The sequence below is a fragment of the Solea solea genome, chromosome 1 (genome assembly GCF_958295425.1).
Source record: "Solea solea chromosome 1, fSolSol10.1, whole genome shotgun sequence".
Taxonomy (NCBI): domain Eukaryota; kingdom Metazoa; phylum Chordata; class Actinopteri; order Pleuronectiformes; family Soleidae; genus Solea; species Solea solea.
In genome coordinates, this window is record NC_081134.1 from 13,708,455 (window position 1) to 13,769,402 (window position 60,948).

General features: G+C 39.0%; 2 protein-coding genes across 3 annotated transcripts; one reads left to right on the top strand and one right to left on the bottom strand.

Moving 5' to 3' along the window:
- Positions 1–31,281: 31,281 nt before the first annotated feature.
- dsc2l (desmocollin 2 like) lies at positions 31,282–40,859 on the bottom strand. Of its 2 annotated transcripts, none has more exons than XM_058650706.1 (16): positions 40,514–40,859; positions 40,251–40,341; positions 39,899–40,107; positions 39,699–39,803; positions 37,920–38,075; positions 36,906–37,050; positions 36,667–36,821; positions 36,412–36,546; positions 36,096–36,281; positions 35,624–35,871; positions 35,304–35,446; positions 34,534–34,755; positions 33,903–34,124; positions 33,585–33,700; positions 33,152–33,466; positions 31,282–32,352 (listed from the first exon to the last, which is right to left on the bottom strand). In XM_058650706.1, exons 1-16 carry the CDS (start codon positions 40,550–40,552, stop codon positions 32,155–32,157), a joined length of 2,685 nt encoding a protein of 894 aa, XP_058506689.1. In that variant the 5' UTR covers positions 40,553–40,859; the 3' UTR covers positions 31,282–32,154. The 2 variants fall into 2 exon arrangements, with proteins under 2 accessions (XP_058506689.1, XP_058506688.1); XM_058650705.1 differs by having other exon boundaries at positions 39,699–39,806.
- A 3,954-nt stretch (positions 40,860–44,813) lies between these two features.
- Positions 44,814–52,608, top strand: LOC131465388 (desmoglein-2-like protein). The gene is made up of 14 exons (XM_058638018.1): positions 44,814–45,021; positions 45,706–45,828; positions 46,323–46,478; positions 46,578–46,719; positions 46,822–46,985; positions 47,386–47,520; positions 47,622–47,807; positions 47,913–48,193; positions 48,298–48,440; positions 48,551–48,772; positions 48,906–49,136; positions 49,436–49,560; positions 49,671–49,976; positions 50,132–52,608. The coding sequence occupies exons 1-14, from the start codon at positions 44,962–44,964 to the stop codon at positions 51,110–51,112; spliced, it is 3,255 nt and encodes a 1,084-aa protein (XP_058494001.1). The 5' UTR covers positions 44,814–44,961; the 3' UTR covers positions 51,113–52,608.
- Positions 52,609–60,948: the final 8,340 nt, after the last annotated feature.

The window sequence follows — 60,948 nt, forward strand, 5'->3', positions numbered from 1 at the left end:
CATTTTGGATGCCGTCTCCTTTTTCCCCCATGGTAAATAAATAAATTGTCCAACTGTGGCCAAGGGTTCTCCTCCATCACCTCCGTTTCTCGATTTTCAGTCTCCATTCTGTTTCTGTCGCCACTCTCATTCACCTCTCCCGAACCCAAAATCTCTACATGTCTGTCTATGTGATAATGACTTCAAAAGATTTCTTGTTACATGTCATTGGCTTTGTGATGCCAGGTAATATTGTAGACTACTCGGTAGAGAATTACGATTTTAAACGTAGCTTACAAAGTAAAACTAGGACAACTTCGTTCAAATACCATAAGTCTTCGCTAGCTGTTTAGACCGCTCCGACTTAATGAACGCGTGTACCAAATTTCGCTCATGTGCGTTAAACCTGCTACTCAGGCCAACCAGTTTTTGGGGGCGGAGCAGTTATTTGCCCCTCCCCTTTCCAATTTTTGACGCACGTTTTCAACGTAAATTTTCACCAAGTCTGATGCGGTTGCTTTCGGGGGTATGTTCCGGCCCTCAAACATGCGATTCATTTGGAGGAAGAAGAAGAAGAACTCCTTGCATTGCAATAGGGTTCTACCCACCGTGTGCTCGAACCCTAATCACACAGTTAAAGTGCCCCAAAATTGTACTTAATCACAGTAATTTGAGTAGTTGTAATTCATTACACTGCTTGTATCTTTCCATTTATTGGGTGAAGTAGTTGCTATGTATGAATCTGATGAATTAACAGTCTAATCTGACAGTACTCTGCTCCACTGTGACCTCCACTCAGCGGATGCACTCGAGTAACCTTTTAGAGTTTTCAGATTTGCAAGGTAGAACATGTTTGTTTGTTTTTCCATTTTTTTTAAATATGAGTACATTTTAGAAACTGTAAATCCTCATGAACACCTGCGAAGCGCAGTGATCCTATAATAAAATGTCCCTGTGCTGTTCTCGTTATAATACCTCCCATTCAATCAAATGACTTGGTTGGAACAAGCTGTTGTATAGACTATATTGCTTTTTTGAATATGATCAAAAAGTGATGTACAACACGTTTCTTTTTTAAATTGAATCCACTTCATTCACTCATTCCTTCATTCATTCATTCATTCATTCATTGTCTACTGCTTTATCCTACACATGAGGGAGCTGGAGACAATCAAGGGTGAAAAGAAGGGCACATGCAAGTCCAACACAGGGCAAACATAAAGAGACATTCACAGCTCTGGGCTGTAAATAACTTCTGCATGTTTTTGGACTGTGGGAGGATACGGAACAACCTGAAGTGATAACGTTGCAGAACATCCGGAACATGCACACTCCACTCCAGGCCCTTGGTTGGACCAGGTCATGAACCCGGACCTTCTTGCTGTGAGGCAACAGTTAAAAACTAACTTTTACCAACTTGTCATGGCGGTCTGAATGCTATGATACACAAGACGTTTGGCAGCAGATGTGTGAAGAAGAAGCCAGAAACTGGAGCTCAAAACAATTTGTCAGTTTTTAACAAAAATGTGAGACAATATCCTTTGAGTTCTGTCGTGGGAATTAAGCTGTGTAGCACTTGTACTTGGCGACCCGTGACGGAACTGCTGTGACTGAATGTTGACATGCACCCGAGGCGTCATAGTTCAGCCGTGTCTCATACACGTGTTTGAACCTTTGATGGTTTCATTAAAGAAGCAGATTTTTCACAAGCACTTGTTCATTTCGGACCAGAGTTTCATGTCAAGCCAGGCCACAGAAACAAATCCAGCTGTGTCTAGTGTGTTATTTCATCTGGAGGCAAAACAAGGATCAGAAACAATAAAAATAAGATAAAAGAGATTGGCATAAAAGAGAGTGTGTCAATTTAAAAGTAGTTGCAACTGCTGCTGATAGCAAACGTTGCAGCTCTCTTTCTGCTCCTCTTGGCCACAGATTATGGTAACTGCAGCTGGCTATTTAGCTCTAGAAGGATAATGTCACATATTATTTTATCATGTGACTGTTAGAAAGCTCTGATTCTACAGTTCCTATGATTGCACACTGCTTCTTTTATTAAACTAGGTCTTTTGTTGTATGTCAATTGGGATAATTGACCAAAAAATAATTAATTATACTTTTGTCATTTAATGAAAATGTCTTTTAAACACAGACTGAAGTGGCCGCTGTCTTGCACAAAAGAAACTACACTAAAACGTGGTTTCCACTGGTATATACTGTAGATAGATACAGGATATGTTTCCACCTATAAACTGAAAGTCTAGCCTTTGAAAGAAGAGCCGGCTCGTGTACGTGAACATGTCAAATACTCCTCAGTATGATGTGTGATTTAGTATGATGTAATATTCAGGGAGGGAGACTCGCCTTGAACCACAATCCAGACCTGTGTTATGGATTTGTGATGTTACCAGGGTTTACTTGATAAAAAATAAATTCCCCCATTCCACTGAACTGAAATGATGTTTTTTAATATTTCTGCAGTGCAGGTGATATTGAGTTGGCTTGACAGGTTCAGACCCGCTGAAAAATAACAAACTGATCATGAAGTAATGAGGTCACTGTGGATGCACGAAACTGGACGATATATTGGGAGTGCTTAGGCGATAACTGATATCGATATACTGTACATTATATATGTTTTTTCCTGCGCCCGACTAGAGGTCATTTAGTCTCTTCTGTAGTGAAATGTGCAGCAGATGTAGATATACATTTTCTTACGTAAAAACCTATTTTGCCTAATATTGTAGTCATATCTGCAGATCCTGATGTATTTGCCAATATCTGCCGATCCCGAGATCGCGTGCCCGTATCCCAAAGTGTGATCAGTAAAAGTCAGAAAAGTCAGTGAAGGCTGCTTGAGGCGCAGTAATGAATCCCAGAGAGCCAACAATGCAGAACGTCCAAGGTTAAGAAAGACAGATATGTCCAGATATGTTACAGCAGATCGAGTTCTTTCTTTTTTTTATTTATTTAATAAATTGTTGGCTCAAATAAATCCATCTGTGCGGTCTCCGCATTCTCATCTATGTCTGTAATGATGCACACGAAGCTCTCGCCATGTTCTAACGGGCACTTTCAACAGTTGTTGACTTTAATTGTTGTTGTTAATGTCTGTATTGTTAACTTCTTCTTTTTTTTTATTATTGTTGGCTCAAAGAAATCCATCGGTGCGGTTTTACACATTCTCATCTTAGTCCGCACAGATTCACGTATATAGGCAGTTGTATATAAAATAGGTGTCTGTGTTTGGAACGGGTTATATTTCCATCTATCGCGATGCACGCGAAGCTCAGGCACTTTCAACTAAACGTAAGCGAGTCCGGTTGCCTTCATCTACACTCCCGACGAATGTGTTCATCCATTTCACCACAGCTGCTATTATTTGCTGCAGCTGAAGACAGCGTACAGGCACTCGTGTGCTACGGTATGTAATTATCTCCTACTGTCTTATACTGATAAGGACAAAAAAAAAAAAAAATGCTGTGCATAAAAAATGTTAATCCGAGTATAAGACAAGAGGGGAGACGCATGTTTCAGTGCGGACTGGGGAATTAATTTTCAAACGCGTTCATTAATGCCCTTTGATTGAAATGACTTCTTTGGGCTGGGAAAGTTTTGCAGAGCTTTTTCCCTTTTGCTTTAATGCCGTATGGCTCGGAAGTGTTTGTACTGTAACTGCAACAGTGGCTGAAATTGCTCTCGCTGCAAAGTGGAGAGTGCTGCATTTTTTTTTTTGTATGTACATAAGCGGGCTGTGGTAATTGCTGTCAGTGGAATATCTGATAAAAATGTGCTGCTATCAATGAAGGCTTTTAAGCTATTGTTTCAAGGCAGGATTTAATGTTCAGATGGAGCCGGGAGCACTAATCTGGCACTGTAAGCACTAATTTAAATTTTTTCAAAATAAAGCCATAACAGCTTTTGTGTTGTATTATCGCTATTCAGCATTTTATAGCCATTTGAGGCAGCCGAATGTGGCGGCGTGAAGTGCTTCTCCTAACAAAAGAATAAACCACATTATGAGCGGTGACCACTTACCATGCAGGAGTTTCATTCTACTTCATTTAAAACCATTCGTTCTTCACAATGTCTTCATGATATCACTTTTTCCTTTTTTTTCTATTTGTACACACAGTATTGTATTTGTATTTTCATCAGGCCTCTGAGTTCAAGCTGTAAAAACACGGCTTTACTTTGCTCTTATTTGCAGATTCAGTCATCGTGGCATAGATTAGACTGATTCTTCTTTTCATTACACCGTAACGCCGTCTCACTGCCAAATACCAAATACCGACACCAGTCTACCTGGTCAGGAACCGACCTACTGAACCGCTTATGACACTTTGACCTTTCACTCCCTCTCTGGACGGCACCTCGGGCCCCTCTTGAACTTGTCAACAGGCTTTCCATGTCTTCAGACTGGGCTGCAGTGATTTATTCTCTGTGCCCCTGCTGCAAGAAGCACCGCAGGGTTAAAAGATGATTGTCCTCCTGAGCGGGTGACTATACGCCATGACATGATGGTGTCAGGAACCCCATCTGGAGCTGGGAGCGAGCTCAAAAGAGAGAGTTGACCTTTAATCAGAGCAAGGCTACACATATTGCTGCTGTCATATCCCCACTTTGTAACATGCTGCAATTTTATGTCGGGTTTTATGATTGATTGATTTATTATTTATCATTGTTTTTAATGCAAATTGTGGAGGCAAACAAGAGGAATCCCAACTTGCACCTGGCACCGCATGGTACCAAGTTCCACGTCTGTGTGTTTAGTAGCTTCTGATGTACACTCATTTGTGCACCCATGCTGTTTAAATAGGCTAAGTGCACTTTCACCCACTTGAGCAGGCATGAGTGGGTTGGCCTTAAAATTAAGTCAGTTGTTGGCACGTTGCAATCTCAAGGCAACAGAGAACAACTTAACAACAGAAACTTGATCTGAAGTTAACTTCACGTTATTATGATAGTGTTCATTGTGCTTGTGTTAGACACACAAATGCTTTCACTTTCCACATAGATAGATAGATAGATAAATCCACTTCAGCAGTGAAGTGGATACCTGGCATGGCATTATAGCAACCTATCAAGGTGAACGCACACCTGGCTCTTTATTATTATTGACCTTTTTTTTCTCAACAAATAAAAAAAAAAGAATAAAGAGTGCCATAAACAAATATGTATTAAAGAAAATTAATTAATTGAAGGCTAGAGGTGTTGTGTGAGATAGGGATGCGGGGGTGGCAGTGATAAAGAACAGATCAGAACAATATAATAGATCTGGATTGTGGGGAAGAATCACTTCCAAAAATAGTTAAAGCCACAGTTTTTACTTCATCCTACACCTGGCTGACATTTTCTGGCTGCTATCTTCTTACTTTCTATAGTTTGTAAATGTTTGCACTGGAAAACCTGCACTTTTAAATTCGTTGTGCAATGTTTCGTTGTCACAACAACAATAAAAACAATAAAGATTCTGATCCGAATAAAGATCTGAAAAACAAAACGATCACAGTCAAATAATCAGTTTAATAATAGATAGGTTCAGTGTTTGTACTGTTGGAGATCATACATCTCGTCGCTGCTACTCTGATCAGAGGAAGTTTGCGTGACTTTTTTTTTTTTTTTTTCTTATTAAAGCAAAACACTATCTTTGAAACATCGGGACAAAAACAGAAAATCTGTTTGTTTCTTGTTACAAAGTCTTTCAGAAAGTGTGAAACATCCCCAACCCCAAAAACTCTTTCAGCAAGATTCTTCAGGAGCTCTTGGAGCGCCGTGCCAGCACTAAACAACAGTATATCAAAAGCAAGAGTAAACACCGGTTGAGGATAAAGAGCTATAATCTTACGCTGGATTTACCTAGGCGTAGGCCACAAGCAGTGCCATCGCATCTGACTGTGCTACGCTTTGTGTTTTTCCAAATCATGTCCGCCAACGCAAACTACATCATCTCTCCCGTGCTCGCCGCCCACTGATGAGCCTGTCACAGCTGCTATCAATGACAGTCCCTTTGCTATGGAACAGTGGGAGCGTGTCCTTGTGTGCGTGCGTGTTGTATTTCGTGTGTGAGACTGAGCAACGAATGAAAGATCCTATTTTTTTTCCCCCCCTCTGTTCCGACTGTTCAGATTTAATCTTGTTGAAGTTGAAAGAGGAGGGGACTTAAAGAAGCACTTTTGCCACCTAAGTCTATCATAATACAGTGTTATTATTGTTTTTTTATTGCCTTCCTCTGAAGAATCGGAGGGTTACCGCAAGCCTCTGTGCATTTAGCAAAGATTAAGGGGAATGAGGTCATTATCTTCTGATGTCTCTTTTAAATTCTTCGATGCTGCTCATGTATACTCAACCCCACTCACCCGACCCCCCCCACTCCGCACCACCACTACTCCCTGCCTCTTCCATGCTTGACTTAATGCTGATAAATGAGCCCCGTTCTTACCCGTAGCATTTCTCATTGTGACTGGTCTTGTTGGATTTACTGGCGCTTACTTCACAGTATCTTTCTCCGTCTCTCTTTTATGGAATTGTTCACGAGGACAAAAAGGTTCTGGTTGCGCTGGATCCGGTGAAGGTCAGTGCACATCTCGGTGAGATCACGGGCTCCAAGGTGGCACTTGGACTTGTTCACAAAAATGTGGCGGTATACTGTGTGTTGCACAGTATTATTTATTATATATTTTTTCTTTCATTTCACGCTAACGGTGTGTGTGTGTGTCACGATCAGCAGTAAATCTTCCGAAAATACCAGGGGCGTTTATTGCGTTTGGACAAGACCGACCAGAGCTGCTCATTTTTACCTTGAAGATTTAAACACTTTAAAGCAATGCCATTTATGTAAATGAACACCATTATTCTCTCAACTGTTTTGCAGAACATTACTATAATTACCATAATTACATCCTGTGAAAAAACAGGTTTGCTGTACTTGAGGAATATCTCCACAGCCCAACAATGCTTAGTGTGTGCTTGCAGCGTTCTTTTTCAGACGCAAACTTCCCAGTCCCCTGGAGAGCTTTTTGTGTCGCACAACACTTTTTTTTATTGAAAGAAAGAGGGAAGGGGGAACAAGGAAAAGAAAGAATTGTGTGCAGGCATGAGAGTGTACTGTATCAAACTTTGCTTGTATTGCTGGCTGCTGTGTGTGGTGCTGGGATGCCAATATTTGGGTCAGGCCTCCCAGTTTGGCATCAGGCATCATGTGAGATCCTACAGGGAGTGCTCTTTAACATCAACATGGGTGAGAAAGAGATGGATTTTGAAAACATCTCGGTCGGCGAGTGCGGCGCGATAGATAAAACTCCTCAGTAAGACAGCTGAGCAGAGATTCATCAGCAACACAGTGGGTCTAATACATTCGCAGAGCAGCTGCTGCAGCATCACAACATCTCGCAACATGCAATTGCACAAGAAATCTCATCAATGGTATACCCACTTCCCTTTTTTTCTTTTTTTTTTTGTCTGACACAAGCCTTCAGTGAAAAGTAATGGCAAAAGGAAGCAGTGTAAACCCTCGACCCGCTCCACCAAACCATGCCCCTCATGTTACCCAGAGCCTGCGGTGGTGCACGTCTGTTCATGCACATAGTTTAATCAAACTGGCAGGGCCGCCTGCACTGACGCCGCGTGTTATTTGAACAGATTTTTCTCTGTGGCCTGCCATCCCACTCTCTTCCTCTCCTTTACATGGGAGTCAATGCTACAGGGACCTTTTTTTTATTTTTTCACTGCTGCATCAATTACAGCTCCTCCCACTCCCATGTTGTCGAGAGCACACTCCAGGAAGACTCGCTTTGTCTTGAATTAAACGATGATCTGATCATTACAAGATTATTCATGCTCATTCATCCCAGACACTAACGTGGCTTTTTCTGAGCGTGAGGCCCATGTTTGTTCATCCATGTGTTCTTAAATGTTTAAAATGTAGCATGTAACTTTTAATATATGTATATATATATATTTATATATGTATATATGTGTATATATATGTGTATATATCTATATATATGTATGTATATATATGTATATATATATGTATATACATATATATTAAAAGTATATATATATATATAAATATATATATATACGGTTACATTTGAACAATTATCATAATGAGTCCATTAAATTCAGATTAAGCCAGTCAGCTCCACATGACTCTCTGTATCTCTCAGTATAGTGGTGTTTAGGTCTCATGCTACCCTGCACAATTCCCACACTGTACACAGGAAGTTATTTGTCAAAATACATGCAGGCAACGTTGTTCTAGTAAAGCAAGACATCCGCAAACAGGTTGAAGTATGACTGAGAGCATAAAGATGTGCTGTTGAAAGGTTTCAGAATTGAATATAACTGCTGAAAAACGCAGTCCTTCAGCAGACTGATTGGACAGATGTTTCATGTCCCCGCACTGATAGTATTGCTCGACAAAGCCTGTTGTCAGATGAAGGACGCGGCATCGAAATAACGTTACATTATTTCTGTTCACAAAGACTAAACAGGCAGAAGAATGACGGCAACAAATCACCAAAAGTGAAGCACTGCAGCTCCATTAGCATTTTAAGTAGGGTTGATCTAATAGTCTAATTATACATAACTGTTGTTTAATTGCTGTTTATATGGATGGGACATTTTTGGCACTTAAGGTGCTAAGAGGGAGTACATGACATGTTGATAATCAGTGACATATCCCAGGCTGTGTTATCCCCCCCAAATAATTCTAGTCTGAATTAATTTGGTTTTGGATTTCTATTCAAAATCAGTGTGTGTATATATATTTGTGTGTGTTTAACCATACTGTATGCACTTGTGAGCCCCAGTGGCGGCATATAATATCTGTCTGCAGCTCTGCCTGTGCCAGTAGCAATAACAGCTTCTGCAATGCGCAGGGGATTGTACTTGGCAAAAGTGGACAAAGCATGGGGAGGGAAGAGGCAGGGGGGGTAGACAAGAAAAAGAAAGAATCTGTGATTTAACTTAACACTGTAGCCTTGTTCGCTAATGCCTTGTTCGCTAATTGCAAAACTTTGAGATTGACCTTGCTGAACAAAAAAACCTTTTATGAAATGTCTTAGAATGCAGGAAAAAGTGGTTCATCACCCTTTCTGACAAAGGTATGACAGTGAAAACATTTTTCAGCAGTCGTTTAAATTGTGTAGCCTTGGTATGTGCCTGAACTCCTAAAACTGCTGGTTTGTATAAATGCTCTTAGTCTAGAGCTGCTGGGTATTGTGTGCTGCAATGAAATTGAATGGGACTTACAATAGTTAATGTTGGCTGGTCTAGGGATGACGTTGTTTTCTCCTCTTCCTTTAAAATGAATACCAGAAAACTGTCTAATAAATAATAAAAAAAAACCTGTATATGTTTAATGTTATACTGTAGATTGTAGATACCTTGGTTAATAGTTGCAGCCACAATCATTCTAATCAGAGTCAAGGGTGGTGGGCCATGCACAAAAAAACAACACTTGAAAATCAGCTCATATTCACCATGGTCACTGCCAGGATCGCCTGTGGATACTGGTAAATGGTCATAAGCACGGTCATCCACATGGTGAGTCAGTCTAATGCACTTTGTAAGTGAGTAGGCAGCAGTTAGCCGTTAGGTCATCACAGCAGCACTACTACAAAAAGATGTCTGTGGATGACACTTCATTGGCTCTGCAATCCAGAGCTTTTTATTTATTTATTTATTTATTGTGTCCAGCATTTTTATGCTGAATGTATTGATCCACTAGAATCAATACTTTACATCTCATGGACTAAACATGTGCCTCTTTATCACAGCGTCCCACCGTCTCTTTCACTCTCTCCCTTCCGCTTTGCCCACATGTACAGGATTGCACGCATGCATGCATGCTTGCTCATCCTAGTTCTCCAGGACTAATTACTTTAAATGAAAAAGCTCTCCTTTGGGGCACCAATTCCACCCAGTGTCTGATGAGCAGAAATTACATGTCTAATGGAATGGAAGAGTTGTGCAAATTAAAGAAATGAAACACACTTTTTTATCCCGGTGCCACCTTAAATTAGGTTTTAATTTAGACCACACTCACACATAATGGAGTGCCGTAAGCTTCCTTTGACACCTTTCCTAATTGCCTGTGGCTTTCTGATTTCCACCGGTCACTTGCTGTTCTCATTATTAACTCCACTGACCATCACGATTCCTTGCGAGACGGGAATGTAATGTCATGGCGACTAAAGCGGGAGTAAAAGCCGAACCTAAGCTTGTGTACAAAACCCTTCCACAACGAGGAGTGCAAGAATCAGACTTCATGCTCCATTTTTCTACCTCTGGAGATATGACCTGCTGACCATGCAGACTTGCCTTGCATGCCAGAAATATTTCCCTGCCTCTGGAAAAACAACTCACCAACCAGGCGGTCTGCCCCTGCTTGGTAGAAATATTGCTCTTCAGTGTAAAATGGCCTGCCAACTCGAGCAATATCACCCAGTTTCTGGCCAAATCATCAGCCAAACTATCCTCTGTCTTTTCTCTGCACTGAGTCAGTAGACTGATTTCCCACAGGGATTTTCCACGGCTTTTTAGCAGTTCATCATGACGAAGTTGGACTGCTATTCCTGCCATGTGACTAATTCAACCTCACCTACAGATTGTAATGGCAGAGACAGAGTATCTGGCCTGGTCAGCGGGGTCAATTCTTCACATGTGAAGTGCCGGTATTTGCCCGGTGGCACTTTTGATTCATTTTTGTTCATTCTAACAAAATGAACAAAATATATATATATATAAATATAACAGTTTTATATATATATATATGCACTGTGGGCTGAAAACAACGCTGGTAACACATGAGGTAACGTTCAATAACTCTTATGAGTTGCAGTTGCGTGTAACACACATTCAATTATTTAAAGGCAATATCCAATATATTAGACCAGGGGTGTCAAACTCAAAAGACCTGGGGGTCAATGAGCGTCTATTCGGGTCAAGAGGGGGCCGGGCTAGAGAACAAAAAGTGGGAGGAAAAAAACTGTTCAGTAGCAAGAGCTTAAAGTTAGAACACAATATTACATCATGATATTGCAATTAAGATATTCATGACAGCATTTAATAGTAAAAGCGCTTGTTTTGTTATGGAATCATAGTAAAAATAGTTCTATTAATATTAAAAACAGATAAAACTTAAATAATAATGTTTATAACTGTAATGAATAGACCAAACTAGCTTGTATATGTGTAATTAAATGTAATGTTGGAACATAATACATGTAATAATGTGATCATTACAAAGAAATGTCTTATTGTCAGTGCTATAAAACATACGGTATTTAGTATTATATTCTGTCTTCATTCTATCGCTGCCCTGGCAGCTGTGCCTCAGCCAGACACACTGGTATGTAATGGCGCTACATGTGGCCCACAAGCGACCAGTTTGACACCTCTGTATTAGACTAAATGTAGAAATCTAGGAAAAAAAGGAAGAGAAGAAGGAACTAATTAACTATCCATGTTCAATTTAAATTTAGTTTTCAAGTTAAAAAAAAACCCATCATATATGAATATTATTTTTCATGACCCGACAGGGAAAGAACAGATTAGTGAGCGTGAAGGCCAGCTATTTTTATTTATATACACATCTCGCTTCATGCCTCAACTGCAACACAACCCAAAGCCTCATAACATGTAATAATGGCTAAATTATGAATAACTATACCTGCGCTGACACCACCACCGCCACAAATAAACACTACTCTTTTTTTATTTTTTCGGAGGAGGAGAGGAATGGAGTGAGAGGAATGTTTGCTTTACCTCCTCCATCTGAAAACATGTCTGAGTCACACAAGAGTGAAAGGAAAAAGACGAGACATAACTGATAACTGCTGGAGGTAAATGTAAACAGAAAGTGAACTTGTGTGAAGAGAGATGTTGAGGCGGCTTGGACGGGCTGACCTCACGGCCCCCAGAGGTCAAAGTGCTGTGAGGCTGTGCAGAGAGGAAGAGGGAGACGAGTCGAAGAGAGTTTTGTGAGTTATGAGCAGACTTCTCCAATTCAAAGGCCCCCTCTGAATATAACCTACACGGAATGGAAAAAGAAGCAAAAAATATAGCTTTTAATTAAGGGCCCTCTCATGCACCAGAGCCAAGATACTGTTTGTCAGTGCTAATAATAGAAAGAGAGTCAAGATCATAAAGAAATTTAGACAACAAATCCTTTCACAGCCTTGCTAAAACGTGATTCATTTAAAAAATAATAAACCCTCGCCATTCAAGACATTATACTATAGTCCCATTTACCAGCTAAGAGTCAGCGATTAATAAAAACAAAGTCATTATCAGGTTCTGTTTTATGGTTCCTCTGCATCCGCCTCATGTGCTGATGTAAATCAAACTACCTTTTATATCGTTTAAGAGGGAAATCTGGCAGCTGTTGGGCGATTCCTCTGATGATATGAGCCACAAAGAGGAGGTAATGTACAGTATGTACGTTTGCGTTATTAATCGTAACCCGCCTGCTCTTTCACAGCACACAGCTCGAGTCACTGTCCTAGCATCCCTACGTTTCAGTGTGTCATGAATAACTTACAGCGCAGTTTCTATTTAAAGGAATACTTCACCGGTTTGCATTTTAGCTTTGTATTACGAGAATGGGGGTAGTATTTTTGAAAAATGACCAGTTTCCCCTGAGTTGAGAAATATCTTCCTTCTTTTCTTTGCTACGTGCCCACCAGTGACACTTGGTCCTGTTAGCTTAACTGTTAGCAAAGATGGCGGACACTGTTTACATTCTGGGAATGAGGTCCTGCCCCCTTTACGAGTGGGTCTAAAAAGAGCGGAATTAGCCTCGGACCAAGTGTCACTGGTGGGCTGTTCAGCTTTGGTGTTTGTGGAGGTTTTTTTTTGTCTTTATGTCTTTACCTGCTGAACTATGTCAGAACTATAGCAATTTTAAACACAATATTCATTCATCTATTTATTGTCTTCCACTTTATTCTCCACTAGGGCTGAACAATGAATCGAGATTCAATACAAATACAATATTTGTTAAAGCCAAAATGTGAGTCAAAGTATCACTTTAGATTCATTATTGTCGTGATCTATACACATCTTGTTCTACTGACTGAGGAGAACATCAACAGATCTGCACAAATATCACACAGTAATCGCTTTTTGAAGGAATTGAACATGAGAATAACGATATCGCTAACACAATTCCTGTCAAAATAATCACAATTCGATATTTATTCAAAATCGCTCAGCCCTATCCTCCACATGAGGGTCGCGGGGGCCACTGGAGCCAATCCCAGCAGGCGGGGTACATTCTGAACGGGTCGCTAGTCCATCGCAGGGCCAAGACACATAATTGAATGTGTTCAGAAAGACCAGGTCACAAACCCAGATCTTTTTTGCTGTAAAGCAACGGTGCTAGCCACTACTCCGCCGTGTGTCCTTAAAACAATATAAAAGTCCTAATGATTCATCGGCTATGGATGTAAACTTGGTCAAGTTTACACTGAAAGTCATTTAAACTTCATTTCCCAGCCAACTGAAGATATTTATGTGCAGCGCTGTAAATATGAAGTGACAAGAGGGTGACCCCACAGTGTAAACTGTAGAGCTGTGTACTGGCGAGAATCTGGTGATAAGATACATATCCTGATGCAGGCATGACATGGAATATGTTAGGACACTATGAGAAAGGTAATACATTACAAATCTGTTTATTTTAAGAAAAACGTACAATGTTATATGTATGAACAATATATAGTTTTCTTTGTCTAGTGAGAGTGACAGCAGAGGGTGAGTGGAATGGCCTGAAACCCTGCTGTAGTTTAGTGATTGGAGGCTAAAAAACACAAAACCACTGTCACAAATATTTCCATATCAGTGCAGTATTGGAGCAGGAAAATGCACAATATTATAGTGATGTTATTACAGTTCAAACTGCTTTTACAAGTACCTTACCAGGAAATTACGACGGTAGAAGTTGAAGTTACGTTGTATAATATTACTTAAGTAAAAGACTGTGACATTTACTGTACTTAAGTAGAGCTGAAACAATTACCCGATTAATCGATTATTAATCGTCAAGTATTTTGATAATCGGTTTGAAGCTTTATTTTCTGATTAAAACAAGATTTCTGATTGTTTTAGCTTCTTAAATGTGAATATATTCTTCGTTTCTTTGCTCCGTACAACAAATCAATCATTAAAACTCAATCGTATCTGTGGACAAAACAAGACACTCAGAGAACATCGTCGTTTTCAGGTATGACGAACACTGACCAAACTCGATTAATTACTCGATTGATCATGAAAAAATATTCAGCAGATTAATCGATTATGAAAATAATCAAAAGTAATATCCTGATATAAAAATGTACTACAGTTTCAAAAGTAACTCTTCTTCTTCTTCTGATTTTATTTGGTAGTAACGAGTAACAAAGACAGTTAGAGGAAATGTAGTGGGGTAAAAGTAAAAGTGAAACTTTCTAGCAAGAGTAAAAGTTGCTAGAAATATAAATAACAAAGTAAAGTACAGACGTGTGAATTTTGTACTTAAGTACAGTATTTGTACTTTTCTGCATTACAACACTGCCTGTATGTGGCTGCTTGTGGGCAAACGAGAGCACAAGTTTTGTTGTTATGTCTTTTTGTCGTATCCGTTTCTGATATTTCACGGTAAATAATTACATCAATATCCGCAATACGACATTACCACTCTACCCTCTAACATATTACTCTGTGTGTGAGATATTATTCAAAGCGTAACCCTCAGAGTAATTCAGCACTGCATAAGAATTCATCCTGTAATAAGGGATTATACCACAGCTTTTCTTTTTTTAAGCCATAAGCTTGAATGGCACAAAGTTCCCCACAAAGAAGATTTAGCACGGTGGACTGATACGGTTAGTTATTTGAACACTTGAACACTCTATCATGTCATGGTGATCATCAGGGAGCCGCCGAGGTATCGCTCTCTTTCCTCTTTACATATTCGTTCCATGTGGAGTTCAGACGGTGGGCAACACAATTGGTTCCTCATGAAACTTCCACTTTAATTGCTGTAGATGATTCTCCGCTTGCACTTTAACATGAGCATTTTTTACTCCTCGATATACCAACACCGTCTGTTAGAGGCCAATTAACCCACACGCGCTCCCGCTCTCTCTCTTCCTGCCCCGGCCTCCACCATTTCCCCCAGCACATTGAGAATCCGCTCGCATTTTACAGAGATACAATGTTTGCAGAGTGAATGCCGATGCTGTTCCTATGTGGTCAAGGGACAAAAGAAGAAATGCATTCCATTTGCCAATATAGCGTGCAGTGTGTTGCATGGAGAATTACCGGCAATAAATAAAAGTGCAGGCAGGAGAGGGGGAGATAAAGCGAGCAGGTAAAAAATAGAGGGATGTGGCGACTATTTGCAGATTTGTTGTGTGAAATAACTGGCCATTATCGGGACAGCCAGGTTTAGCACAGTATGAGGGATGTTAAGGTGTGTCCCAGGGTGTTATTAACAGATAAAACTGTTGGTTCATTAAATGCATATGCAGTATCATGCATTCACTATGGCCGTATTGATCGTCAGGATATCTCCACGCACCTCCTCGCTCACCGGACTTCTGACACACTGCATCCATCACGCCACCTACCTCCACCATTTTTATAGAATTTTAATTAGTTCTGAGCGCAAGCCAACATCATTAGCTTTCCCTCCCTCTTTTTTTTTTTCCTTCCTTGCCGCAAACAGCCGCGCATAGTAATACCGGCGTTCTCAGACAGAAGCAGTGGGTACTTCGATCAAGGGCACAGCGAGGCAGAGCGAGAGGAGGGGAGAGAGTGTGCAGGACAAAAGGTTGACAGTTTAAAATGACAATGAAAAATGGGAGCAGTGGATGGAAAAAAAAAGCTCCATAACATGTGGAATGCAGTCAGTAATGTCACCTTGGAATAATTTTAGTGTGATTAAGTATTTGCGGCCATTCCTCTGTGATGACAGAATCTGACAACAGTCAATACACAACTGAATCCCAAGTGGGCGGCGAGTGTGAAGTTTTGCCAAAACTATGGAATTTTACTTTTTAAACATGCATTGACCCAAACAAAAAAACATTGTGCTGAGTATATTTTCAGAATAACGTAAAGACTTGGAAGCTGTTGTGGCAGGCTGTTATCTGTTCTTGGTGATGAGAGTCATATCAACACCAGTGCTTTACAGTATAGTTGTGTATTCACCATACTTATTGGGGATGGGAATCAGTATCGTCAAAATCACTGGATTGGATAGCGGACAGATACAAATGTAAAATACGATGCAATCCAAAAATGACTTTATATCGCATGCTTCGCTATGCACATACTGTTAAAATGTCAATACAAATCAGGGAAAGCATTTTAGCTGAGTCATGTTTGGGCTGTTTGTTCCATCTTTTTGGGCTGAAGAATATTTGTTACACAGTTGGAGAATATTACTGATTTTGGTATCGGTAGATACTCAAGTTTGCATGAATTGTCGGTATTGGACACAAACAAGTGGCTTTTTTGTGTCCTATACGATACAAACTTGAGTATTGACTTTTTAGCATTTAACTTTTCCACTCAATTTGCTCCGAAAGAAAATACCTGAATGGAAACACAGAAACTTAAGACAAAAATCATTTAAAAGTTTTTACAGAAGGTGGAATGTTTTGCGTAGCGTTAAAAGGAGCGTTAGAAATCCCTCCACCTTTGAATGCACTAGAAACATGGCAGATGAGACCTGAAAAGAATATATTCCTCCAACAATGGTCACACTCTTCTTGGTCTTGCTGGTCGCTCTTTATTTGCATCGTCAGGTAAAGGTTGTAAACTCCCCACCCATCCTCCCTCTGAGGTGACCCGCTCACTGTGCAGTCTGCGTTGAGATGACGAGCCAGTGGAGAGAATTTACGACGAAAACCTTGACTAATCATATTGATGTGTATTATAATACCTCGGTGCCTTCGGTTCCATCATCCAAAAGTGATTAAAAGACGAAGAAGAAAATAAAAACTGGATGTGACTCATGAACGGGAGCTTGCACGAAAAAACACACTCCTTGCATAATTGTGTTGTAATAAATTTGCACTTGGCTGCGCAGAAGGGCACTTTTCAGCAGCCTCGCTCTATAGTCATTCTGATCCTGTGACTCACGGACGTGACCCCCATGGTCTGCTGGGAGATAGTATTCACACGCACACTGACTCATGGACATACACACACACACACACACAGTATCACACAATGCTCACTTAACGGTGGCCTAATTAAGCCTGAGGGTAGGTGTAATTACATGCAACCTTCATCTGCCCTATTCTCTTTTGTTGTGGCTACTTGCTGCCTATGGACCGAGTCACTGTGTGCCGACGGTGCCGTCGCCCAGGGACATCTATTTTTTACACTCCATTAGCTTCATAATTCACAAGAGACGCAAACACCATTTATAAAGCTCTAAAGATATATATATATATATATATATATATATATATGTGCATATATACTGTATATATATATATATGTATATATATATATATATATATATATGTGTATATATATATATATATGTATATATATATATATATATATGTATGTATATATATATATATGTATATATATATATATATATATATATATATATATATATATATATATATATATATATATATAAAGGCTACTCACTGCCTTAATAATCCATTCCATTTTCATGAAATTGTATACAAGATCACATTACCACCTCTTCACTTGGTCTGATGATCAAGAATTACGAAATAATTCTTCAGATGAATAATTTATGTTGCTGTTTTTCATGAAGAAAGACTCCGCAGAGACTGTGGCTACACGTCACGATTGTATGCGCCCTCCTAATTAGCTACACTGGAACACTGTATTCCGTTTTTGTCGGAAAAAAATTGTGATTTTTTTTGTGTTTTGTTTTGTTTAATCTCACGTGTATGCCACAGGAAGGCCGAGGGCAGGGGAGCTTGACCAGGCCTCACTATTTTTTTCTGTTGGCAGCTACTGTACCTCAGCCATTAGTTTCCAGGTTATTAATGGAAAACATTTTACCTCATAAATATAGCGCCCCGCAACTGGGAATAATATGTAATATTTTCCACCACGTAACCCTGCAGCTGTATTAATAGAAGCAGTTCCCGCTGTCGTGTCTATAATAAACAAGCTTTAACGTTTTCGGTTAGCTAAATGTCATTTTAAAATAATATACATTTTTTCCATTGTCTGGGAGGTGAGAAATGCTCAGCACTGCCTTCGATATGAAGTTGTTGTTTGTGGCGCTAATGTCGGTCGATTGTCAGCTAGACTATTAGCTATGTTATTTAATTATTTATCTCTTTGTTTGTTTATTTTATGCACGTTTATCATCTTTGAGGCCAGTACGTGATTTCTACCACAAGGGCAGCAAACGGCAACACACAAAAACACACAGATATAGACACATAAAATACTTCTTTTTTTTTTAATATATATATATATATATATATATATATACACATTTATATATGCATTTATATATATTCTATATTTAAATGATGGTTACAGTCTCAAAATGCCCAGATGTGAAGGCAAAATCATACACAACAAATGTAGAATAAAAAAAAACTTGGTGCCAAAGACAGAGGTGGATAGATGAGTAGGAGATGTTTTCCTTTTGAATCCATTAGTAACACGGTTGTAACATGCATCAAAAATTAAAGATGCAATCTGAATCCCGCTCTCAGTCATTTCGCAACAATGCCTCCATTAATGCCGTGCATGAAAGGAGGTGGGAAACACGGTGATGCGATCTGTGTGACTTATGGAAGTGACGATGGAGGTCACTGATAACAAATGTTATCACACACGCTGTCATCTGCGGCGGCAATTTACCGCGGACCCGGCCGGTAATTAATCACAGGCGCATGTTGTTGCGTTCGTTTGATCCGGGGAGGGATTCATGGCGCTGGACGGTGACCCTTAAAAGGTCAAACTTCCCCAGGTGTTTGTCACTCTGAGCCTTGCATTTGCACCATACATCGGGGAAGTCCTTCAGTCAATACCAGTTAATCCTTATGCACATATTAAATGAGTGCACTACCAGGATTGAATTTAAATGTTTACCTTAACAATGGCTGTGTGTGTGTGTGTGTATTTGTTTTCTATTTAGGACCTTTAACAGCATAAACACTGACCTTGTCAGGACCAGTAGTCCTTGTGGAGACCAAAACCTGTTCCTAAGGAGGTTGAACCTTGTTTCTGAGGAACTGGTTAAGTTTAGATATTGGCTTAAAAAAAGATATCGACAAACACACCAAGATCCACCGATGAAAAACCTCCTTGACTTGCTATGCTAGCGCCCCCTACAGCTATTATTTTTTTTATGCTTTTGTCTGCTGCGACATACGTATGACAATTAGCATGTTCATTTCACTACAGAAGATAGAAAGACATATATATCGGTACTGGATATCGGCAAAAACGTCAATATTGTGCATCCCTAATTTCTGTACATTGTTTTGCTTTATGGTTAAATTATTTTCATTTGTTATTGTCCTTGTTTCTGTGTCTGGAAACTATGTCAGTCGACTCAAATTCCTCGTACGTGCACTCATTCTGACTCCGAATTCACCAAAGCAACGCATTTAATGAGACTTTTTAACATCAACAAATAAGCAGCTTTTTTATTATTCTGTACCTTGAGGTGTTCCAACAATAGAAAATGCTGGCCTTTCCACACCAGATGCTGATGTCATGTATAATGCGCATGAGTATCGGGACACATTCCACCACATACTACTGAGTGGAATTTTAAAAAAGAAGCCACGCAACAATTCATCCCACATTCTTGGAATCACTGATGTCGACGCTTTGATTTGACCTCTCTGTGGAGAGATGAAAGGTTAGAGGAGAGGAATGACTGCCAAACGTACTTTCATCGATTTCTTTTCCCTCCTCCATCATTCCTTTGCCTGTCACTCACAATAGATGGAGTGATTTCTGGGAGGATGGGCAGGCGATCAATGAGAGAGGAAGCGCAGGTAGTTTGGGTAAGTAGAAGACCAAGGTAGGGGGATAGGGGAACCCCTCACCCTTATTTAAAGGCTCAGTGTTACGTTTGTCAGAGTCACAGTGTCGCACACGAGCAGGAGAGGAACAGTTGCAGGAAATAAATGGGTCAATGTTGCCTGTGCGCAGATTTTTTTGGTGACTGCAGGTCGTGTGCAGACTGACAACAGCTCTGCAGTCGATTACTCTAAAAAGTCATGATTCGAATGACTGAGAATCTCTACTGACAGTTAAGTTGTAGTCAGTGTTGTAATGTAACAACATTCCCATATCTGTACTTTATTTATCATTTCTAGCAACTTTTACTTTTGCTCCACTACTAACTATCTTTGTTACTCGTTACTACCAAATAAAAACATAAGAAGAAGAGTTGGTAATGGTCTGTATTTACAGTATGTAGGGCTTTTCTTGATGAGCTGCTTTACACTACAGTTTTTACCCATTCACATGCTGCAACATGGGGTTAAGTGTCTTGCTCAAGGACACATATAGACTAGCAGAGCCAGGAATTGAACGACAACTCGCCCTACAACTGAGCCACCATGGCCCAATCCTAACTCCTAACTTTTTAACAGTTTTACTTCTAAAATGTAAGTACATTTATATCAGAAAATTACTTTTGATACTAAAGTACAGTAAACGTCATTTTCTGGTAAGATATTGTACTTTTACTTAAGTATCCCTGTAAGGTACTTTATACAAGACTGGTTGTGTTTGGACAGAGCCAAGCTTTTGTCCTCTCTTTCCAAGGCTAAGCAAATTAGCTTCTAGCTTTAGCCTCGTATATAATTGTGTAGCCACTTTTGCCAACGACACATCATTTTTTAAATTAATACCATTACAAAAACTAAAGTGTTCAGTTTTTGAAAATGCAAGATGAAGAAAATGAGTCCTTTTCAGAAAAGAGTTTCCACCATTTTGGGATTTGCTCTTTATTATTATTATTATGTCTTGTTTTTAAATGTTGCCAAATGTAGGTAGGATTCAGAGGTGTAATGCATCACTTTTAGATGTATAAAAAGAAATGACATTCACACCACTGTCAAATGAGTTCACACAATGTTGATTAATGCGCCACAAGACTCTGTGTTTCTGTAGCAGTATAGCAGTGTTTTAGACCTTGTGTCACCTGCTTACATTCCCAAGACAGAGGCAGCAGCAGCAGCAGCAACGTTGCACTGGGTCAAGCAACGCGGCTGCAAAGTCAGATGAGAGAAATCTTTATTGTCATTATACAAAAAGCACAACTAAATTATATGCAGTCCCATTCAGTGACACAGCAATCTAAGCATTTTACTAAAACTTCGTACAAGGATTAAAAAGAGAGAGAATTCCTAATAAATAGACCAGTGTATAAATATATATATATATATATATACACTTGATTAACTGATAGGACCACTATGTTTGTTATATTTATTTATACACTGGTCTATTTATTAGGAAGTCTCTTTTTTAGCCTTGTACATAGTTTTAGTAAAGTTATTAAGAGTAATAAGATAATAAGGGAGTATTTTAGCAGCGTCATATTGTCATATTGCTCGGTTGGGAGTATGGAATATAGTGTAGGAGTTTTTTCATTCCACAAGATGGCAGTAATGTAACGTCATGGATGCAAGCTGCCATTAAACCCTGAAGAAGAAGAAGAAGCGTCGCGAGTAAAAACCTAAAGAAGAAACATCAACCATAATCGCCAAAGGTTACACACAGCAGCTTTGAAACCGTATCATCGCCATGTCATAGAGCGAATGATTGTAATCCCTTACAATCGGTGTTTAGTGGACATAAAATAAATTGTATTTTGAGGAACATGCAAGGCATGTCAATGTGGCTTCAATTGTTCAGACTTTAACCTAAACCCTGCGGTCGGGAGAGTGAATAATTGTTGTAATCTTGGTTACACTATATATATCGTTTTGTATTTATATGAATTTATGTTGCCCTTTTTCAGTTGCACATGATTACCAATTCAGTTTATTATATTTTCTTATAGGCTATTATATATTATTATATATAATAATAGCATATTAGACACAACATAAATATCTAATTACTAGTAAACTGATACATGTATATACCTATATGTGTATATAAATTAGAATTTATGTTTTATTTATTCACAGCTTTGTTTCGCACAAAGATCACACAGTAATCCTTTTAAATGTGTGTTGTTGTTTTTTTTTAATGACAAATGAGAGTGATGTGATGTAGAAATGACCATTCCTTCTGATAACGGTTACAACATTTACACAAAAACTTTGCAGTACAGACGAATTTGAACAGTGCAAGACTATTAAGGAAGAGTAAAACCAATATCTCCTTAGTCCACTTGAAATATTTTACAAATGACAACCTAGGAAAAGCAAAATCCACACCAATCTTATTTTTGTATGTCCTTGCCATCATTTCATTTCAAAAGCCCTTTGTCACCGAAGCATCAGAAGCTTCTCTTGTACCGTTGTACATCCTGTTACACTCTCTCAGGTGTTGTAGCCCACTCTGTGTCGTTGCTATTGTTGCTTCGCTCTTTTACAGGCTCTTAGCTGGTATAAAACATGCACCCAAACTGCCACGCTAACATGGAAATGTCACCACAGACATCAAATTTAAAACTCTGCTAAAATACAAGTACAGTTACCTGCTGCTGATTCAGCACCTCGTGCTTCTTAGGACTTGAAGTAGTTTAGTAACACATTTGCTGCTGCTGCTGCTGCTGCTGTTGTTGCTGTGCAGTATTGGATTTTCCCGCTACCATTGTGGATACATTTATTCAAGAATAATGAAGTCGCACTCTTATGTGCTCTCTTACACATGCAGCTTGTGCATTTTTCACATATTTTATCTCGCTGTGGCACGCCAGCGCAGATCCTCTGGGACTCGTGTACATCTCTGCTTTTCTGTGGTGTTTGTAGAAAATATATATAAATAAAAATGAAGTAAAAGAAACAACAACAAAAAAACACCTTCATAAAATAGTGATGTTCAAGTGCAGTCTAATAATTCTTTCTTTTTTTTTTTAACTTGGAGATGAATCCACCTGCTTACATGTGGCTCAAAAATGTACCAAATATCCCCCATCAATATGCATTTTTTTGTTTGTCTGTTTGTTGGAGCTCAGAGGATTAAGTGGGCAGAGATTTTGGTCTCGTACTGTGTGTATCTACAGTTTCAACCTTTAGCTCATCCTGCTTTAACACCTACAGTGTCAAAACACTCCCTGAAGTCAAATCTGCAGTGGGCCAATTAAATTCCCGGCTAAGACTGTGTGGTTATTAGGGTGTAACCCCTAGGTGAGAGTGTGTTTTGTAGTCTGCTAAGTCTCTCTCTGCATTCAGCAGAGAGTCTGGTATCGAGCTGAAAGCAGCAGCAGCAGCAGCAGCACCTCACGCAGATGGTGGTCTGATCAGCCTTGTAGCTCTCCACCGCAGGGGGGTTACACACCAGGAGCCTGAGTGCGCCTCCGTCCTCACTCTGACTTCAGATCAGTCCCCAAAATCAGCTCACAAACACCTTCATGGAGATGCTCTCGCTTCTCCCCGTGTGTGTCCGTGGTCTTAATCTACCAGTTTACTCCTCGCCCCCCCGCCACTGCTCCTCAGTATGTCTAACTACACCTGTCACTTCATTTCTCCTCAGACAACGTTCACTCTGATAATCCCGGCGCGTTCTGCCGTGAAACCATTGCATTTTCACTTCACAATCTCTAGTTAAAGGTCTTTGCAGAGTGGAAAAAATGTATTTGTCAGAGTCCTTTTTTTTTTCTTCTTCTTTTGTGTTTGCAACAGATCAATTGAACAGGACCAGTGCGCAAACCAAGTGTTTGTTTGTTATATTCATTCAACTCATTATGCCGTGCCGTACAGTGGATACAAAAACAAGTTCAACCTCATCTGAGAGACAAGCTGTAGAGTTCTCTCTGAACACTGTTCCAAGCCACAGCACCCACAACCACAGTGTGATGTGTAGTGTAGGCCCCAGCCGAACAGTACATGATGAACAGTAATGAACAGGAACCGTTTTTCTTCTTCTTCTTCTTCTTCTTCGTCTCCTTCTCTGTGCTGCATCTGCCACAGCAGCGCCCAACTTGTAGTTTATTGCACGTCAGCAGTTCTGTTCAGTGGAGACAAACTCGAGTATTTATCCGGAGCACACACCTAAACAGTCTGTGGATGCGGTTCAGAAGTGTGACTGCAGAGATAAATGGCCTGAGAGACGGTCGACCTCAATTCACTCATTTACACTTTCACTCGATACTGCGATTACTCCGAGGCTCTCCCTCTCTCTCTCTCTCGGTGTGTGATGTTTGACGAATGCGGCGGCTCTGTCCTTCGCCGTGACATTCTCATTAGGAAAGATAAGATTGAGCTCACACCTTGATGTGTTTGTTTGTTCATTTCTTTTATATACTCTTAGAGACATTTTTTTGCGAAAGTCCAGAAAAGTTGCAAGATTTGTATCAAAAGCTAAAATGTAAGGAAAGTCTTATTTGCTGAATGATCTAAACCTTTGGCAAGACGCGTACAAAGAAAAGGATTTGCAGTGTTTTCACTGACGAGCCTAATTGTGTGCAACACGCTCGTAAAAAAAAAAAAAAAAGTGGGGAAAGATTGAGAAGCTTACAGTGTCTGGAGGGTTCGACGTTTAGCAGGTTAAATGGCGCCAACTGGTTTGGTGTCAAACTGCTTTATGCCCAACTTTACGAGAGAACTGACTGTCAGTTAAAAAAAATAAAAATTTCTCGCCAAGTGCACATAATTAAGGGCCAGCCGGCTTGAATCAAAATGTATTTTAACTCTTTAACACCTGAGCCTTAAAATGTCCATCTACCTATTTTAACTATAAAAGGGCCAGAAAATGTCCTGTCAGTAGGTGCTTTTGCCCACTTTTCCAGAATAACTCATATCTGGCAGTTATTTACAATTGACTGCATGTTCAAATAGTGTATTAACAATTCAAATCCATGTATCAGAATAAAATACAGTATTTTTGCATTCAAAATAGTAAAAACACTTTCCCACGGCGACCTTTTGAGGCAACCTTTTCTCTATTAGCCCTTTCTCATCCATCCCTTCACTGCCTGACTAGAGGACAATGTCTGAATGCAACAGACTATAATATATAATAAACCAATGTAATCCTTTGCACAGATATAAGTACATCAGGTTCAAGGAATTCTTTCAGTCGGATCATAACGGTGTCTTTCATCACAATACAGTTGCATCCTTTATTCTACAGCTGAAACGCTCATATTTCATACCTCATATTTAAATGTAATACCCAGTTAACATCCACATGTAATAATTCCCTGATCAATTAAGCTACTTAGAAGCCAATAATTATGACGTGATCAATAGGTTCTAGTTTTAAATGGGTAAGAAACACTTTGAGGAAGGAAGCAACCTTGTCAAATTGTTGTTAGAGATGTTTGTCAACACATCACACATTTTAGTGTCCTTTTCTTCTTCTTATTATTATTATTATTATTTTAAATGGTCAACATTAAAAACTATTTCCTCAGTGACGTCCTCTTATTTCCCATGGACTCTTGTGTGTCCACTGTTTACTACGAAATAAAAGGACCTGTCATTTAATTTTATTCAATTGAGGCTTTTAGCGAGGCTTTTAGCAAAGGTCAAGCCGCTCCTTTCTTTTAATGATTTTGAGAGGGTCATTCATGCTTTCATTTCTACCAGTCTGGATTATTGTAGGGCCACACGGTCTGGTGTCGTGGTTAGCACACCTCTTGCCTTTGCAGCAAGAAGACCCGGGTTCGTGACCCGGTCGGATCAAGAGCCTTTCTGCATGGAGTTTGCATGTCCTCCCCGTGTGTTTGTGAGTTTTCTCCGGGTTCTCTGGTTTCCTTCCACAGTCCAAAAAAAATGCAGATTTGGGGATTAGGTCAATTGGACACTCTAAATTGACCGTGATAGTGAATGCTTGTTTGTCTCTGTGTGTCCCTGTGATGGACTGGCAATCTGTCCAGGGTGTACCCCGCCTTTCGCCCTGTGTCGGCTGAGATTGGCACAGCTCCCCCTGCGACCCTCATGTTGAGGATGAAGCCATGGATGGATGGATTGTATTACAAATGTTGGTCTATGTTGGTGTTAGCCAGGCTGCCCTCTCTGGCATGCAGTTAGTCCAGAACGCTGCTGCACATCTAGTGACATACAATATAACAAGCATATGACACCCGTGTTGGCATCTTTGAACTGGCTCCCAATATCTATATTAGAATTCATTTTAAAATTCTGCTTTTTTACTTATAAAGTAAAAAAAACCTACTTCTACTTCCTTGGCGTTCCCTGACCATGTATAAAAGCTAGCAGTTTTAATGTTTTATAAATATTTATATTGTTTATTGACTTTGTTTCTGTGTTTTATTGGCTTTACATTCCGCTTTTATTGTTTTATTGTTTATTTCTTATACTGTATTTAGTTTACATTGCTACATATCCTGTCTGTTTTAACATAGGGAACTTCGTTACTGCTTGAATGTATGATGGTAGGTAGGTAGTAGGTTCAGTGGGTCAAATTTTGGCTAGACACTCTCCTTTTTCTTTTGCTTGCTTCTGTGTGTTTCAAGTAAAAGAGTCCGTAGAGGAGCAGGAACTTATTTATGGTTCCAGGGCAGACCAAATGAGACAGGAGAGGGGGAATTGTGGTAGATGGATATGATTCTTTGTTTTGTTTTTTAATAAATAATTTAAAAAAAGACAACACAATATTAAAAATGTGTTAAAACATGTAAACAAATATTAAGTTCAAAATAAGTGTGTTTGCTTATAGTAATGATGTTGTTGTGTCACCTGCAAATGGTAGAACCAGAGCTGACAATCAGGGACACCATGTTGGTGTTGCTGGTCAGTGCTAAGGGTCATTGTTCATGTGTGTTTTACTGCTGTGATTCTTTTGGATAAATGTCAATATTGATCATTTTCACTGTAACATCCAGCCACTCTAACAGTGCTATAGAAATACATTTGGATTGGATTTAAATCCTGCTCATAGGCAATAAAACATTCGCGTAACAGTCAGTCCTGTCATTCATTCATTCACATTTGAAGACACAGCATAAGAACGTCTATAATCTAAGAGATTTTTTTTGTGTGTCAGTGCAGAGACTTTTGAAAAAAGAAAAATATGCTGTATGCTGCCCAACAAGACAATAATAATAATAATAATATCAGGAAGATAAATATAAGGCAAATGATTCACTGTGTATCGAGACGATGCTGCAGTTATTAATAGTGGGTTTAATTGAATAATCTAATTTTGTACCTTTTTTTTTTTCTGTGTTTCTCTGTTGTCTGGCTCTTTCACTTGAGTCTTTTGTCTAATTAAGACCCATATGTCATGTTGAGGCTTTCCACCGCTAAACAGATTCATCTAATTAACACGTAAGCTGCACATTTTAGCTGAGTGTGAATAATATGGACCACGACTCCAGAAAGAAACACAATACCTCATGCGAGCGAGTTATTCCAGCCCCTGCATGGTGAATGTACGAGGAGTCTAAAGGTAAAGGTACAGTACGTACACTGCCAAGTGGTTCTGTGGGGAGTAGGCATTGTGATGACAGGAGAACCACATGTATCACGTGTGTTTGCGTCTGCCATGCATGTATTAAGTCACATATTCAATTATTTAAATAACAAAATGTAGCCATTCTTGGAAGTGTGATTCGACTGTAACGAAGCATATAGTGCCAGTTAAACATGGTCACCACTGGAAGGTTTAAATAATCTAACAATAATAATAATAATAGTATGTTGTTACTTTTGGCAGTTTCAGCAGCCACTGCTCTGGAAAAGGTCCAATCTGACTTTGGTCCTAATGAGCATGGGGGGGTTGCATAGTGAGGAAGCCTGATCTCATTACACATAGTCACACCGAATATGAGTGAAGGGGGCTTGAGAACACATGACGACACACATACATGACGGCGTCTGCCATGATACGCCACATCGAGGCCCGAAGAAGCTCCTGTCACAGCTTTTCACATCGCTTCGCTTTCTAACACCGCCGCAGCTTTCACAGCTTAATTCAAGTGTTTTCAGGTGTTTTGTTACACATGTGACACACACTGTCTGCCTCCCCTATAAATACCAGACACACAACCGCTGTTGGCGTGAGACCTCAGATGAGAGGTGAAAGTGTGACACCTAGTGTCGCAAGGCGGGATAGCACCTTGTGTTCAGAGGACATTTCTAATGAGGAGAGTGTTTGCATTATGTTAATAAAGACACATGCGTCATTTGTTACCAAATTGCACTTTCTTTTCATGAACAATAATTCCTTTGAGGCCCATTTTATCCAGTGCATCAACTGTCAGTGATACAACTCCATATATACATGTGTATATATATATATATACCTGACCTGGTTTGCGCTTTCCCAAGATACACTATGAAGAACTTACTTTGTCATCTGCCTTGATTGCAACTAAAATATCTCACACATGCCACTTAAAATCATAAATCCCGAGGCCAAGTCAACAGGGGGTTAAGAAGTTTTTCTGTGCCCCACGTTCTTGGCAGCTGAGGGCACCAAGCGCTCCATTTTGAGATTTTCAGATGGAGCCAAGTGTCCTCAGACACTCTGGTGGAGGGTGAAAACACCCTATCTGGAGAGATTGTTCTCACAGTATGCCGAAAACTAATTACAAGCAATAAATTAATTTCACGCTACTGCTTTAGAATTAATTGCATCTTTACAGAAGTGACTGGAAATGATGGCTCAAGCAGCTCCGATAAGGGTGGACACACTAAGTGGTCTATTGAATTATGTGGCTTATCAGTTCCATTGCTTTTTTTTTTTTTTGTAGGGATGCACTCGATAATCCCTTAAGAAATGATCTCAGAACTCTCGTTTGTTGTGTTTTTAATTGCTGCTAAGGTATTTTTGTCATGCAGCTCCCATGGCGCGCGCCATATGTTAGGACAGCTGAGTGTGTTGTTTTGCGAGGTAGGCCTTTCGCGCGAGGGGCTTCTTCTCACTGTGTGTTTATATACGTGGATGTGTGTGAAAACATAAATTCACTCTGGAGGAGGACCGAAGTCTAATTAGGGGTCTCGTCAGTCACAATCTGCCGCTGTCACGTCAAAGAAAAAAAACTAAACTTCTCGCAACCTACTTCTCATTCTCGGTTTGAACTTCCTTGCTACATTTCACACGCGTGGAATGACAAGCATCTGTAAATAAACTGCATCGTCAGCTGCTTTGCTGCTGAGTCATTGTTCCCACTGACGAGAGAGACCGTGACGTCCTCATGTTAAATGTCTGGCTCTTGCATCGAGAACGGGATGAATATTTGATTATGCGTTTGATTATAAAAGTCAATCAGACGATTTGGTTTTATTAAATATTAAATTAAATAATCACATTAAAAAGATACAAAAAAAAAACCAGGTTTATCAGTGCAGTGATTAAATCTTTCTACTCTAATTTGTTGTGCGTCTATTATCACAAGGTGGCAGCAGCAGCAAGCATTTAGTGAGGGGTCTGCGCTTGTGTCTGCAGAGGTGATGACATTTAAGAGGTTTCTTGAAGGCATCTTGAAGCTGCGCCTCGAAGCGCAAGACACACACACACACACACACACACACACACACACACACACACACACACACACACACTGTAGATCAAACTTGCGGCCCATGTGGCCCCCAAATCAATTTCACGCGGCCCACCACTTGTGGCATGTTTCCCCTGAATAGTGCCAAAATAACTGTTCCATTTTGCGGTACCCTACTCTTGGGGTACCAGAGTAATGGTACAGCTGATTGGGCGACGGAAAAGCGCCAGTCCCTTGGGACCAGTGTTTCTTCAATGCCTGCAGTCTGTTCTCATGCAAAGCCTGACGTCTTGTTGAGACAAACAGTCACAAACCGAGCTGCTGTTGTCTGTTGTGTTCCGGACATTGTCCAAAGAGTTATTTATGTATGTTTTTTTTTTTTTTTCATTTTCCATCATTCATATGTTTATATTGTCAACTATTTATTGTCCCATGTCAAAACAAACTTGAAATGTGTGTTGCAGTACCTGTTTTAAACTCTAGCGGCATATATCTTACATATAGCCCATTTAAATCACCCAGAAATAAATTACACGGCTTGTTAATTTGCTTAGGGATTTGAATCATTGCAGCTCTTCATTGTAAAATTCTATAAAAGCAGTCATACACAGAAGCTATTATTTCTGCACAGAGAGAGTAGTTACTAAAAAAACAGGGGGAAAGACAAGACTACGTATTGGTGATATTGTTAACAGAGCTGCTGAGAGTTTTGTCATTTAGACATTCAGGTTAAGTGCTTATTTTCTTTATTTTCAGTTATGTGACTTATAATTGGCCTCAGTGGGATTTCTAGCAAAAGCCCTTGATCTCTTCCTCAAACCGCCCACCCCCCCACACACACACTCGTATCATTGTGTGCAGATAATATTGTTGTAGTTTTTAACAAGGTTCCAGTGTTTCATCATAGCATGGGAGCGGTTCTATTCCAAGATTTAATTCCTCCCCTCTTGTTTTTTTCTTCCCTGCTCTCCGCTGTCATCTTTGATACTCTTCATCACCACAATCACATGACAGATGGTCCCCTCTGGACCCCTTAATTGTACTTCCAGCTTCAGATTCATAATTCATCACACTGACGCATGCTTTGTGTGCCGTCATCAAAGATTTGCGAATTGTTCGCGAGTGCAAATTCAATATTTTCTGTGAAATAAAATAATAATCAATGAAATGTGCAATGAGTGTAACAAGATCAAGAACTGGAGGATTCCGTTTATGGTTTTTTAGTGCATTTGTCTTAGGGGTTTGTATATATTTGCTATCTACAGTCAGTAACTGATAAGTCATTATCCGTTAAATTGTGTGGACAGTTAACTTCTCTGTTAAAAGAAGTATAATTATTAATTGACAACTTTTGTTATGGTAAATGTTACATGGCAGTTGGTATTGTTTGAAAAGAAACAATCAGAGTAACAAGTTAATCTCCAGATGGCTGGAGATAAATATGATATGAGAGGTGAGGAGTTTGGCAGTAGGTGTAAAAATGTGCCCTTCACATTGCGCAAGCTTAGAATGCCACACCTTGTAAATCATTTGCCACAGTGCACACAAGAGACTGAGCAGTGAACAACTCTCTCTGCTCATGTACAGCACAACAGCTTTGACAACAAATCTAATTCCAAAAAATTTTTTTTACATGTATATGTAAACCATGTATATGTATGCAAAATAAATAAGATGCTGCAAAATTCACCAAATACACACATTCTTTAATGACAATGCGTCTACAAATTTGAACAGCTGAAAACACAAGGCTTTTGTCTGAACGGGTTAATTATCCATCTGAGTCAAATTCATTGAGACAGTCGAGCGTCGCAATGTCAGTATCGCCCTCCTCCCATTCACACCCTTCTGCTGACTTTTGTTGGATTACTGTCAGAATGTGGCAATAACCCCCATGACAGCAGAGTACGAGACAACGCCCAGTTGACTGCCGCCGTGAGCTGTGCTGGAATGTGTTTGCACAGATATTTCCTCACTGTTTGTGGAAAAAGCAGAAGGAGTCCGTCAACATTACGTTGTTTTCCAAAAGAACTGAGTTTGAAATGAATAATTTTCTTCTCAAATGTAAAAAAAAAAAGAAAAAGTGCATTGTCTTCTTTTCTCTAGGCATTTGTTTTTTTTAAAAATATATCAAAACGTTGTGAGTGAGCAACATAAATGGAACATTTTATAACCTTTACTGTGAGCACAACATAATCATTAATAACCAAAATACCCAAATTTGTTACTAACTGTTAGAAAACCCCGCAGCCCCTCCACTGCATTTATCAATACAACCTTCATAACCTCCAAGACTTAAACACAAGCATCGTGTTAATAAACCACATTACATGACATATATGTACATCTCAGATTTCAGTGCAAAAGACTTTTTACCACAAAAAAAAGAAGAAAAAAGAACAGCAAAGAAGAAAAAAACTGAGAAAACTAAGCAATCATAGAACAGTGTCAGCACACACTGATGCCAGCTTGTTCTGTTTTTACTCATTCATGTTCAGGGGCGTATCAAATGTTCAGATCCCAGACGGAGAGCAACCATTATTTCAGCATTTCAGCGTTCATGTCTTTTTGCTGACGCCTGCCAGGGTTTTGAACTTTGGTCCGAGTGTGTTAAGGAAGTCGAGGTTGTCACTGTCGCCGAAGTCGCTGCAGCATCCGACGGAGCCGGCGGCAGAGCCCGCCCCCTCGTACCCGTAGGAGTGGACGATGTCGTCCGCGTAGCGTCCGTCCTCCTCTGTCCCCATGTACCCCAACTTCTGCAAGACGACAGGGAAGGAAGCGTGTTATTACTCTGAGCAAACGAAGCCCTGCCGATGCAAAGGAAGATACTGCGCCAGGTGATAATACGACGCTGCTCGGGATATGACTGACAGTCAGATATTAACGCCGCGAACAAACAGTCCGCCAGTGAAATTACAGAAATGGTGTTTCTCGCCGAGAAATTGAGAATTATTAAAGTTGACAAAGGGATACTATCGCAGCTTAGAGAACAAGATTGTGTCACGCATGAGAGTCACCTAAGCTCTTACAGATAACGAAGAAGTTATTAAAGCTCAGAGGTGCAGGCAGCTGAGCACATTTAATTCTCTCACTCTCCTACACATCCTTTCATAAGACTTTTCGATGCGCCATAAAAAGGGGGTGGGGGAGGGGGGGAGTGAAAAAATCAATAAATATCATTCTTTTTCTCAAGCAATTTTAAAAAGAATTTATTTTCTCTGGCAGAATTGTGATATTTCAGCTACCTTGGCGAACACAATCTGCGATGAAAACAGTTGCTCATTCACCCTAAAAAAAGAAGGAAGTTCTGTTTATCAGTGTAATCTGATACATTTTGAAAAGACAAGGGCACACATTTGTGCTGTGTCCGACTCCTGGGTTACTGTCCTAAAATAAATAAATAAAAATCCTGTCATACTGCAACACATGTAGACTCACAATAAATCAGCACACAATTATCTTGACACTACTGAATCGTGACATAAGCATATTGCCCCGATCCTATCAATTAATATGCAAACGATGAACATGACTTTAAGAGTAAAACAACATTACCTGCTCCAGATAGCGACCGTTTGTCAGCCAGTTGTGATGAAGAGAGAGATTCTGGGTGACGTTTCTGCCCTCGAAGTTCATGCCACTGTTAACACCCTGGCTGTACTGACCTCTGAATTGGCCATACTGATCGTACTGGCTAGAGGTGACGTTGTGCATGTCGTTGATCTTGTACCTCCAGCTATCGTGTATGCTTTGGCCACCCAGAGTGCCCATGCCATTGATATCCTGGTACCCGGGATGACCCAGATCCTTAACTGAGCCCTTTGTCATGTCATCTGTGCCAGAGGTGGGGACAATGAGGAGACTTGCATCCTGGACAAGGAGAGCAGACAGAAAACTAATCACTGCATAATGAAAGTGGAAATACTGTAGTTGAGTTAAAAACAAGGATTATTAAAGATGGTGTTGGGTTTAATTCTTGTGTCCTTACCACTTCGTCCCCTTTGCCCTCAGTGTTTGATTTAAGCAAGATTCCACCACCGTCTGTTATGTCGTCCAGTTCCCGATTGTCTCTCTTAGTCACGCAGAAAAGGCAGAGGAGTAAACCTGATATTTCAAAGCAAGAACACGAAAAATGCATGCACATGGATTACTTATAGAAAATGTTTTATGTGACAGGCATCACAAGAGGAAGCGTGGTGGCATTGTAGTGAGCAATATACAATGTATAATTCAGCAACGACTGAATTTTTAACTTTCTATCGCCCTCGCGCTCTTCTTGCAGGAGTATAACCCCCGGTGTACTCACATAGCAGCAGGAGGAGGAGCAGAGGTAGCAGCATAGTCAGTACACCCAGTCCGCCCAACGTCGAAGAGCGATCTTTCGCCAAGCAGACTCCACCCCTGCACTCGCAGATTCGCACAGTCACCGTCTGTGTATTGCCGAAACCCTGCAGATCACTGACATGGATTGGAACATCGTAGATCCCCGTCGGCAGCTCTTTGATGTGCTTCAGTTCAGCTGTCGTTGCTGTGGAGGAAATGTGTAAAAAGAAAACTTTACAAAACTTTAACAGATTAACTAAACCGTGGTGCAGGATATTTTAACTATGACTATGTGGTGTTGCTTTAACTAAAATAAGTGATATGAATTCTTTTCTTCTTTTTCTTTCAGTATTAGCCTCAAATATGTATTTGCAGTTGAGCTCTAAATAATCAGCTCAATATCTGCATCTGTCTCCTCCTAATTATGCTTCTGTTCAATTTTAATAGCGTGCAGAGAGCAAGATGAATGAATGAATGAATGGGACTTGATGTAGTGTTTAAGCACTTAAACATGTCTGCTAAAAAAAAAAAAAGGTATGTATTCCTACTGTTGTATTAACTCATCCCTCTGTCTGACACTGATAAAGAAAATCAGTAAAACTGCAACCACATACCGTTTACTCTCGTCACCGACCACCTGCCATCATTGTCAGCTGGCAAACTAAAGCTGTAAGGGGAAGAAAGTGGAGGCGCATCTTTGTCCACAGCCTCCACCAGCACAGAGCCGAGCTCTCCTTGCTTCTCGCATATCACCAGTTCCCCGGTGGGGAGCAGTGGCACATTGTCGTTGACGTCCTCCACCGTAATGATGACTGTTCCCGTGCCCGTTTTTGAGCCTGGAATACAATGGTATTAAATTAGTGTTCATGTATGGCAAACGTGTACATGATTGGCTACAGGGAAAAGAGGATAGACCAAATTGGTTGCGTTCCGATTCCCACAAGCACTTGTTTTGGCGCCCTCTTTTCACGTTACAGCAGATAGCTCTGAGTCATCTTAAAAAGAATTGTCACGTCACCTGTTGTAAACAGATGGTTTCAGGTGAGGCAGAGCCAGGGCAAATTGGCCTGGTTGTTTAGACAGATACCAGGGTGGGGCTGGTTATAATAATACCATCGAAAGACGTGAGTAACATTTTCCAGCTTTTCACTGGAATCACTGTGCAAAAACATTCCTAAACCATCACTTTCTAGATGACACTATTATGAATGTTTACTAAACCCATACTTGACTGAGTTTCCAAAACAAAAAGCTAATAGATGTTCAGGTAGTGGCGTGGCATTGCAGGCTGATACGTCTCCATGAAGTGCTGATATTGGTTTTGATATTTTCTGTGTCGCGTTACCTGGACAGAAACCTTGTCCCTCTCCAACAGTGAACTTACTCGAGTCAACAGCCTTCATGGTAACGTTGTAAATTCCATTCTCGACGAAGTGCGACTCTCTGTCGATTGTGTTTGCAACCCTCAGCTCGCCTGTACCTCTGTCGACATTGATCCAGCCCGCTGGGTCTATGGCCTTGTAGTACCTGACAGTGAAAGGGAGTGGAAAAACACAATGTGTTACAAGCACATTATTTAATGTCAGCAGGCAAAGTCTGCCCTCCAGTGTTGCAGAGTTGCATCAGTCGTGGCTATAACTGCAATTGTACATGCTATTTGCCGTACAGTTACAAAGGAAGGTTACTTTACAGGAGATTTCTTACTTGATGCCAGCGCTGCTCTTGGTCTCGGGATCTACGGCCGTGTACTTTCCTATCACTGTGTCATTTGGGGTGTTCTCTTTGACGGTGAAGCGGATAGTGGGAGCTGTGAATTCTGGACCCTCGTCAACGTCAGTGACAGTGACGTCCACGGGGATGGACTGCCATTTTTCCTTGGTGTTGCTCAGTTCAGCTTCGTTGCGCGCCATAACTTCCAGCCTTACGTTTTTGTTCTGCTCAAAATTAAAAGGCTGAAGAAAAACAACATCATCGTTATTGAGAATATATACTATTTGCAATGCACAAGTACACACAAATCACATGTTGTTATTATTATTATTATAATAACATAACAATTGCCTCTTTATTTTGTTTATTTATTACAAGACATCCTCAGCTGACACAGGGGGACCTGTATAGCAATAACCTCTTAATTATCTTCATATTGACAACAATGACACAAAATTGCACTTACCTTTGTAACATACAGAAGTCCCTCATTTGTTTTGGGGTCAGTGTCGATCCTGAAATGTTGATTTTCATTTCCTTTAGTGATGAGGAATTTTGCAATCCAGTTTTTCGAGTTCACTAAATCCTTGTCCTCAACAGGAATTCTGAGGATAAGTTTTTCCTTTTCATTTTCATTGACACTGGCGGTGAACTATAACAAAATAAAACATAAATATACATTTATTTATTTAAATTACACAGCCAAACTCACAACACCTGACATGTTTAATGCTATTTTTGGAAAAAGATAACAAAGTGTGCCTTAACAGCTCACTACTTACAGATGTTTTTGTGAAAGTGGGCGGGTTGTCGTTTATATCACCCAAGGTAATTGTTGCTGTTCCTGTGGTGGACAGACCATTTGCTTGACCACGCATGTCTTTGATTTGTATTGTCACCAAATGTTTGTCTTTTACCTTGAGAACAGGACAAAATGTGAGAAACAAGCATCAAATATCATGCTGAAATGAGAGCCTGACCTAAAACATCCATAATTATAATTTGTTATTTATTAAGACAAAGATAACAGAGCTCACCTCTCGGTCCAGTGTGTTAGTGACTGTAGTGATGACACCAGTTTGTTGGTTAATGGAAAACAGGTCTGAACCAGTCAGCAGAGAATATCTGATCATGACATGTTCACTTCCTTCTTGGTCTTTGTCTGTAGCGACAACCTTTCCCACCGATGTCCCTGTGGTCCAAAGCATAATCATGAAATAATCCTAATCCTCGCTGAGGGTCAATCACGGAAGGTTTACTGGTCGATGAGCCTCACCTGCTATGCTGTGCTCGGGCACCGTAAATTGCAATGGGAGCTTGAATTCCGGAGCATTGTCATTTACATCGTCTACAATTATGATGATGTCTAACGGTAAGTCTGTTTGCTGATGAGTATATTTGTCAAAAACTTTGGTCGTCAGCTGTGGAAGGAAGAAAAAAAAAAAGAAGCAGTTTTTACAAATACAGAAATACAGATTTGCACAGATCAAATTAAGAGGTAGTTATGAAACAAAACACTTAAAAGAAATGTGTTAAGGGAAAATCAGATATGGTCTCCATACCTACTTATTCCATGGTCAACAAATACTTATTTTCAATTTAAAATCTTCAAAAAGGAAAAGGAATTTAATAATAAATGTACATACTGTATATTACCCTGGAAAAGCTGAATACATTTAATAGGACTATTTCTGATTTTTCGGAGAGAAATAAGAAGATATAAAATACATGATAGAAGACTTTTTCAGTACAGTTGGGAAAGGGTTATTGTAATTGTCTGCATGTACTGTACTGTAAATACTGTGTGAAATGGACCTATTTAAATCCATGAGTTCTTAAATACATGGGTGTCTTTGATTCATTATTGAGGAAATGAGGTTTACTGTTGTTAATACATGGATACAGAATAAAATATGATAACTTCTAGCTACTACTTCTGTGTAGTTTGTATTTTGAAAAAAACATGCAAAAAGTGCAAAACACTGGTATGAAACACTTTCATGTGTTCATAAGGCAGACACTTGCGGTGAATTAATCAATTTACATGACTGTGGCTATTTGACAGCCAATAGTTTCCGGCAAAACTGCCAAACATCACTGCTTCCAGCTGCAATTTCTCAATTTGTTATTGTTAAAATAACCTGTGTCTGGTGTTTTCTTATAAATAAGGAACAAGAGGACACCCCCTTAAGCTTTAGGGAACTATGATGTGCATTTCAGTATTTCTTTGACCAAACAAAATATAGATAAATAAAGAAAGTTATTAGTGACAGCTTTGTTTCACACTCACTGTAAAGTTTGGGAACGACTCGCGGTCGACTGGTTTGTGTACTTTCAACATCCCAGATTCTTGGTCGAGGCTGAAAACGCCGACCGGATTCTCGTTGTAACCAGGTCCACTGAAAGTATAGTACACCTCGTGGGTTGCTGCAGAATCGGACACGATCTGCAACAGAAACCACACAAATTAACACAAGTAAAACAAACAAACAAAAAATTCTCATGGATATCCTGACCAAAATATTTCCAAAATATTGCGACAAAGAGGATTCAATGAAAATAACTTAAAGATTTAAGTATAATTTTATTCCAATGCACAATAAAACTGTGTATTGTACTAATCCCCAATCATAGCTACTGCAAACCTGTGTGACCTGTTTCAATTCTTAATTACTTGTATATGAATCATTTGGGAAATAAAATTAGTCACTGCATAAAATCACGTCAAAGTAATGAAGTTAACAGGTGTGTCAGACAGTGAATGTGAATCACATTGACAGAAAAAAATATGAGAAAAGAAGAGTGGGAATAAAAGATAGTTTGTGGACTTACATTGCCAATCTGATGTATGATATATTACTGTGCCACTGTTGATATGACTGTTAATATTTCATAGCATTCATCACACTGTCTACTGATTATATTTTACATGCTATTGGACAGTTTATCCTGTAGGTGGTGCACTATGTCTACAATAGCTGGGGGGTCATTTCTGCCATCCCCCAGACACATTTCCAACAAAAGTAAAAAACTTTGTCACAATAATTCAATAAATTTGTTTGGGATTTTTTTTTCCATTCTCTTCTTTTTGCAAAAATTTAAAAAGTGCATAAAAAACGGGCTTGTGAAAACCCATCTGTCATTCATTTCTGCAAAACCTCAAAAATGTGTGAGCTCAAGTTTCTGTTATGTGTTTACATCGATTGTACAGATGTGCTCATCAATGTGACAGTGTTTTAATTGCTCGTGGCAGTTTTAGCTGAATATTTGGGCACAGAAAGCACCGTGATAGGGCTAGAAAGAAAAAATAAAAAGGTTTCTCCACATGGTGTGTCCACTTTGTGTTAATAAAAACACATTGGAATGTACAAGTGTACAACAAACAAGTCACATTTCAAGATGTGTTCTGTACAGAATGTACAACTGTAACATTTACCATGGTTTGCAGCAATGAAACAAACAAGCTGATGGAAATGCACTTGGGTATATGGTGTAAATGTTTTTTTTTTGTAAGTGACTGTCATTTCTCTCATCCTCTGACCCAGTACTGAGGCTAGTGACCATTGGCATAAATCCCGGGGGGGCACGAGGGGGTGTGCATGCTCACATTTACTCGCTTTATTTTTTTATTATGAAGTTATTTATTTGATTTATGTTCAGTTCAACAAGTATCCAGTTTCTAATTAAGCCAAATATTGTTAGAATTGCACTTCTGTTTGTCCTTTTGTTAGAATAATCACATCTTGCAGATTTTTTTACCAATTTTCAAGTCAGGTGTGTGTGCGTATACAGAATACTACAGTTAATCACTGCCACCTACCAGGTATTATACATATTGCATATGGACTAATTAGAAACTATTAACATTTGAACATGCTGAGACTGGAAGACACATTTCAAAGGAGAGTATGGTAGAAAGTGCCCACAACACAGCAAACGAAAAACAGCATTTGTTATGTCCCAACAGAAACTACTCTCTGACATGTTACTATCCGTCCTGTCCCCCATCCCAATGACATGGGAATGTCGCCCCTGCTAGTGACATTACAGTAGCTTGTGTTAACTGTACCTTTTCAACGTCTTTCGGGAAAGGCCCTTTATCATTCTCTAAGATGTTGAAGGGTGGAGGACTCCACCTCCTTTTGGAACGCTTCAGGAAGTCCTGGGGTTTGTTCTTCTACGGGAAAACAAACAGAGAAGGGAAAAGCGCATTGCCACTGTGAACTGGGAACTTACAATAATACATAGTAGCCTCATACTGGCGTTTACCTTTGGCTCCTTCAGTGTACTGTGGATAAGGTGAACTTTCATCTCCCTTGGCGGTCCATAGCCGTCCTGCACCCGCACATAAAATGTCCGCCCGCCAGTTCCCACGTACACTTCAGTCACGGGCACAATTGATCCATTTGTCTTAATTTTGAAGTTTCGGTCCGACAAAGTCATTTGTAGTGTTTTACTGTCGCAGTCAGCGGTTCCAACTAAACACAGAGATAGATAGAAGAGGAGGAATAAACGGGTGAAATTAAAGGAGGAAAATATCACGTATGAACTGAAGGTGCATTCAAGGTGCGTACGAGTAATTAGTAACTAGTGAGAGGGAAGGAATAATGGAGAATCGTACCTCTTGCGACTTCTTGTTCGGGCTGAATTGTTTGTGGCACAAGCATATAGAGAGAGTCCGGGATATAACACGACTCCACACGAAGCAGGATCTGCAGCACACAGTTTGTTAGTTTCAAACGCATTTATTACCGCATTGAAATGCTTATTAACAGCAAACTAGACCAGACCTAATGTGTAGCTGTGCCGTTTGGTTTAATGAGCCCCTTAAATAAGTCATAAAGTACAGTCTTAGTACAATGCATATCAAAGAAAGTTACCTACCAACACTGAGCAAACGGTGAAAAAGAAAACATTCGCCATTTTTGAAAAACTTCTCAGTTCTCTCCAGAAAGTCCCGGAGCAGGATGCCGGACTTGTAGCGAAGGTGAGCACTCCGGATTAGAAAGTGAATTAATAATGTGAGCGTTTCGCCGTTTCAAAAAAAAAAAAAAAAAAAAAAAGCCTACACCTGCATGTGCGCTTTCAGACTACGCCGACAGAAAGAGACGTTACCGCGGCAGTGACTCATGGGACGGACACACCTTTGGCTGCCCCACCCAGACTGTCACTGGCTAAGGAGAGGCACCTTAGCTTGGCTGTTGTGCTTGGTATTGAGCTGCTCCCCTTCTGAACACGTCAAATACTGTCAAGTTTGCATTTATATGTGTTGGTCCATATGTTGGTTCTGCCAGCAGGAGGCAGCCTTGGCTAAGTCTTCTGCGGGAAAGGGCAATTGTGTAAGTAATTTTAAAGAGTGGCAAGACACCAAAACGATCACTGGCACAATTACGCCTGTCATGAAAGAGTTAGAGTTGTACCATATGAGATCTAAATCACTATACTTCAAAAACTACAGACTGCTGCCTGTATTTAAAACAGAGCAGGTGCCTCTGAAGTCCTGTGACAGTGGAAGTCAAGGGGTTGGATTAGAGGCAGGGGTTTAATCTAATATCAAAATCGAAAGACATTGCAGTTATTTGTTAAACTACTTGACGAAAAAAACCACATAATTGTGATTTAACCAAATTATGAAACATGTTGCAATAACATATTCATGTTCAGTAGTTTGCTGGATGTGCATTAGTCATGTTGAAGACGTTGCCCCTCGAGTCTTGTTCAGTTCTGTCAAAATGAAATGTTTATCATGCAGCTCTAAGTAGTAGTGACGGTAGTATTTGTGGTCAACAAGTTTTAGTGTCAAATAACAAAGATAATAAGTGAACAATTAAATGGACAGCACATGTATCAAAGTAGCAGTAATAAGGAAACTAGTAACTCAGAAAAGGAGTCACAATAAACAGAGCCATCACTGGAAAACTGATAATAAATAGCATGCCAATAAAAAAATGAATAAATATAAGATATAACTTGTTGTCTAAATAATTCACAAGGTACAATAATAGCATGACAATGAATATATAGTGTGAAGTAAAGTAAGACAAGATCTGAACTTAAAACGCACACAAAATGTTTTAGTTATGCAAACATGTTTTAATTGTACACATTTAAAAACTACCCAAAGATCTCCGCTTAATTATTAAAAACAGATAAAGGCACTTTTTTCTTGCACATTGAGTTATATTTAAAAAATAACACAAGTTAAAGTTAATGACCCTTTTTGAATTTTTACTGCTTTTTTTTGTGTCTGCCCTGAGAATCCTCACCATGGTCTACACAGGGTTTGACCCCTGCCCCCCACCCCCTCGCTGCTCCAATGAAGCATTGTGGTAGGAGGAAGAGGACTCGCTTAACACCACAGGAATGTGAGCCGAACGAAGCCTGGTGCATGGGGGAGGCTCCGCTCCCACGGGGAAGAAGAGTTTACTTACTATCTTCATAAAACTGCTGATAACAGTGAGAGTGGCCAGAGCCAGAAACACAAGTCCTGTGTCTGCATCTGCATGTAGTGTAATTGGTGGAAGGGGGGCGGGGGCATACCGGGGAGTCAGACAACAGCAATCTGCAAACAGGAAAGGTGCTAAAAAGTGTCAGGAAGACTGTGCTGATGTGAGTCATGGGCGTGGACATAATGAAAGGCCTCAGAGCCTTGGATTCCTAACATAAAATGCAAGACAGATTCAGCAAAATACCCAGATGTGTCTCTCCCGAGCTAAAAACAGAGTGGCTGCACACAGTGTTTGAGAAGACAGGCCCATTATATTTGTACTCATTGTAGTGGCCACACTGTGTCACACCTCTTCCTCCCACATATTTAGTGGAACAGAGTAATATTTGAGAAATGTCAAAGTGGAGTCACGTCTTTCTCATGAAAACCTCTGTCACATCGTTGTATTGGGTCATATTTGAAAGGCAGTATACGTCATGTGTTATATTGTTATTATCTTCTGGGTGTGGCACTGCAATGTTGGGAAATCTAGCCTAGGAAATAGTCTGCATGAAAACAACAGGGAATTAGCCCTCCTACACTACGTGGCTTCCTGTCAGCACACCACACTGTAACGTAGTGTAAATGTCTGTGTACTAACACCGTGACCGTTTCAGATAAAAGGTTGAAACAAAAGCACAAGTCCAGCTATCATGCCTGAGGCAGGCAAGGCACCTGACTCCACCCACACCTCCACTCCCTTTGGATGAATGCCAGTGGAGAGGCAGGGTGGAGCTGTCAGTGTGGGGTTAGTATTTGGGTGAGACAAGTTATTGGTCTCTCTTGCACTCTCCCTCTCTCTCTCTTTTTTGCTGTTTGAATGACGAAACCAATAACATGCTTGAGACTTGGCAATTGTTCAAAAAAAGATTTTTTAATTAAACCCTGGTATTTGTTGCCCAGTCAAAAAGGCCTATTACGTATTTAATTGAAGTGTTTCCCTAAGGCTCTCCTGAGTTCACTGAGGACTCAGGAAATATGAACAAGAACCCACGTCCACCACCATCAACACCACCACCTGCCCCAAAACTGCTCTTGTTTTCCCCTAGACTCGTTCTGCCACATTTCAGGTCAGATTTGAAGGGGGGTGTTGTTGGTAGCAAAGTGATTATGACTGGAACTGTTTCAGTCTGTGAAATCACTGATACTGTCGTGTGTTTTCCCTCTGACTCACAAAGCCAAGTAATCATTGCTTAACCAAAGCAATCACTTCCACAGACGGTTAAATAAAAACAAAAAATAAACATGGCCGAGGTGTTTTAGAACGACTAAAAATAAATACATAAATAAGTGTGACCCCTTTGTAGGAACTAATTGTCCAATTATGTAAGATTAAACTCATACTGTATTTCCTTCCCTACACACCTTTATCCACAGAGTAGTGTTGGGTTCATGGATCACGTCCAGACAAACTCTGACTGTTCCAGCATGCACATTTTTCCCCCACCACCACCACTCTGTGTTAATCCGTAAAACAAACTGACCAAGTCACACCAGTCCAGTGTGTGCAGCTGGGTGTTTGTAAGAGGTGAACATAGAAAGTGAGGTGTACTTGCCGAGAATTTCACAAGTGAATTTGAAGTTTTACAGAGGAGTGGCAGAGTTGGTGTAAAAGGGACCACAGTGCAAGTCAGATAAAATAATAAAGAAATAGGTAATAAAGAGGATAAAATAAGAAAAAAAAATTATGTTGTGACTGATTCCACTGAGCTTAAGTGTCCTTACTAGTTTTTTTTCTCAATAAAAGTGAATGCATAATATTTCCCATGAGCTGCATTTGTTTATTTCTACTTACACACACTGATCAGCCACCATATTAAAACAGACAACTGGATTTAATGGTTTTAAGTGGTTTTACTCTCACTTAAATGAGTGTGGTGGATTTCCTTTAATGGAATAATCATGAACGTAAAAAATTACTTATTTCAAATTATTGCTTTTCATTTGAAAATCCTTCGTAAACATGTTTTTTTTATGTAACTTCTATTGGTCATTTTTGTTATTTGTTGTAATCTATTTGTGTCACATTAGTTCCTCCAGCGTACCTGCAGGGGAGGTGTGAGGTGAGACATTCAGCTGCAACATGCATATCCACCAATAGGTGTCGCTAAATCCTATGCACTGTACCTTCAGATTATCGCAATTTTTTGCGATAATCTGAATCGCAATTTTTTCACATGTAAAAAAAAAAGTCGGAATTCTCAGATTAAAGACATAATTCTGACTTTGAAATCTAGAATTATGTCTTTAATCTCAGAATTCTAACTTTCATTTCTGAATCCTGACTTTTTTTCCTCGGAATTCTGACCTTAATCAGAACTTTCTTTAACTTTCTAACTTTCTTTAGTCTCGGAATTCTGACTTTAATCTCAGAATGTTTTCACTGAATTCATGCTGTTTTTTTGTTTTATTTTTTACATGTGGCTCTAATACTCTTCTGTACAAATGCTCCCATCTTCTTCTTTTATTAAAAAAAAGTCAAATCTAAAAAAAATCTTCCCAAAACATTGTTCCACACATACCCACTGCACAATCATCACAAAAAAAGTTTTAGAACGATGAAGTGATTTGAAGTTTAGTTCACGCCCCCCCTCACCCCCACGTATAGAGACTATAAACTTTACACAAGTATCGCCGCTGTGTTGAAAGTGGACACCACCTCCCTCCTCCTCCTGTTATCAGCAGTAGACTGAGCAATCAAACAGAGGGAGGAACCGCCTCTTTTGTAATAGTCCTCCCTCCTCTGCGAAGGGGTCGAAGTCTACACGGAACAAGCCCACGACAGACTGCGCTCAGAGTCGAACTGAGGAGATTTCTCTCCAACTTTCTACTTCGCAGCAGCTCCATGGCTCCACTGCTGAGGTGCAGCGTTTTCACTCTGCTGGCCCTTTTCTTCTTACCATCTGTAAGTAAACTATTCACTGTGTAGAATAAATCCTTCTCCTGTCCGGTTTAGAGTAACGGGAGGGGGGGTTAACAGGTGTGGTTCTCCTCTTCCTTCCCTCCTGACGCTTTGTAGTGAAAAGTTTTGAAGTGTCCACTTTCGTATGACGGGGGAAAAAAAGTCAAGTAAATATGTCGTCTTACGTGTTTGCTGTCACTTATTGTATGTGCTGGGAGGTCACGGCACAGAAACCACTTTATTTCCTTCTCCAGTTACACAGTGTTTCAAATGTCCACGCAGTTACAAGTAGAGGGCGAGTTGCAATATGGATGACGCTATTAAAATCGTTACATTTTTACATTTACTTATAACTGTTAAATTGCCAACCTTTCTTCTCTTGTTTTGAAGTTTGAATCTTTACTGATGCAGATTTGTCTGTATCAATAAACATTCACATGTCTTGTCACGGTGTTTGTTGATGCACCAAAACAAAAACAAAAAGCAAATTCTTTGTTGGTTAAAATGTACTGGCAGTAAAACTGACTCTGGCCTCAAACGTTCATAATGTAACAAAGGGGGAAAGACGTTCAACATAACACAAATCAAAGCAAAGGAGCAGAAATAAGGTATATGAATGACAATAATAATTATTATGAGTTGTAGTATTAATCAGCTTTTCTCCACTCTTGCTTTCTCTGCTTGCAGCCAGTTCCTGTGGAGGCAGAAGGAAACTGGCCGTGGTTACAGAGACACAAAAGAGACTGGATTGTAGCTCCCAGAAAGCTCCAGGAGCGCCACGACTACACGGGCCTGCCGAGTATTGCACGAGTATGTAGCCTAATTCTTGTACAAAAAGTTGTTTTTTTTGACAGGTACATGTAGCATTTAATGTGTGTCTAAAGAAGGTAAGGTGATTGCACATGCCAGCTAATTGGTGACGTAATGTGATTAATGAAAGCCTAGCAGTGACAGAGTATGTGTGAGAACAGCTCCCTCAGACACTGGCAAGCTTCCACGATCATAATAATTTAGATCATACCCTTGATGGGTCGTCTTTGTTCACGTGTTAAGACGAACACACCTGTTACACACCCAACTGTTCTAAAACTTATCTCGTTCCATATCTCCGGTAGTAACGAAGACGATCGCAAAACAATTTACATGCCAACAACAGCTTATTCTTATTATAATAGACACTTCGCTCGATCCAATATCTTTGCCTGTTCAGAACAGAAATATTTTACATTAAAAATGTATGTAATATGAAGGTAACATGCCCTGATCAGGTGGATTGACTTTGTGCTTCTGTGTTTGTGTTTCAGATTCGATCCGATAAGGAGTATGACAGGGCGATATTTTATTATATATCAGGGCCTGGTGTTGACCAGCCACCCACTGGAGTATTTTCCATCGATCATAACAGTGGCTATGTGAAAATCCATTCCATTCTAGACCGAGAGGAGAGATCCTCCTATGTGGTAACGGCATTTAAGAAAACTGTTCTTAAAACATTGTCCATTTATACTCATATAATTAAGTTATACAGGGTAAATAACTGCTGATATCTTTTGTCGTAGTTAAAAGGTTCGGCAAAATTCAGTGACGGGACCTTTGCTGAGAAGGACATTGACCTCAAAATAGAAGTTTTGGACGTTAATGACAACGCGCCGGTCATTAAAACACAGCAAATTGGATATGTCAACGAATCAAGTATAGCAGGTAATATGAGACACCTATGGTGAGGACTCTGTTGGACAAGAGCCTTCTCACCTGCAATTTGTCGCCTTTATTTTTATTTTTTTTCACTTTGTCGAATCCTAGGTACTTTGGTTATGAAACTGATAGCTACCGATGCCGATCAAGCAAACACGGCCCACACTAAAATCTTCTACAGGCTCGATGAGGAATGTGTCAAAGAAGGAATGTTCTTCATCAACTCTGACACTGGAGAGATCCGGATTAAAAAGAACACTCTGGACAGGGAGGTGAGGCATACCGGCCACACGGTGGGTGTAGTGGTTAGCACTCTTGCCCAGTCTCTGCATGGAGTGTGCATGTTCTTCCCGTGTGTTTGTGGGTTTTCTCCGGGTTCTCCGGTTTCTTCACACATTTCAAGAACATGCAGATTTAGGGATTAAATTGGACACTCTAAATTGACCATGAGTGTGCGAGTGAATGGTTGTTTGTCTCTATGTGGCCCTGTGATGGTGAGTGAGTGAGTGAGTGAGTACCAGTACCTGTGATTTTCCTGCTCAAACGTGTCAAAATCACCACTTTACCAGCAGCTGGGTCACAGCCAGTGAGAAGAAGGGTTGTGTACAATATTTAAGCAAATAAGGGGACACTTTCCAAAAAAAAAAAGATTGATTGTTATTTATTTTGTAGACAAAAGACTCATACAAGCTGACTGTCATAGCCTCTGACATGAATGGACAGCCTGGAGGGAATTCAGGAACTGGTGAAGTTGAGATAAAACTTCTGGACATAAATGACAATATTCCAGTACTGGAAAAAGAAACGGTGGGTGTGACATGATTGCCAACACTTCTTCTTTTTTTTTTCAACTGCTTGGCATCGTCATTATTCATGTGTTTTTTTTTGTTTTTTTTTTTATTTTGCAGTATGAAGGTAGTGTGGAGGAGAACACTGTTAATGTGGAAGTAATGAGAGTCCAAGCCATTGACATGGATCTGATTCACACTGAAAACTGGGAGGCTGTCTATCAAATAGTTACAGGGAATGAGGCAGGCTATTTCACTATCACTACAGATCGCAAGACCAACGAGGGAATTATCATGATTAAGAAGGTACAAAAAAACTTAACTTTTTTACAATTTAAGGAAGCAGTAAACTCAATTATTATGAAAGCTAATGTGAACTGCATGTCCTCTGTTTAATCCTTGATTCTACAGGCCCTGGACTATGAGGAATTAAAGGTCCTCAATTTGGGTGTGATTGTTACCAACAAAGCAAAATACAATTTTGGTAGTATGCACACGGAAAGCTCATCAACAGTACCCAGACCCTACCCAGTGACCATCAATGTGGTCAATCAGAAGGAGGGTCCCCGTTTCCAACCAAGTGTCAAAGTTGTGACTATCTCTGAGGACATGACGGTCACCTCCATCAACAAAGTCATCGCCACTTATACTGCTATTGACAGTGACACAATGAAGACGGCCACCAACGTTAGGTACAGCCTCTTACAATAGTGAAAGAAGTATTATTAAAGCCATATTGCTTTGTGTCTCTGAATTTAAATCCTTTGCCCTTGCATGTGATTTTCCATACTCTCAGGTATGTAAAACTCATAGATGAAGACAACTGGTTGATTATTGACCACAAGACGGCAGACATCAAGCTGAACAAATTGCCCGACAGAGAGTCCAAGTTCTTGATTAATGGAACATATTATGCCAAAATTATATGTATCACCAATGGTGAGTTTAAAAAAAAAAAAAAAATAAAAAAATGTGAGTCACAAACTCTATATGGTGTTGAAAAGGTTCAACCTAATGAGATTTTCTCTCATCTCTCTTTTCACATTCAGACACTCCCGCAAAAACTGCCACAGGCACCGTTGCCATTCAGGTGGAGGACTTCAATGATCACTGTCCAAAGCTGACGGCTACGACTCAGACAATGTGCCTTCACGATAAAGTCATCTACGTCACAGCGGTGGATGAAGACGAGTTCCCCAATTCGGCACCGTTTGAGTTCTCTGTGATCGATGGAAGCGGCGAGGGGAAATGGACAGTGGAGCATCACAATGGTAAGACGGATGTCAACTATATATATATCTATTTTGCAAAGTGGAAGCTTCTACCTTCTGCAAGTACATTACATTTTAAGACATAGGAAGTGTTAACATTCAAGCATGGTTAATGGGTCTGATCCCTCCTTAGAAACTAGTGCCATTCTGCGAGACCAAGCCAACTTGTGGCCAGGCATCTACCAAGTGAGACTGGAGGTCACGGATCAGCAAGGGATTTCATGTGGTGATGCGCAGGTGATGGACGTAACCGTGTGCAATTGCCTAAAAGACACTAAAGCCTGTGTTGCGCGTAGTACATCGACGACAGGTCTTGGAGTTGGAGGTGTCCTGCTTCTGCTCCTGGGACTGCTGTTGCTGCTCTGTGAGTCAATTATTAATAATCTTTCCTCTTCCACCCGGTTGGTTCATTTTGATCATAATCTTAAATTTCCAGTCAAAGATTGCCTCACCTGTCATGTTGTAGCACGCTAAGAGAGGTGTCATGATGGAATGAGTGTTTTTGAAAGCGGCAGATCATGGATCCAGCATGCATATTACATCTTTTTTTTTTAGAAATGAATGAAAGAAATTGATTCATGACTTATTTTGTCATTTGTATCAGCACACTGTAATATTTTTATTTATTTCATGATGTATTGACAATTGTATATTACTTTTCAGTGGTGCCCCTGCTGCTGTTATTCTGCCTGTGTGGTGGCGCTGCTGCTGGAGACTTCAAACCAATTCCCTTTGATACGAAACAACAGCTGATCTCATATCACACTGAGGGACAAGGAGAAGACAAGGTGGTTTAGAACAAACAATGATCATTTTTAAAGTTAGATATATGTGTTTTTAGTCTGAGAAAATTGCCTAGAGGCTGTGTCTCTGACTGATTCTTCCCATTTTCTCATAGGAAGTTCCTCTTCTTCAAATCCCAGTTGAGGTTGATGGTGGAATCAATACCCAGAACATCAACAAATTCACGGGCAAGGGGCAATTTAACGGAATGACTGAAGTAGGTGGAGGAGGCTTTGGCAACGTCATGAATGTATCCACTCTGACAGAAGAGGAGTTGTACCGGTACAACCATTACAAAATGTTGCTGGCTGAGCAAGAGGGGATGAAAGGGGCACAAGAATACCATTTCTCCCAATACAGTGGTGGGCTTTTTGATGGAATGGCTCTGTCCGAACAGTTCCTTGGAGAGTACTATTCAAGAGTGAGTATCATATTTTTAACCCCCAGATTAGATTGACGTTTCATGGTTACATTATATTCATTGACAGAGGGTAGAGTGTGTCATTTGTATCATACAAAATGTCTGTGTTGTTGGAATAGAAGTTAAAACAATTTGTGTTCTGTGTGTTTTTGCAGAAGTCCAACCATGCTGCAGAACAATCTGAGCAGAAGGATGCGCTGTTGGTCTATGACTATGAGGGTCAAGAGTCCTTGGCAGGTTCTGTAGGTGGCTGCAGCAGCCTTCTTGAGAATGAGAATGATCTTGCCTTCCTCAATGACCTTGGGCCTAAATTCAAGACTTTGGCAGAGATTTGTCATGGATCATCCATAGCAGCTGAGGTTGATTTCCCCCCAAACAAACCCTTGTCTCCTGTCAGGCCAAGCACACACACACATGTCCATACTCACTCAGAAAGAATCAGGGACAGGGACAGTGTCAATGTCAATACTTTTGACACCTCCAATGTAGCATCTGGGTCCTCCACTATTGTCAAGGAGCAGCGAATTACTGAGAGATCCCATGGTTCTGCCACTCTTCCCAAAGTGCATGTCCAGGACAAGATATTGATTCCCAATCAGACCATGCTCGTACAGCAGCCGACCATGTACTATGCTGCGACACCCATGTATGTAGTTGAGCCCCAGTCCAACATTTTGCTTATGGGGGGCACACAGCAGCAAGCAGTGGGTCAAATGGGCCATGTTGGGCTTGGTCAGGGGCTAGTGCAGGTCAGTGGTATCCAAGGTTCTCAGGGTATGGTCCTTGTAGACAGGCATGTAGGAATGGATGGAGTCACAGGGAGGGTGGCACAAGGCCTTTCACAAGGATCTGTCTCCAGGTCCAGAAAGGTGGTGTTGGTGGAAAATGGGTCCTCGGGTGTAGAGCAAGGTGGGCACTTGGCACAGGGATTTGTTACGACAGCACAGGGGTCTGCGGGGCAAGTTTTTGAGGTGAGAGGTCCGAGTTTTTCAGTGAGTTCATCTGGTCCGACCGAGTCAACTGAGGACTTTTCAGTGACAACCACACCCAGGCTGCAAGGAAGCCAAAAGCTGGTTGTGCAACGTAAAAAGGTGTCTGTCACTGAGAGAACTGTTGACACTAATACAAGAGCATAAAGCTTAGCTATGGTTAGCTTGTACACAATTTGTTTGATGTATACTGAAACCTTCAGTATGCTAAAAAAAAAAAAAAAACTCCATATTAGGAAATAGTATTCTTGATACAGATATAGTGGATGGCTTGTGGAATTGTGTTGTGGTGAATGGATAGATTAATCTGCTTTACCTCCTACTTGTGATACCTCTCGCTAGCGCGCTACTGCTGATAGTAAATATATGGGTGGTGTTATCAACAGGATTGTCAGGGCCATGACAGGCATTCTATTTCTGTACCTTTGGTTGTTTATATCAAAGTGTCATTTTTGATAAAGTTTAAGCATTGCCAACATTAGCTAGAAGTGTATATGTTATAGCACTGGTGTAAAGTATAGTACAACTAGGAGAAATCAGCAGGCATTATATGACCTCAGTTGTCTTACTGAAGGAAAAGTTGTACAACATTTCTGGTCCTGAGAATGATCAGTTAGTTAGTACCAATTGACAGTTTATTTACATTTGCATAGCTTCATCGTGTCAGCAGCCAAACTAAACAGAACCAAACCTGTCCGACCTACAGGGTGTATATATTTTCTTATTAAATAAGAACAGCCAACCACGCTCTGAATCGCAAATATGTGAGTCTACATTAATCAAGTCAAATCAGCAAGACAAAGGCAACCTTTGGACTGTTTTGTCACGCCAACCAATCATGACTGCAAGTCAGATGCATCACATCCACGCCCCAGGAAGAACAAACAGGGAGTGAAACTCGAAACATAGTATGCACTAGTGAATGATCTCAACGCTATTTTCATAATGTAATAGTGTTAACTGAAAATTCTCATTAAAATAGTAGGGAGAAAAAAAAAATAGTAACCTAATAATTTAGACAAAGATAAAAACAGAGCTTCTCTACTTACTATGATTTTCCAAATGTCTGAGTGCTGTATAATTGTGGAAATATTTGTGGCTTTTTGTCGTGCCATAAACTGCATGGAATATAGCTCAATGCAATTTGTACTGTAAATGTGTCGAAAGCACATCAAGGTTAGATGAGAATGTTTGTATTGCTTTGCAGTTATAATAGATAGATGGAACCGTTGGAGGAAAGATCACTCAAATTATATAATTGCACTCTACAGAACATTGTGATGTGTTTTCTATTGAAAATAAGATGATTTAAATTTAAATGATGCAAGTGCCAAGGCTATTTTTTACAAATGTATATTGTGGCATAGTTGATCGCAGATTGATTTTTATTGTGATGTTTTTTTGTTTTGTTTTTTATTGTGTGAACCACTATCATCATTTTGGTATGTGGATGGGAGAAGTACCATGGTATATCGTTTGCTATTAATACAATGCATACGTAATGTGTTTCCGTCTAAAGTTTCATGTGTGTTTCTGTGTGTGTTACTTTAGAGCACTACTAAAACTTTACCTTTACAGTGAAGATGTTTTTTTTTTGTAAGTTTTGATTCTCCTATCCTTAATAAAATCGAAGTTGAATCAAAGTTTATTGGCCTGCTTATTTATGATTTCTGGCAAATGTGACTTTTAGTAGATCATATAGGAGCATGATAATGAAATATAGATAATTGCAGATAATATTGATGGGGATTTATATCTATGTATTAGGCAGGTGCACAACTGTTTGGATTGACGCTCATGTGATGCACTTGTTTTTCTACACAACATAGCTGACGCAGCACACACCTTTTGCATGATATTATGTTTTAAAATGCACTTTTTGTAAGTATATATCAGGGCTAACTATTAAATGTGTATACCTACACTATGAGTGTCAAAAGCCACCTGGAAAAGGTTCATTTGTGCTTTGGGTAAAGAAAGAAAGTAGAAATTCAGGTTTCATTTGTGGATTAAGGTCAAAGTAGTTAACTTGAATGGTAATGGCACCCAGTATTTATATCAATTTAATCACAACTTTTTTTTTTTTGACTTGCATTCAGGAATTTAACTGATACCACAGTGTAATGATTGTACTTGTACTGCTATTACCTGCAAGAAGACAAAAGCTGCCATAGTTGTCTGACAACCAGTTATGCAAGGCACCAGATGAGGGGATGGTGTGGTGTTGACACTGCACACACTTGGATTGAAGTGTGCTATTTAAAAAGCCTTGGAGACACCTTTGTTTTTACTACAGTATAGTTCTGAATCATGAATACAATGGCCACAGTAGGAAAAAAAGTGATTTGGCATTCTCTCTTTTTTGTAGTATTTCTACAGGGCAGGTCAAAGAGTGCCTGCTTTTGTTATCTCAGCTGTCACTTAAGTGTGTCCTTGTGGGCTTATGTAATAATGGAGTTTCAGTTACAAGTTAATAATGACCCCAGCACCAAATTTGAGAGATTTACTTGTACATGTTCAGACAGTATAACTCCACTTCACATACTGTGTGTTCCCTCCTATTCAGCTCCCAGGTGAGCTCTCCAGAGGTTTGTTATTATTCAAACCAGTCAGCCTTATTGACTCAACAGTATCATTCAGCTTTTCTTTTCCAAATTCCTGTCTTGACAGCAAGAGACTTGCATGCCTCTTATGTTTCTATCTTGTAACATATTCTGGAGCTGCTGAACTGTGAATTTCTCTGTGAGATGAATAAAGTATCTATCAAACAATATTTTCCATTTCTCATACGACGAAATACCAAAGTATGACTTTTTTGCCAAATTTTGAACAACATACTAAAGTATGACATTTTTTGTCACGTTTGGAAGACATATTGAAGTTTGACTTTTTTGTCACATTTTTGAACCACATACCGTTGGACCACATAACATTTTGGACGACAAACTAATCAATGACTTTGTTGTCACATTTTGGAAGACATACTATACTATGACTTTTTTCTGTGATTTTGGACGACATACTATACTATGACTTTTTTGTCTCATTTTGGACGACATACTATACTATGACTTTTTTGAGTAATTTTGGACGACATGCTATACTATGACTTTTTTGTGACATTTTGGATGACATGCGATACTATGACTTTTTTTTGTCACATTTTGGACAACATACTAAACTATGACTTTGTTGTCACATTTTGGACGACATACTATACTATGACTTTTTTGTCACATTTTGGACCACAAACTATACTATGACTTTTTTGAGTAATTTTGAAAGAGATGCTATACTATGACTTTTTTGAGTAATTTTGGACAACATACTATACTATGACTTTTTTGTCAAATTTTGGACCACATACTATACTATGACTTTTTTGTCATATTTTGGACGACATACTATACTATGACTTTTTTGTCTCATTTTGGACGACATACTATACTATGACTTTTTTGTCATATTTTGGACGACATACTATACTATGACTTTTTTGAGTAATTTCTGGACGACATGCTATACTATGACTTTTTTGTCATATTTTGGACGACATACTATACTATGACTTTTTTGTCAAATTTTGGACGACATGCTATACTATGACTTTTTTGTCACATTTTGGACGACATACTGTACTATGACTTTTTTGTCTCATTTTGGACGACATACTATACTATGACTTTTTTGAGTAATTTCTCGACGACGTGCTATACTATGACTTTTTTGTCTCATTTTGGACGACATACTATACTATGACTTTTTTGTCACATTTTGGACGACATACTATACTATGACTTTTTTGTCAAATTTTGGACGGCATACTATACTATGACTTTTTTGAGGAATTTTGGACGACATACTATACTATGACTTTTTTGTCATATTTTGGACGACATACTATACTATGACTTTTTTGAGTCATTTCTGGACGACATGCTATACTATGACTTTTTTGTCATATTTTAGACGACATACTATACTATGACTTTTTTGTCATATTTTGGACGACATGCTATACTATGACTTTTTTGTCACATTTTGGACGACATACTATACAATGACCTTTTTGTCTCATTTGTGACGACATGCTATACTATGACTTTTTTGTCATATTTTGGACGACATGCTATACTATGACTTTTTTGTCACATTTGGACGACATACTATACTATGACTTTTTTGTCACATTTGGACCACAAACTATACTATGACTTTTTTGAGTAATTTTGAAAGAGATGCTATACTACAGGGGTCACCAACCTTTTTGAGACCGAGAGCTACCTGAAGGTTAGAGAATAATATGGAGGGCTACCATATTAACATTTTATGCAGTTTACCATTTAAATGATAAATATTATGCATTCAATTGCATACACATTAATTCCAGTGCTTACTCCTAATGATTATCACAGTTTTTATAAACAATATCAAGGACATTTTACTCAGTGATCATATGGATACATACAAGTGAGGTGAAGTGAAATGAGCCCGCGGGCACCTCGTTGGCTGCTTGCGGGCTACCAGGTGCCCGCGGGCACCACGTTGGTGACCACGTCTATACTATGACTTTTTTGAGTAATTTTGGACGACATACTATACTATGACTTTTTTGTCTCATTTTGGACGACATACTATACTATGACTTTTTTGAGTAATTTCTGGACGACATGCTATACTATGACTTTTTTGTCATATTTTGGACGACATACTATACCATGACTTTTTTGTCAAATTTTGGACGACATGCTATACTATGACTTTTTTGTCACATTTTGGACGACATACTATACTATGACTTTTTTGTCACATTTTGGACCACAAACTATACTATGACTTTTTTGAGTAATTTTGAAAGAGATGCTATACTATGACTTTTTTGAGTAATTTTGAAAGACATGCTATACTATGACTCTTGTCACATTTTGGACGACATACTATACTATGACTTTTTCGAGAAATGTTGTATGACATACTATACTATGCCTTGTTTGGGTGATTTTGGACGACATACTATACTATGACTTTTTGCAGTAATTTTGGACGAGATACTATACTATGACTTTTTTGTCACTTTGTGGACGACACTATACTATGACTTTTTTGAGTAATTTTGGACGACATGCTATACTATGACTTTTTTGTCATATTTTGGACGACATACTATACTATGACTTTTTTGTCACCTTTTGGACAACATACTATACTATGACTTTTTTGTCATATTTTGGGCAACATACTGTACTATGACTTTTTTGTCAAATTTTGGACGACATGCTATACTATGACTTTTTTTGTCACATTTTGGACGACATACTATACTATGACTTTTTTGTCAAATTTTGGACCACATACTATACTATGACTTTTTTGTCAAATTTTGGACGACATGCTATACTATGACTTTTTTGTCTAATTTTGGACGGCATGCTATACTATGACTTTTTTGTCATATTTTGGACGACAAACTATACTATGACTTTTTTGTCAAATTTTGGACGACATGCTATACTATGACTTTTTTGTCTAATTTTGGACGACATACTATACTATGACTTTTTTGAGTAATTTCTGGACGACATGCTATACTATGACTTTTTTGTCATATTTTGGACGACATACTATACTATGACTTTTTTGTCAAATTTTGGACGACATGCTATACTATGACTTTTTTGTCTCATTTTGGACGACATACTATACTATGACTTTTTTGAGGAATTTTGGACGACATACTATACTATGACTTTTTTGTCACATTTTGGACGACATACTATACCACGACTTTTTTGTCAAATTTTGGACCACATACTATACTATGACTTTTTTGTCTCATTTTGGACAACATACTATACTATGACTTTTTTGAGTAATTTTGGACGACATACTATACTATGACTTTTTTGTCACATTTTGGACAACATACTATACTATGACTTTTTTGTCACATTTTGGACGACATACTATACTATGACTTTTTTGTCAAATTTTGCACCACATACTATACTATGACTTTTTTGTCTCATTTTGGACGACATACTATACTATGACTTTTTTGTCAAACTTTGGACGACATACTATACTATGACTTTTTTGTCAAATTTTGGACGACATGCTATACTATGACTTTTTTGTCAAATTTTGGACGACATGCTATACTATGACTTTTTTGTCTCATTTTGGACGACATACTATACTATGACTTTTTTGAGGAATTTTGGACGACATACTATACTATGACTTTTTTGTCACATTTTGGACGACATACTATACCACGACTTTTTTGTCAAATTTTGGACCACATACTATACTATGACTTTTTTGTCTCATTTTGGACAACATACTATACTATGACTTTTTTGAGTAATTTTGGACGACATACTATACTATGACTTTTTTGTCACATTTTGGACGACATACTATACTATGACTTTTTTGTCAAATTTTGCACCACATACTATACTATGACTTTTTTGTCTCATTTTGGACGACATACTATACTATGACTTTTTTAAATAATTTCTGGACGACATGCTATACTATGACTTTTTTGTCATATTTTGGACGACATACTGTACTATGACTTTTTTGTCAAATTTTGGACGACATACTATACTATGACTTTTTGTCAAATTTTGGACGACATGCTATACTATGACTTTTTTGTCTCATTTTGGACGACATACTATACTATGACTTTTTTGAGGAATTTTGGACGACATACTATACTATGACTTTTTTGTCACATTTTGGACGACATACTATACCACGACTTTTTTGTCAAATTTTGGACCACATACTATACTATGACTTTTTTGTCTCATTTTGGACAACATACTATACTATGACTTTTTTGAGTAATTTTGGACGACATACTATACTATGACTTTTTTGTCACATTTTGGACGACATACTATACTATGACTTTTTTGTCAAATTTTGCACCACATACTATACTATGACTTTTTTGTCTCATTTTGGACGACATACTATACTATGACTTTTTTAAATAATTTCTGGACGACATGCTATACTATGACTTTTTTGTCATATTTTGGACGACATACTGTACTATGACTTTTTTGTCAAATTTTGGACGACATACTATACTATGACTTTTTGTCAAATTTTGGACGACATGCTATACTATGACTTTTTTGTCTCATTTTGGACGACATACTATACTATGACTTTTTTGAGGAATTTTGGACGACATACTAAACTATGACTTTTGTGTCACATTTTGGACGACATACTATACTATGACTTTTTTTGTCACATTTTGGACCACATACTATACTATGACTTTTTTGAGTAATTTTGAAAGAGATGCTATACTATGACTTTTTTGAGTAATTTTGAAAGACATGCTATACTATGACTCTTGTCACATTTTGGACGACATACTATACTATGACTTTTTTGTCACATTTTGGACCACATACTATACTATGACTTTTTTGAATAATTTTGGACGACATACTTTACTGTAATTTTTTTGTCACATTTTGGACGACATACTATACTATGACTTTTTCGAGTAATGCTGTACGACATACTATACTATGCCTTGTTTGGGTGATTTTGGATGACATACTATACTATGACTTTTTGCAGTAATTTTGGACGAGATACTATACTATGACTTTTTTGTCACTTTGTGGACGACATACTATACTATGACTTTTTGAGTAATTTTGGACGACATGCTATACTATGACTTTTGTGTCACATTTTGGACAACATACTATACTATGACTTTTTTGGGTGATTTTGGACGACATACTATACTATGACTTTTTTGTCACATTTTGGACGACATACTATACTATGACTTTTTTGTCAAATTTTGCACCACATACTATACTATGACTTTTTTGTCTCATTTTGGACGACATACTATACTATGACTTTTTTAAATAATTTCTGGACGACATGCTATACTATGACTTTTTTGTCATATTTTGGACGACATACTGTACTATGACTTTTTTGTCAAATTTTGGACGACATACTATACTATGACTTTTTGTCAAATTTTGGACGACATGCTATACTATGACTTTTTTGTCTCATTTTGGACGACATACTATACTATGACTTTTTTGAGGAATTTTGGACGACATACTATACTATGACTTTTTTGTCACATTTTGGACGACATACTATACCACGACTTTTTTGTCAAATTTTGGACCACATACTATACTATGACTTTTTTGTCTCATTTTGGACAACATACTATACTATGACTTTTTTGAGTAATTTTGGACGACATACTATACTATGACTTTTTTGTCACATTTTGGACGACATACTATACTATGACTTTTTTGTCAAATTTTGCACCACATACTATACTATGACTTTTTTGTCTCATTTTGGACGACATACTATACTATGACTTTTTTAAATAATTTCTGGACGACATGCTATACTATGACTTTTTTGTCATATTTTGGACGACATACTGTACTATGACTTTTTTGTCAAATTTTGGACGACATACTATACTATGACTTTTTGTCAAATTTTGGACGACATGCTATACTATGACTTTTTTGTCTAATTTTGGACGACATACTATACTTTGACTTTTTTGAGGAATTTTGGACGACATACTATACTATGACTTTTTTGTCACATTTTGGGCGACATACTAAACTATGACTTTTGTGTCACATTTTGGACGACATACTATACTATGACTTTTTTGTCACATTTTGGACCACATACTATACTATGACTTTTTTGAGTAATTTTGAAAGAGATGCTATACTATGACTTTTTTGAGTAATTTTGAAAGACATGCTATACTATGACTCTTGTCACATTTTGGACGACATACTATACTATGACTTTTTTGTCACATTTTGGACCACATACTATACTATGACTTTTTTGAATAATTTTGGACGACATACTTTACTGTAATTTTTTTGTCACATTTTGGACGACATACTATACTATGACTTTTTCGAGTAATGCTGTACGACATACTATACTATGCCTTGTTTGGGTGATTTTGGATGACATACTATACTATGACTTTTTGCAGTAATTTTGGACGAGATACTATACTATGACTTTTTTGTCACTTTGTGGACGACATACTATACTATGACTTTTTGAGTAATTTTGGACGACATGCTATACTATGACTTTTTTTTCATATTTTGGACGACATACTATACTATGACTTTTTTGAGTAATTTTGAAAGACATGCTATACTATGACTCTTGTCACATTTTGGACGACATACTAAACTATGATTTTTTTGTCACATTTTGGATGATATACTATACTATGACTTTTTTGTCATTTTGGACGACATACTATACTATGACTTTTTTGTCTCATTGTGGACGCCATACTATACTATGACTTCTTTGAGTAATTTTGGACGACATGCTATACTATGACTTTTTTTGTCAAATTTTGGACGACATACTATACTATGACTTTTTTGTCTCATTTTGGACGACATAATATACTATGACTTTTGAGTAATTTTGGACGACATACTATACTTTGACTTTTTTGTCACATTTTGGACGACATACTATACTATGACTTTTTTGTCACATTTTGGACGACATACTATATACTATGACTTTTTTGTCTCATTTTGGACGACATACTATATACTATGACCTTTTTGTCACATTTTGGACGACATACTAAACTATGACTTTTTTGTCACATTTTGGACGACATACTAAACTATGACTTTTGTGTCACATTTTGGACAACATACTATACTATGACTTTTTTGGGTGATTTTGGACGACATACTATACTATGACTTTTTTGTGACATTTTGGATGACATGCGATACTATGACTTTTTTGTCACATTTTGGAAGACATACTATACTCTGACTTTTTTTGGAGGACATAATAAAGTATGAACAATTGGGATAACATACTGAAGGGCTAGTACTTTGTCACATGTTAGTATACCATGAGTGGGCTGCTGTGAT

Bases quoted from the DNA above. Each gene is read 5' to 3' on its own strand.
- dsc2l (XM_058650705.1), bottom strand. From the start codon at position 40,552: ATGGCGAATGTTTTCTTTTTCACCGTTTGCTCAGTGTTG. The intron at 40,342-40,513 runs GTAGGTAACTTT...TGTGTGCTGCAG, and splicing joins TCACCGTTTGCTCAGTGTTG to ATCCTGCTTCGTGTGGAGTC. The intron at 36,822-36,905 runs GTGAGGCTCATC...TTTGGACCACAG, and splicing joins GCCCGAGCACAGCATAGCAG to GGACATCGGTGGGAAAGGTT.
- LOC131465388 (XM_058638018.1), top strand. From the start codon at position 44,962: ATGGCTCCACTGCTGAGGTGCAGCGTTTTCACTCTGCTGGCCCTTTTC. The intron at 47,808-47,912 runs GTACAAAAAAAC...TTGATTCTACAG, and splicing joins GAATTATCATGATTAAGAAG to GCCCTGGACTATGAGGAATT. The intron at 49,977-50,131 runs GTGAGTATCATA...GTGTTTTTGCAG, and splicing joins TTGGAGAGTACTATTCAAGA to AAGTCCAACCATGCTGCAGA.